At 32.1% G+C, this 72,089-nt stretch overlaps 3 protein-coding genes and 1 non-coding gene across 13 annotated transcripts; 2 read left to right on the top strand and 2 right to left on the bottom strand.

Moving 5' to 3' along the window:
* The first annotated feature begins 31,056 nt into the window (after nucleotides 1-31,056).
* LOC145047568 (T-complex protein 11) lies at nucleotides 31,057-36,400 on the top strand. The gene is made up of 9 exons (XM_078995862.1): nucleotides 31,057-31,517; nucleotides 32,204-32,325; nucleotides 32,567-33,011; nucleotides 33,099-33,980; nucleotides 34,071-34,646; nucleotides 34,743-34,967; nucleotides 35,053-35,389; nucleotides 35,467-35,650; nucleotides 35,737-36,400. Exons 1-9 carry the CDS (start codon nucleotides 31,323-31,325, stop codon nucleotides 36,212-36,214), a joined length of 3,444 nt encoding a protein of 1,147 aa, XP_078851988.1. The 5' UTR covers nucleotides 31,057-31,322; the 3' UTR covers nucleotides 36,215-36,400.
* A 2,631-nt stretch (nucleotides 36,401-39,031) lies between these two features.
* On the bottom strand, nucleotides 39,032-46,399 carry RECQ4A (DNA helicase (RECQl4A)). Of its 10 annotated transcripts, none has more exons than XM_078995866.1 (27): nucleotides 45,925-46,399; nucleotides 45,712-45,780; nucleotides 45,487-45,544; nucleotides 45,222-45,389; nucleotides 44,824-44,881; nucleotides 44,130-44,543; nucleotides 43,776-43,946; nucleotides 43,541-43,671; nucleotides 43,096-43,453; nucleotides 42,864-42,995; nucleotides 42,627-42,713; nucleotides 42,405-42,532; nucleotides 42,204-42,324; nucleotides 41,969-42,120; nucleotides 41,770-41,905; nucleotides 41,550-41,673; nucleotides 41,394-41,464; nucleotides 41,194-41,262; nucleotides 40,967-41,086; nucleotides 40,688-40,846; nucleotides 40,526-40,606; nucleotides 40,284-40,445; nucleotides 40,140-40,195; nucleotides 39,940-40,066; nucleotides 39,740-39,834; nucleotides 39,550-39,627; nucleotides 39,032-39,404 (listed from the first exon to the last, which is right to left on the bottom strand). In XM_078995866.1, the coding sequence occupies exons 3-27, from the start codon at nucleotides 45,489-45,491 to the stop codon at nucleotides 39,149-39,151; spliced, it is 3,459 nt and encodes a 1,152-aa protein (XP_078851992.1). In that variant the 5' UTR covers nucleotides 45,492-45,544; nucleotides 45,712-45,780; nucleotides 45,925-46,399; the 3' UTR covers nucleotides 39,032-39,148. The 10 variants fall into 10 exon arrangements, with proteins under 10 accessions (XP_078851992.1, XP_078851990.1, XP_078851999.1 ...); XM_078995864.1 differs by having other exon boundaries at nucleotides 45,691-45,780; XM_078995873.1 differs by lacking the exon at nucleotides 45,712-45,780 and having other exon boundaries at nucleotides 45,222-45,386.
* A 15,694-nt stretch (nucleotides 46,400-62,093) lies between these two features.
* LOC145047572 (serine/threonine-protein kinase SAPK7-like) lies at nucleotides 62,094-64,659 on the bottom strand. Its single transcript, XM_078995874.1, has 9 exons — nucleotides 64,020-64,659; nucleotides 63,809-63,883; nucleotides 63,609-63,710; nucleotides 63,478-63,531; nucleotides 63,311-63,403; nucleotides 63,147-63,239; nucleotides 62,920-63,024; nucleotides 62,729-62,827; nucleotides 62,094-62,639 (listed from the first exon to the last, which is right to left on the bottom strand). Exons 1-9 carry the CDS (start codon nucleotides 64,137-64,139, stop codon nucleotides 62,316-62,318), a joined length of 1,065 nt encoding a protein of 354 aa, XP_078852000.1. The 5' UTR covers nucleotides 64,140-64,659; the 3' UTR covers nucleotides 62,094-62,315.
* A 5,807-nt stretch (nucleotides 64,660-70,466) lies between these two features.
* On the top strand, nucleotides 70,467-70,573 carry LOC144999189 (small nucleolar RNA R71). The gene has a single exon (XR_013660709.1). It is a non-coding gene; the product is annotated as a small nucleolar RNA R71 (small nucleolar RNA).
* Nucleotides 70,574-72,089: the final 1,516 nt, after the last annotated feature.

Consider the following 72,089-nt stretch of genomic DNA (forward strand, 5'->3'; position numbering starts at 1 on the left):
GCAATGATTCCAGCTACGATATGGTTATTTCAATCCATAAATGGATTTCTCAAGCTTAGACATTGTATTAGGATACTTTGCATCTACTTAACCCTCTAGCTGACTCATGTAAACATCTTTAGCCCACTTCTCATTAAGAAAGTAGTTTTGACATCCATCTGCCATATTTCATAATCATGAGAGGCCGTTATGGCGAGCATTATCCTGATAGACTTTATCTTAGCTACTGGTGAAAAGATCTCATCATACTCAATCCTTGGGGTTTGATTAAATCCCTTTGCAACCAGTCGATCCTTGCAAGTGTTTACATTTCCATCCATGTCGGTCTTCTTCTTGAAGAACCATTTGCACCCAACTATCTTTTGACCATGTTCTTGATCAACGCAATTCCAAACTTGGTTGTGATACATGGAATTAATCTCGTTGTCATTGCCTCTTTCCATTTGGTAGCTTCAGGGGCTGCCATTGCTTACTTGTAGTTAGCTAGCCTATCCAAATTTACTTGCATTTGATCATTGATAAATGTATCACCATATGACATTATAAATAAACCATAGAACATTGGTGGCATGCTAACTCTACTAGAACATCGAAGAGGTAACAAATCATCAATGAGTTCAACAGGAGTCTCATCCTTTGGTTGAGCGCTAGTATCTTTTAAGGTTCCTTCATCGGTTGACTCTTGAATCTCTTCAAGATCAATGGTACTGTAACTGTCCTCTTTTCATATGAGCTCTCTCTCTCTCTCTCTCTCTCTCTCTCTTGACACTTCTTCATTCTACAAAGACCGCGTTCTCACCAGGTCTGTGGAACAAATATACAAAATAATTTTATGGGTAACCAACAAAAATACATCTCTCACTTCTAACTTCTAGCTTGTCATGAGTCTCTCGTCTAACGAAAGCTTCACAACCCCAAACCTTAATATGTGCTAAAGAGGGAACTTTCCTCGTCCACATCTTTTTAGGTGTTTTGGCAACCTTCTTGGTAGGGACAAGATTGAGGATATGTGTAACACCCGTAGATCCGGGCTAGTCAATTTAGAGACGATAGGCATCAAAAATGAATTTTTGATGAAAGATTATTTAGAATGAATAATCTTAACGAAGTTATACTATATGTTACAAGGTTTCCGTGCATACAAAGAACGCCAAAATCCGAGTTATAACGAAGAAGTTATGACCTGTCGCAGTTTCGCGGCAGAACCGACACGATGCTGAATGACGTAAAAAGTGAATTTATGTTAGAGTGATATTTAGCCTTAGCAATCTAAAAAAAAGTCGTACAGTTCGTTAAGCCATGAGCGTGCATAAAAAGAACGTCCAAATCTGACTTCGTATAAGGAAGTTATGATTTTTCTAAGTTTCGACTTAGCGGTATGCAGCCCGAATACTCGATTTGAGATCGAGCGGTTTTTAACCAAAACAATCTAAACGAGAATCGAAGATCTTGTTAATTGTAGTGAAACGATGAAAAGATAGGCGAAAACGGACGTTGGATAAAGAAGTTATGATTTTATAACGGAGTTTTCCTGTCCCGACCTGCTAAAAATAAATAATAATAAATAAATTCAAAATTAACCGACGAAGTCTAAACGAAAGTTGTAGAGTGTAGTCTCACCTACGTGGGGATATAAAGAACGTCGAAAATGGAGTTCGTATGAGGAAGATATGAATTTTGAAGTTTATTAAATATTTTCGATATTTAATTTAATTATAAATTAACCGATATTATCCATGGGGGGAGTCAGGGATCTGATCCACATTACGCCCAGCGTAGTGTAAAGTTACGCCCAGCGTAAATGGGTTTCCAGCCCCCTATAAAAGGGTGTCGAGGGAAACCGACTTCTTTGCTCATTTCTTCCCTTTTTCTCGCGTTTTTGCATCATTTTTCGTGCAAAAATTATCCCGAAGCCCTGATATCATTCCCGAGCCCCGAAGCAAGTCCCGAGGCCCCGAAGATCCCGAGAAGTGCAATTCCCGAGCCGAAACTCTGCCCGCGAGGAGCCCGGTTTTTTTGAAGATCTTCCAGATCTACCGGATAATACTACTTCTACAAGCCGTAGTGCTGTCCGATCATCTTCTAATCACGTGAGTGTGTGGTCACTTTCTTCTAACACATAAATATTAAGTATTTGCTATGAAATATGTGCTATGTGTATAATATATTGTTGTTTATTTGAGATGATTGTGGAATTGGACGAATTATATAAGTTTTAATGAGTTAAACTATATATGTATTTTGTATCTAAAAATATGTTGGGTAGAACATGAGTTGATGAGGTTGTTGGTAGGTGATAAAAGGTGGGTTGGACCATGAGATAAAAGGATAAAGAGATAAACTTGTTTTAGATCCAAGAGTATGGATCAGAGCAGGAGGTTAGATTTAGATCCAAGGGTATGGATCAGATCAAGAGGTTAGTTTTAGATCCGAGAATATGGATTAGGTAATGAGGCAAATTTAAGATCCGGGAGTACGGATTATGTATTTTAGAACTGCGTGTTCATCCGATAAGGTATCATGTGTATAGTCCCTTTTAGGAACATGATTTTAATACGAGTATTGATTATAATATGTATGTGAATTATTTGTCATTGTCCGAAATACGTGTTAGATATATTTGATAATATACAAAGTGCGAATCTGATATGGTTCAATATGTGTTAAGATGTGTATATATGATACTATTACTTAAAAACTTGTGTTAACTATACACTAGTTAGCATTTCCTAAATGGAGATTGTATTAGAAAAATTGATTATAAACATTGTAGGTTTGCCTAGTGATGGGTTAAGACTTAAATGGGATGTTTAGTTCAATTAAGATTGGAATTTAGGTAGTCTCTTATTAAGAGTACGTGTGGGGTGAGATTGATGATCGTTGGAGTACGTCCTACGTACAGAAGTACATTTTATGTACAAAAAATATTTTTCAAAGCTCTGTGTCTTGGGTGCTACTTGTTCCAGGGTACTATTATGTTCCCGGGTACGATTCTTTCGCATACCAAAGTACTATAATGTGCTAGATGTACTATCATGTACAAAGTCTTTTTGCAATTTTGTGTGTCGGTTACGGGAGCGTACGGGAGTACTCTAGTAGTATTTCCCCATACTTTTATTTTGAGAGAGCTTTGGATTCAGTGTTTCTTTTATGAGGTGATCGACCGAGCTTCATATGTCAGCGTTTTCTTTCACGAAGTAATTAAGGGAACTTCATAAACTGCCTAGTAAAGTGTGTCGGTAATAGACCACTGCTAGGTATGTTTGGTGTTATATTGCTGGATAGGGTGCGTCTGGGGGTTAAATACCTCATGTATTCAGGCCACTGCTAGGCAAAGTTCGATGTTGGGATAGGTAGAGTTTGGGGGTATCATACCTCATGATAGTCGGACCACACCTAGGCATTGTTATCTAGATAACTACCCCTGACTTAATTGTCTTGTGGTTCTTTCTTTTACGAACGAAGGTTCGTGGTGAAACTTATTCCATTCCCCTCATTTGATGTCTTTATTATCCTCGTTTGATGCCAGGGAATTTTTGAAGCAGCTTTGTTTGTTTGTGGTTCATATCGATTCCTTAGGCTAGATCTCGTAAGATCATTGTATAGGGTCAGTATGTGGGGGTCGACGGGATGGGATATATTGTTTTAGAAATATAATTTATATGTGTTTATAACATTAGTGGTTTTACAGGATCAAGATATACTTTATTATCACGTTGTTTAAACTAAGAGCTTTCATTCTCTGTGTTCCTTAGGTGATTAGGTTCACCAGAGATATTCGAACTAAGTGTTCATTAGATATTTGAACTTAGTGTTCATTGGGTAATATTGGAACTAAGTGTTCATTAGGTGTTCTTGAACTAGGTGTTCATTAATTATTATGAATTACGTGTTCACCAGAGGTAATCTAAGAACCTTGGTAGCACTAGACTTTGTGTCAGTTCCTTAGGGCAATCCTTAGGAATGAATGGGAGAAGGGTAATTGGTTCTTAGGATAAATCTTTAAGAAATAAATGGAGATAATGGGGGTGGGTATTTGAATTGATTGTTTGATAATTAAATATAATAATTATATTATTGTGGGTTGAAAACCCTATATGCTCACCAGGCTCCCAAGCCTGACCCACTCAGTTTTCTTTGCATTACAGGTAATTGCACAAGAGTATAAGTTGGTGGACTTGACGAAAGATTTTGGATTATAGGCCAATAGTTATGAATAACTGTTGTAAGGTCTATTTTGTTCTGTTTATGCTCTTGGTTTGTATTGAACATGACATCCCGAGATTTTGTTATATAATGAAAATACATTTCTTTAAAGAAATGCTTTGATAATTTTTATCATATTTTGTTTTGGGAACAAATTCCGCAATTTTTTTCTTTAAAAGATTACTCTGATTTTATAAAAACAAGGCATAAACAAATCGGTCTTTTCTGGCCGAGAAATTGGGGATGTCACAATATGGGTGATTGTCTTTAAGGCATGCCCCCATAAAGAAATGGGAAAACAAGCTCGACTCATCATGGAACGAACCATGTTTAACAAGGTATGATTGCACCTCTCAGCCACACCATTAAGTTATGGTGTACTAGGAGGAGTAAATTGTGAAACAATTCCACATTCCTTGTGATAGTCATGGAAATCAATACTAAGATACTCTCCACCTCTGTCAGATCGGAGCATATTTATTTTCCTGTCTAATTGATTCTAGACTTCATGTTTAAACTCTTTGAACTTTTTAAAGGTTTCTCATTTATTCTTGATTAAGTAGATATAACCGTACCTGTTATAATCATCGATAAATGTCACATAAAATCGATTAGCATCTCTTATGGTGGATATGAAGGGTTCACACACATCTGTATGTATGATATCCAACAAACCTTCACCTCTTTCGCAAAATCCGGTGAAACGTGATTTTGTCATCTTCCCTAAATGACAAGATTCACATTCATCGTCTGGACTTAAGTCAAATGACTCCAACACTCCATCCTTTTGGATTTGGTCAATGTGTTTCTTATTAATGTGCCCAAGACAATAATTCCACAAGCATGCTTTGTCTATACCATTAGATCAATACGAAATACACTATTACCTAAGATATCAACACAAATCATAGTTTCATACACACCATTACAAGGTAAAGCTTTAAACATAAATATATCATTCTTATAAACCAAAATCGATCCATTCATGCCATTAAATGAATATCAAAAACCTTGTCTAAATAGTTCATGAAAAAAAATAATGTTTTGGCATCATTTGTGATGGATAGCAACAATTAACCAGGTCTAATTTAATATCACTACTAAGCATAAGATTATAAGTTCCAATCTTGGTAACAGGAGAAGATTTCCTATTGCCCATGATCAGATTCATCCTTCCATGCTCCACTTCTTCACTTTCTCTTAGTCCCTGCAAATCAAAACAAATGTGAAAACCACATCCTGTACCAAGGACCCAAGAACAAGTAGGTTGGGATTTATTGGTTAGAATAGTGTATATACCTGTTAACAATGGCTTCACTTTTCCATCCTTGATGTCCTACAAGTACTTGGGACAGCTTCCTTTCTAATGGCCCTTAACATTACAATACAATCAATTGGCCTTTTTGGGATAACTCACATGAGGGATATCAAAATTGAGCTTCGATTTTGGGCCATTACTAAATGATCCAATATAGTCCTTGCCCTTCCAGTTTTGCTTAGAAGCATCTTTCTTTTTCTTCCCTTTATTCTTCCCAATGGCTAGTATAGCAGTACCAGTAGCAGTAGGGGTATAACTCTTTTTCATCCCTGACTCTGATGTTTGCAATAGGTTGTGGATTTAGGCCAATTTGGTTTCATTGTTGTTCAAATGATAAGTCAATATCAAGTGATCATAACAAGGTGGCAAGGAGTTGAGGACCATGTCAATGGCCATCTCCTCATCAAAATTCACATTGACCTTTTCAAGGCGCTCCATTTATATTTGCATTCTTTGTACATGGTTGCAGACTGACTCTCCATCCTTCAACTTACATGCCATGATAGCTTTGATGACTTCATACTTTTCTTATGAGCTCTCTTGTGATACTTTTCAACAAGATCTAAGTTCAGCTCATATGGTTAGTAGTCCTGTAGAACCTTTGAAACTCAAGAATCATGGTAGCGACCATGATACAAGAAAACTTAGTCGCGTTGTCATAGTGTTTCTTGTAGGAAGTTATTTCTTCAGGAGTGGCATTAGCTTCACCGATATTGATAAGTTGTTTCTCAAGGACATACTCTTTGCCCTTGTATCGAAGAGACATCCTGATATTACACATCTAATCATTGTAGTTGTGCCATCCAATGTCACCTTAGACATAATCGAGAGAATGGAGAAGTTATGGGTAGTGTTTTGAGAAGCAGAAGTATCACCAGAAGTAGACATCTATAGAGAAAAATAAGTTTTAGTTAGATGACAATAATCCTTAATATTTTAACCCACAATTAATATTTAAGGCTAGGATCCAGTATAACATTTCACAACTAATAAGAGGATGTTGTAATCTTATCGCGAATTTATAAAGGTAGGTAAAAACAATTCACTAATTTCGAACTATGAAATTCTTAGATCTTTTGAGATTCATTGAATCTATTAATAACATGTTTGATCTTAGATTATGATCTTCTATTTGTGACTGAGATACCGGGGATGACAAACAAGACGTGAATAACCATACAAATATGATTGGAACTCTCGATGTCATTTATCATCTCTCATTGATGTGCTGGTTAACCACACACACTCTATTAACAATGATAATTTTTGAGATGCCCATTATTATTCTTTATAGTCACTATTAGTGTGTTGGTTAACCATATGCGCTCCACTAACTACATATAAACTATAATGTGCAATTTTATGGATTAACATACTTTTCACATTTTACTAAAGTAACTAAGAGTGGGATTTTATAAAACATTTTAGTTACTTCATATCATTATACTTATTAATGAGATTATGTCATATCAAATCCGTTCGGCTAACGACCTTCACCACGCAGGTGAGCCGTGGGTGAGAGTAGATACTCATTCACCAGCCATTTTTTAGGCCGCTTCTTTATACACTATTTACAATACGGTTTCGTGAATAAGGCGTACTAGCGATTTGACTGACTTGTCTTATACATATATTATATTGATCTTTTTATTATATACAGTATAAGGTGTATTTTAAAACTTTTCTAAAATACTAGGTTAAGTTTTTTTGTGAAATCAATATAAAACTAATTTAATTTAAAATAAACCAATATTGATTTAATCTTTATCTTTTAATTAAACAATTAATTAATTTAATTAAATCAATATGGATCAAATAATTATTTACAATTAAACAATTAGTAAAATAATTCAATTTAATCTTCATCCTTAGCCTTCTAGTTTTTGAAAATAGGATAGAGCTTACTATGTTTTAATTGTTCAAATTTTAAGGCTCTTAAAATAACAAATAAGGAAACAAGGCAAACCCTAGAAGGGATCCTTAAATTTTCAAAAAATTAGGCAAGGGGGATAGGGTTTCTAAAACCATTGTAGATTTAAAAAATATAGGGTGGATGTTATGATTTCAAGAACCCTATGGCATTTTCGAATATACCTCCTTTGGGTTTAGTTTCTACAAACACTAATTTTGATCTATTCAACTTTGTGCAAGATTAATGATAACAATGGATCTGATACCACTAATGGATTTTATATGTTACAAAAAACTATTTTTGTTGGAAAACATAAACCCTAAGTTCACATGCACCCTAAAGAATCTATGTTCTCACTATGATTTGCAAACGACTATTGAATATCAAGAACCATACAAGTATATTGTCATTTTCAAAAATACTAAAGAGTTATTATAAAATACATACCTTAGTTTATTATTGCAAATAAATTAGTAATCCTTCCTTTGTTGGTCTTCAGAGAGCAAGCATCATAAGTCTCGTGCCTCTAATGGCTCACACCCAAACCCTAGCAAGTTGGTGGATAAAGAGGAGAGAAGATGGGGAAGGAGATTTTTGGTAATATCTCTTGGAAAAAGGGTGGGTGGAAATCATAACCCCAAGAGGGTTTATATATGTGACTAAGGAATGCTAGGATAAGGCAGTTTCCTTGGATAAGCCTTATCCATTTTGCTTTCTCCCTATGGCATCCAAGTTTCCTTATAGCCCAAGAAAATCTCTAGAAACCATCTAGAACTTATATAGAACTATAACCCCTATGAGAGGTTCTAGAATTTACCAATGCTCACCTTTTAAGCATTGTCACCTTTAGTCCTTCCACTTTTAACTAATCCAATTAATCCCAAAATTAATTCTAATTAATTTTTAATTAAACAATATTATTTCTAATTATTATATCATTCTCATAATATATTAATAAATTATTTATTTTGATTTCTAATTAATTTATAACCATATAATAAATTAATAAATCATTTTCGCTCTGAAAAAAATTTCAGTAAATTACTAGGTTTGAGAGCAACCCAAAAGGACTTTGCTAATAATTCAAGATTATACTAATTTAGTTATTTTCTTAAACACCTAATCCAACACTTGTAAATCGAATGACCTAGTTTTGATTAGTTTAACCTTGAGTTGGTAATCTTAGGTTAAAATTTTAACTTGGCATTCTTAATTGTTATGCATTTGGCTTAGGAGGTTAATCTAAGATAATGTTGAAATCAATCTTTTATTTAAAACTAATTGGGTTTGTAATTATGGTATCAATTGGAAGTCACGACCAACATGTCAAAATAGGATTACCGAGGATGTTACTCGGGAGCAGGAAATACCAACTTCGTTGGAAGAGATTTGTCTCGTGGCGGAGGAGCGATGAAACAATAAGAAGAGAGACATTATCAAATACTTGGGACCACTTTAGGCCTTGATGATACAATACATGGAAAATTCAAGAAGATGATTGGAAGGAAACTTGGACATCTTTCAAAGGAATAATAGTTATGGAACTCAGTTTATGAATCGGGAAACCAGATGGTGAATTCAAGACTTGGTGTGTATGGTATGTATGTGATGTTATGGTGCACATAACATTTGTAATGCACTGTACTCATTCTGAAATGATGGGAGACATCTAGCTTTCTGTGTATCAAGCCTGGGAAAAATAATCTTAAGGGATGGATGACCACCCATGGGATCAGGGAACTTCAAAGAATTGAAGTTATATTCAATGAAGTAATTAGAAGTGCTTTAAAAGATATGAGATTTCGAAAAAGATCATTCTTTGCGATTAGATTAGGAACAGACCATCATGAACCAATTTCCTTACCCAGGATTGATGATCTCTTGGTAGAAAGTTTGAGAAAATCCTAAAGGGAAAGTTCAGGTAAAGAGTAGGAAACTGCATCGAGCTGTGAGTTGGAGAGTTAACACTACACCGGTGGATATGCACGTAATATACACACAAAATTTGATTAAGATGATCATGAGCCGAAGTTTTGATACTTCATATTAGAAGAATGTAGTGTTCGGCTTCATTTCTGATTCCAATGACAAAATCTTTTTAAGCGTGGATAATTATAACATCTTGTTTTCGGAGTTAGAAGTTTCATGCTTTTAGTAAAACCAAAATATTTCTTAAATTAAAGTAAAATAAATTAAAGTGAAATAAATAAATAAATAAATTAAAATTTTAATCAAATTATTTATTATAATATTAATATATCGTGTTCTAGTGGACAATTAAAATATTATTTTAGTGTGGAACGAATGATGTTTTGTTTAGAATGGTCATTTGTGTCATATTAGTGAAAGTGGCATTTGACTAGGTAATTGACTAATAAAGCGTATAGGATTATTTATGTCAAGATTTATGTGGGGAATGATCATATGTGAATAGATATTAAGTTTAAGTTAGTTGGGGAGCTTTATTAAAAGAATTCTAGAAAATGATGGACCATAGTTGCATAAATAACCAAAGTTATGTTATTTGAAGCCATCTTCTTCCCCTTTCCTCTCACTCACATAATCAACCATTATAGCTCCTTTGGTGGAGATTTCTCCTCTCTTTCATGTTGGTTTGATGATTCCTAGTCCAATTTATGAAGCCTTAGTCAAATCCTCTCAGGTTCAAGCATCTAGAGGTAGTTTTCTTTCCTTTTCTCCTCTAAATTCGTTCTAGGGCAAGCTTATGAAAATACAGATTTCTATTATAATTATAGAGTTCAAATGATTTTTTTGTGTTATGACTTCATTTCTAGAACCATGTTATATCTTCAACTAGAAAATAGTTGGTAGATTTGGGAATTGGTGTTATTTAAATGGGTTTACAAACACTTGATCTTTCAAATCCAAATATAGGTTTCATTTGTGATGTTTTATGTTGTAACTTCATTCCTAAAACCATCTTTAAGCTCCAAATAGCTAATAATTGAGAGATTTGGAAGTTTAGGTGTAATTTGGTGGACTATCTTAACCATCAATGGTGGAATCCAAAAATTTTCATCTAATCGGAGGATTCTTCGTGTTTCATGTTAATCTAATGTTTTTAGAACATTATCCATCGTTATAATTTCAATTCATACTCTCATTTGGATTTAATTGATTTTTTTGTCATAATTTAGGATTTTCTAACCCAAGGAGTTCTAGACCTTAAATCCATTGATTATGATGAGTTATAAAGTTGTTTTTATGTTCTCATAAAGTTCAATCATCATCCTTAAGGTCTTGATGGAATTTCATGCTTGGTTTGGTGTTTAATGAGTTTTTGAAGAAGATAATCTTCTTTGGAGTTCATGAGAAGCTTGGAGCTCAATGTTCATCATATATTAAGTTTTAACCTTCTATGAATCCATGAATTTCTGATGTTTTGAGTTTTATATTTGTATTAAACCAAATTCATCTTCACATACAGTAATTTAGTAAAAATTTGAGTTCCTTAACCTTATTAAGCTTCTAGGTGAAATTTGTGAGATATGTTGGTGTGTGATTTCTATTCCAAGGATAGACACCCAATATGGATCCTTTCTTATGTCAATTAAAGTGTTTTAACATGTATTTGAAGCTCCTTGAGTCATTTGGGTGAGTTATAGGGTGTTTGGATGCATAGGGACCAAAGTAAGATGTCTAAAACGAAATGGTGGTCATTTTTGACATGTTGGGTTTGACTCGGGTCGTGTCCAATGTTCCGATTTCATGCCACCAATGGAAAAACATCTTTTTCTCGTAACCTTTTCATCCAAACTCAAAATCGCACGTGGTTTTCGCCTATGTTTTTTTAACATGAGGAACGTTTTGAAACCATAAAAATTAAGTTTTAGAATGAAGAACTTAATAAGTGACTTAATAGACCATTTTGGGGTGTTTTGAACTTAGAATGTTAAGTTGACCCATAGAAGGGTATGATAGTCTTTTGACACCTTGTAATGATATAAATTGAAGTAAGTGGCATAGCTCATGATTATAAGATCTTTGATGTTGCAAGCTTAGGACTTAAGGTAAGTCCAGTTACCTTGGAACATTGTTCCCACTATATGATTATGTTATATGTGTTTACCATTATTTGAAGTAAAAGTATATATATAAATATGATTTCGACAATATGTATCCCTTATGTGTTCTCCTATATTTAATCTTATACTTTATAATTCGGGGACGCCCTAATTAAATAAAGGGCATGTTTTGGAAATGTTTTGCATTTATTCTTTGTTAGTAAGAATTCACATATTCTTGACATTTTCTGTTTTAGAACCTCCGGGAATGCCCATTATTATTGGTTTTGTGTCTTGAAACTATTTAACATATACTTGATTGTTAGTTGCCTGTATGGGGATTATTTGTGCATTTATGAAATTATATATTTCAGAAATGCTTTTGGTTATTATAAAGCTAAAAAGTTTTATTGTTAGAAAATATATGTTCACTTCCAACTTTTTACATACATGTATATCATGCTAGGATGCGTATGACTTTATGATCCCGGGTACCCAAATGGACAGTTGTTGTTGTTTATTATTTGTTTGAAAATAGATTTCTAGATAATCCTCACACGTACAAGTAGAGGCTCGCTACCCCTCTTGTAGCTTAGGTTGGATGGCCCTAGTGCCTTGTGATGGGTTTATTAGGTTACAAAAAAATGCTCAATGTGGAAAATCATTTAACAACTAAGAAGAGGGCACATGCAACCTAAAAAGATCTACGTCTTTTACTTTGAAGGCAACACACTTTGAATAACAAAACTAACACGAACCCTAGCAACTCCGAAATCAAGAAATCACTTTTAAGGGTTTACAAACGTTTGATTTGTTGTAGCAAACAAATCACTTCAATCCTTCCTTAAAGAGCTTAGAAAGCTAGCACCAAAAGGATAATGTCTCTAATTGCTCACACCCAAACCCTAGAACTAGAAGAAAATTAAGAAAAGTGGTATAATTTTCGTTCATTACCTTTAAGGGAAGTGTATGTATGAATTTAAGGACCTAAGGGGTCATATTTGTAGTTAGGGATCACAAGATAAAGCCTTATTTGAATATTAAGTATCAGATTTAATATATTCAAGGTAGTTATCCTTATCAGCTTCATGAGGCTTCCAGAAACCCTAACCCCCCCCCCCCCCCACATACACACACAAAAGAAAAAAAAACGTTCACCCAATATAACTCTCTAGAATTATCTTTCCTTGCTCAAATATGAACAATTATAGTTCACTCCTTGCACCTTTAATTAATTATAATTAATTCCAAATTTATTATGATTAATATTTTATCAATTCTCGTTGATGTCATGTTAATTTATTAATCATGTAAATTAACAAATCAATTATTTAACAACTGATCTCATATTAATTTTTTTAATCACATAATAAATTAACAAACCAATTATCTATTTCCAATTAATATATTAATCATATAATATATTAACAAATAATGTCATCGTAATTTCCAATTACTTTATTAACCATATAATAATCTAATAAATGATCATCTCATTAAAATTGACATTCTAATCAACTTCTAGTTATGAGGGCAACCTAAAAAGGACTTTGCTTCCAATTACAAGAATATATCAATTTAGTTATGATCTTAGGCATCTTAATCTAACACCTTGTTTACGGGTGTTAGGACGACTCTTCAATTTCCTCTGTCATGTGTTCTTCACACCTAACCATCATTATTTTGTTGTCAGATATGAGTACAAAAGTTGGTTGTCTGTCATGAGTTCTTCGTATCCGATATTTGTTGTGAGTCGGACTTTGAGATCGACAAGGGGTTGGGAGTAGTTGCATGCATCGCATCTTACTTATTGTCATTGATCTTGTTTTACCCCTTTATATAATGTGGAGATTATTTGTCTCTTTTGGAAACTTAAATGTTTTAAGGAAACCTATTGGGCATGTAAGACCTTTATATCATATTTGGAAAATAAATCCAATTTCTCATGTTGATTTTGGATGCATTGGAACATTGAATTTGGAATATGAATTTTTATCCTATATTTTGCTCGCTTGAGAATTTATCTGTTTAACTATAGTATTTGGGTTTTGATTATTAAGAGGTTCTACTCAAGGTACATCCACTTAGTGTTGTTTATTTGATAGTGACGTTTATATCGACATTGTCAATAATGACAATGTACTTTGATAAAGGCTATATTTTTCCCCAATAATATTGTTGATTTTATGGTTTTGAGAAGGTATGAGTTTGTACATTAGTGTAGGAACCAAAGTGTTCATGCATGCACCGTTCATAATGTCTAACTCTAGGATCATATCTACTAGGCTCCCGATAGCCTAACCCACTTGTTGATAATTTTTGTAGGATAGTAGATATTGTTAGAAGCTTATGAGACTTATAAGTTGTGGATTTTTAGAAGACTTTTGGCTTGTAATGTTTTCTTAACTTTTGTTTTGATATCTTTTGTAGCACTCTCGCATGAAATGTTGTATCAACCCACTAAATGTAACGTCTGGTTCTTGGTATGTATTTAATTTTATAATTATTCACTTTTATATAGAAACTTGACAAGTTGGAGGCCCCAAACTCGTCGAGTAGAGATGAATTGGACGGCGGGTTTGGAAACCTACTCAGCGAGTTGGGAGGCCTTAACTCGACGAGTAGGTTGGCAGAAATGAAGCCCTAATTCAGGGTTTTGCACCCTATTTAAAGACCTTAACCCAAAGGTGTTGGCCTCAACTCCAACCTCCACTGTCCAAAACCCTAGTCTTGAAACCCTAATCCATTTTTGGTGATTGTGAGCTATTCTTGTGCATTCTTGGTGAGTTTGAAGAAGGAAAAGCTTGAAGGAGGAGCAAGAACGTGTGGGAGGAGAGTAGATCCAGAAGTTGGGCTTCATTTCTGGTTAATCTGAGGTATAAAGCTTCAACCTTGTATATGGAATGCTTAGATCTAGTTTTAGGATGTTTTGCTTCATGATTTGGTCCAAATATATTGATGGTTGGGATTTGGACGTGCCGCTTGGGAAACCCCTTCAGATCTAGGGTCATGAGGAGACTTCATGGAATAAAGGTCCCAACTTTATGGCCATGGGAGTCCCATGCAACTTCTAGACCATTTTTTTGGTCTTTTAAGCCCTAGTAGGTCATACATGCGAGTAATGATGGGAGCTTTACGTTACCAAATTGTCCCTAGAGTCCAGATCTATGACCTCATGGTCTATCTTGAAGTTTTGATGGCTTTTGGCATTGGATCTAAGCCCTTTTGGGTTAGGGTTTGAGTTTTATGTGTTGGGGAGAGGTCCTTAATGGGTAAAGTTGGAAACTTTACCCTTCTAGATGTATTTCCAACTTAGATCCATAATATATGGCCTTGATTTTTATAATAACGACTTAATGCATTAAGAAGGTTGACAGACTGAAGAACTCGATGAGTTCATAACAGAACTCGAAGAGTTGATTGGAAGTCTCCCGATTGTTTTTATAAAGGAAAAACTCGGTGAGTTAGGGGAAAACTCGGTGAGTTAACCCGATATATAGCGATGTTGTGAGCTAAAGAGGAACTCAGCGAGTTGGAGGAAAACTCGACAAGTTGGATCGAGATTTCATGATTTTATGATTCTTGAGAACTCGGCAAGTTGAAGGGAAAAATCGACGAGTTGAATCAACTCAGAGCGTTGACTTTGACTTTGACTTGGACCAAAGTTGACCCTTAAGGGGTTATGAAAGGGTAATTAAGCAAAATCTTTTATGTTTAGGAGCTTGAGTTGTGTTGATATTCGGAGCCAATGATTTTCAGCTACTTCCGGTATTCGAGGTGGATTACCTTCCCGGTATAAGTGGGTCGAAGGCACCAATGCTATCCCACTAGTAATTGTTGACAGTAGAGATGATTGTCTTTGTGATAATTATATGGTATGTTACTATCTGTTGAGATTTATGTGCTTGTATTCTAGGTTATTATGTGGTAGTGGTAGGGTGAAATAGTCATCGTAACCAGTTGAAAGATACTGTATGGTTAGGCCAGCACCTAGATATGCTAGGCAATATGTGATTTATGCGATTATATAATAGGATATTATGTGGTAGTGGTAGGGGTGAAATAGTCCCCGTAACCGGATGAAAGAGACCAAAGGGGTAGGCAAGCACCCAAATATACTAGGCGGTTACCGATTGAAAGACACCAAATTGGTAGGCCAGCACCCATATATGTTAGGTAGTTACTGGTTGAAAGAGCCCGAAGGGGTATGCCAACATCTTGATATGCTAGGCGGTTACCTGTTAAAAGAGACCGAAGAGATAGGCCAGCACTTGGATATGCTAGGCAGTATGTTTATTGTATGATATGTCATAGGATGGGGGGAAACGCTAAGTTCCGTGCTTACGGTTTTCAGTTTTGGTTTCAGGTACTTCTTTTTCGAAAGGAAAGGAGTTGGCATGATTGCAGCGCATCACACTATGATTTCAGCACATGGGATCTTTGGGAGTTATACTCTGATGTTATTTTATTATGACATGTTTTGATTATTGACATATTGGTTTTGATATGGGATGACCCTATGGATGTTTTTACACTATTGGTTTTATAACTATTTAATTAAAAATGAAATTTTTGATTTTGAATTTTGGGATGTTACACGAAATAATTTGGAGACATTTTAATTGACACCATTAACCGCGTTTGAACTCTGTAAAATATTTGAGTTAAACTCTGGGATCGTTTTTCTGCAAATTAAAACTTTGAAATTGTTTTGAAAGATTTATTAAAGGCTATCTAAAATAGACTCATGTGGGGGTGTTACAAGGCACCAAATATAAGCTTCAATAATAATAATAATAATAATAATAATAATAATAATAATAATAATAACTCTTAACCATGTGTCAACCAAAAATAAGGAGAATTATCATTACCTACTTTTACGAAGGTATATGTATTTTATGTCAATATTTTTGGATTTAAGTTGTTTAAAAGAACCAAGTTTTTTCTCCATACTCAATGACATTTCATTATACGAGAACTTGTATCTTCTATACTATCAATTGTTCATGATATATATATATATATATATATATATATATATATATATATATATATATATATATATATATATATATATATATATATATATATATATATATATATATATATATATATATATATATATATATATATATATATATAGAGAGAGAGAGAGAGAGAGAGAGGGTTAGGTTCATGTGAGACGGCCTAATTTTGTGAGACCGTGAGACGCATTTTTTTATTTATTTTTTAAAATTTTTTTTAGTTAATTCAAGTTCCGAACATAATATTTAATTTTTTTTTTTGGTTTTTTCCATTTATTTTGCATGTTAAATTTTTTTTTTTAGAATATGTCAGTGTAATATTCTATTAGAATATTTCACGTATTTTTCAAAAAAAAAAAGGAATTTATTTTTATTTTTTTAGTTAATTCAAGTTCCGAAAATAATATTTAAAAAAAGAATTTTTAGATTTTTCCATTTATTCTGCATTTTAAAATTATTTTTTAGAATATGTCAGTGTAATATTCCAATTAGAATATTTCACTTATTTAAAAATAAAAAAAAAAAAAAAAAAAAAACGGATTTTTTTATGTTTTTTTAGTTAATTCAAATTCCGAAAATAATATTTAAAAAAAGAATTTTTGGATTTTTCCATTTATTTTGCATTTTAAAATTATTTTTAGATTTGGTATCACGGTCTCACAAAATTAGAATAGTCTCAAATGAACCTGAACATATATATATATATATATATATATATATATTATATATATATATATATATATATATATATATATATATACATACTAGTTTATAACCCGTGGAAACCACGGTTAGAATTAATTAAACATTTATAGTAAAACATCAAAATTATTAATCAATTATTTTAGATAAATATTAATTAAAAGATATTTTTATTAGTTATGTGAAATTATAATCTTTGATTCAAAGAAATATGTAAAATTAGTTTTTAATATATATTAGATATTTTTTATTTGTGATTTAATGAAAACAATAATATAAAATTTAAATTTAAATTTAAAATTTAAATTTAAAATAGATAATATATATATATTAACAAATAGCATCACATTAATGAGGGTAATGAGGATGTTTAAAAAATTTAAAATGGAATAACTAATAGATTAACAAGTAGCACCACATTAATTAAAATGTCTAATATGGTGACACATGGCAAAAGAACTACTCAAATATTAGTTATATATATATATATATATATATATATATATATATATATATATATATATATATATATATATATATATATATACATATATATACTAGTTTATAACCCGTAAAAACCACGGTTAGAATTAATTAAACATTTATAGTAAAACATCAAAATTATTAATCAATTATTTTAGATAAATATTAATTAAAAGATATTTTTATTAGTTATGTGAAATTATAATCTTTGATTCTAAGAAATATGTAAAATTAATTTTTAATATATATTAGATATTTTTTATTTGTGATTTAATGAAAACAATAATATAGAATTTAAATTTAAATTTAAAATTTAAATTTAAAATAGATAATATATATATTAACAAATAGCATCACATTAATGAGGGTAATGAGGATGTTTAAAAAATTTAAAATGGAATAACTAATAGATTAACAAGTGGCACCACATTAATTAAAATGTCTAATATGGTGACACATGATAAAAGAACTACTCATTTATTAGTATATATATATATATATATATATATATATATATATATATATATATATATATATATATATATATATATATATATATATATATATATATATATATGCCATGGTTTCCATTCATGATCGTTAAAATAATTATTACCACTCATTAAATCGGGATAAAAGCAATTAAAATTTTATATAAATGGTCATTTTCTGTTTGAGGACATCATTCCGGATTCAACACCACAAATATTTTGCATCAATGATGGCATAATTAAACAGAATAAAAAATCAATTAGTGAAAATAACGTGTTATAAATTTTCTGCCACTTGGGCGATTATATATTGAGGCTATTTTATTGGCTCAAATTCACAACATTGGACATGGATAAGGGCTTTTTGGATTATATATATATATATATATATATATATATATATATATATATATATATATATATATATATATATATATATATATATATATATATATATATATATATATATATAGAGAGAGAGAGAGAGAGAGAGAGAGGTTCAGGTCTTTAAAGTAATTATTGTATTATTGTATGCATAATTATGAACCAATCAAAATTTAATAGATAAAACAATAATTAAATAAATCAATAAGGGTAACTAGGTAATTTGAGAAATAACTTCCGCAAATACTCCCTATAATTTTGCTAGTTACGTTTGATTTTAACCTAATCCCCCTTTTATATACGACTGATCTGATCAATCGTTGTAGGATCAATTTTAACCTAATCCTTCTTTATGTCATCTGCTTCCATCGTTTCAAACGATTGCAATTGGTCATCATCTTCCCGGAGGTTCAAGGATTGTTGCTGACGCCAAGCCTGCTGTTGCAGTGGTGGTTTCTGTAATGATTTTCAAAAATCCACTGACGGGGATGGGATTTCCGGTTTCGGGGTGACGATAATGAGAGTAGTTCTTTACAGCGAGGCAAGGTTGAAGAACGAAGGGGGAAGCATCGAGGCTTCGGTGGTGGTTTTTCTACGGTTGATAGGAGGTGAGTGAATCAGACGGTGGTTCGGTGATGGAGAACACTACAGACGGTGGTAATGGTAGCAGATTGTTGCTCCGATCGCTAACATGTAAGTGCTCCTCTATCTAAAATGTAGATGGTTGCTCTGTCGGCCGACAATAGCACCTCCATCTCTTCAATTCGACATCAACCCAACTTCGCCCTCATTCTTCTTCACCGCCAACCACTTCTGCCTCCTTCCTATCACCATAGTTTGGGTTTTCTCTGGTGATTTTGGATTGTTTAGAGTTGCTAGGAATCTGGAAACTGATTTCCTTTATTGAATATTTGTCGTTTTTGGGTTTTAGTTGACTGAAGATTGGGGGAAGGTCAGTTCTTTGCACAGAATCTCGATGTGTTTAAAATTAGTTTTCTTTTTCTTTGAGTTTATTAATTGTCATGTGATCTCATGTTCTACTTTTGATGATTGTCATATGATCTCATCATATAACATAGCAACTTTTAAACAAGCAAGTTTTAAGCCGTTTGGTGGTTTGGTGATCAAAGGAGCTTATTAGAGTGCTTTGTGTTGTTTTCTATTAAAGACAGGTAGTGGCCACTTTTCGCCTGTTGGTGGTTATCATGCTGGAAGAGACATGGCATTTGTGTTTAGATGTTTCTCGCTTTAAGTATCCTCCTCATTGGGTCCCACTTAAAACACATTCTGTTCAAGTGTTGTGTTTGTGCTGAAGCCCGATGGTCTTGAAGAAGATGATGGTTGGGTGATCTCGTTTATACATGATGAACATTTGAATATATCTCGGGTAAGTTTATATCAATCTCTTATTACATGTATAGATATTATTGTGAAGCAAATTGGACTAATGTTTCTTGAATATCAATAGGATACAAATTGGCTTAATTTCACAGGTTATCCTACTAGATGCACAGAAGTTTAGCAGTGAGCCAGTTGCAGTTAGTACCTTGCCATATTAAGTGCCTTATGGTTTTCATGGAGCTTTCATGCAGATAATCGCCTAAATATAGCCCATCCATTCTATTGGAATGGAATCACGAATTCCAATTCTGTTGGAATGGAATCACGAATTCCAATTCTGTTGGAATGGAATCACGAATTCCAATTCTGTTGGAATCACAAAAGTTGATGCTTGAAGAACGGACCACAAAATTGAAACGGACCACATTATTCTTTTAGAATGTATTAGTCATTGTTAGATTTTGATGTTTTCTTTCCCGTTTTGAAAGTTTTTTTAGTTTTATTATTTAACAATAAATGTAATTATTAACAATTGTTACCCGTATTCTATAAGAAATAATATATTTTTTGTTTTTATTCTTCAGTTGATTGTTCAATAATTTGTTATTCTACAAGAAGGTTTTAAAGTCATGATCAAGAAATAGGTTCAAGAATATTTTTATTATTTATGGTTCAAGAATTTTTTTTAATATACCCATAAACATATTATGTCAGAATGTCCGAATTAAAAGAATTATAATTCATAAAATCAGATTTTTAAAATTAATAGAATATATGATCCCTTAAAAAATGTAATTTTCCTTTATTAAATCTATATTAATCGACTAAAATACCATTGTAATTAATTAAGGTGATATATTTCAATTATATTTAATTCAATAATATATATATATATATATATATATATATATATATATATATATATATATATATATATATATATTAATCACTTTCTTAAAATAAGTAAATTTGATCGGCTCACATTTATGCATACACTAACACAATAATTACTTTGAATAGAATAACCTACGCATATATATATATATATATATATATATATATATATATATATATATATATATATATATATATATATAGTTTTGTATACACACACACGAGAGAAATTTAAAAGAACATGAGAAAAATTATGGGCCATACATTTCATAAATATAGTTTTGTATTTGAATTAAGCTGTAACATATTAAAACTAAATCATAATTTCATAAAATTTAATAATAACTAGTGAAGAATCCCCGTTTTGCGGGGTTAGAATAGTAGGATGTCATATTTGTCCAAAAAGTTGTGGAACTATGATGCTATTGGCCTCTGAATTTATATATATAATTATTGGGTTTACTTGAACTGCAGTAAGAAAAAAAATTTGGTAGCCTTTTAGGCATTTTTCTTACCATATTCCTTGGTTACATTTATTGCAAAAACATTTGCCTCACCATTACTCTTTGCATTTGTATTTTGATAAGAAATCTGGTAATTACCCTTGGACTTGCACCATCTGTTATGAAATACAGGAAAAACTTCATAAGCTTTAATTCCAACAACATCGATGTTGTTAAAATTTACCATTTATGTGCATAAATCAAGCTAACCGACTGCGACCATATGTATGAATTTACCAAATTCAAGTTGTAACGCCCCGATTCTCAGGTATTGATTTATGTATGAATCCTTCTTGGTCTTTGGGTTTAATCGATGAGTTGGTCGCCCTACTCGTCGAGTAGTAGCGGGATGGTCTACGCGTTTTAGTGACCTACTCGCCGAGTCCAAGAAGGGACTCGACGAGTAGGAGATGGCAGATGAAAGCCTAAATTCCGGGACATCTCAACATGTCTTCCAAGTAGTCAGGCAGCTCACCCATATAGATCAATGAACTTTCACTGATCAAGGTGCATGACCTTTATGCATTCAAATGAGAACTCTTAGGACTCACATGCATAGTCAACTCTACTGGAATGGCACAGAAACACGAATATGTGAACACAATTGGTTACAAACCTCAATTCGTGTGCTAGTGATAAACAATAGGTTTACTCTTGATTTTTTTTTTGAAACTTTTCACGATCATTTAGACTCACACTGACTTCTTGACATATAAGATTCTATTGTCAAAAAACATTCCTTGACAAACAAATATTCAATAGTTATTACGGGTTCTTATCAAGACAAACACTTCACACAATTGGTCTTAGTTGGTTTTTGTCTTATCCAATACATCACAACTTACCAATTTCAAATGTACAAAAGTAAGAACCTTTTCTACTCCACATTTGATGAGTGTTATAAACCTTCTTAAGATTATGTCACTCAAATCACAATCTTAGAGTACGACTCTAAGACTTGATTTCGGAACGAAGTATGATTCACCTTTAGATTTAACCATTCAACACTTTCTGATTCCTCTTCTTAGCCATACTAGTGTACTAAGGTGTTCATAGAGGATCAACTGTGACACGGTTTCATAGTCATAAGTTAATCATAAAACACGATACTTAAGTACTCTCCCTTCTTTTCGGATTGGAGAAATTTTTATCTTTCTACCTAATTGATTCTTCTTGTTCCTTCTACTATACATTGAAACCTTTTCAACGATTCAGAATTACACTTAATCTTATAAGCATAATCATATTTACTAAAATTTTTAGTAAATCATGACGAAAAGTCTTATCGTTCTTTATGATGGACTTGACAAGTGCACAACAATGTGTACTAGATCCCCTAGTCCTTCACTTGACTCACATCCATATGTGAACAAGAAATTAGTCTCAGATTCCCAAAGATGAAGGTTCTCATTCATCATACAATGTAAGTCGCATGCTTCCAAGTTTCTATCCAATTGAAAATTGGATGATGAGAATCTTTCCTTATTTGGAAAATTTCTGACACTACTACAAATATCATAATTAAGAATGTAACACCCGTAGATCAGGGATAGTCAGTTTAGAGACATTGAGCATCAAAAATGACTTTTTGATAGAAGATTATTTTGAGTGGATAATATTAACGAAGTTGTAGTGGTCGTGACAAGGATTCCGGATATTTAAAGAATACCGAAATCCGAGTTATAACGAAGAAGTTATGACCTGTCAAAGTTTCGCAACAAAACCGGCACGACACAGCGCGATGTAAATAGTGAATTTACGATAGACCGATATTTGGCCTTAGTGGTCTAAACTAAAGTCGTAGAATATGTTAAACCGAGAGAGTGCATAAAAAGAACGTCCAACTCTGACTTCACATGTGGAAGTTATGATTTTTCTAAGTTTCAGCTTAGCGGTATGCAGCCCGAAGTTCAAATATGAGATCGAGTGGTTTCTGGTCGAAACAATCTAAATGAGAATCAAAGATCTCGTTAATAGTAGTTTAATGGTAAAAATACAGCCGAAAACGGACGTCGGATGAAGAAGTTATAATTTAGTAACGGACTTTTAATGTCCCGACCTACTAAAAATAATATAATAAAAATAAAATCAAAATTAGCCAACGGAGTCTAAACGGGAGTTGTAGAGCATAATCTCACCTACGCGTAGATATAAAGAATGTCGAAAATGGAGCTCGTATGCGAAAGATATGAATTTCTGAAGTTCGAGGCATGAACCCTAACCCTGTGCCAGGGTTCACGACGTGAACAGTGGGTTCATGACGTGAACTCAGTGATGTGACCCTTCTGAGCCTGGCAGACCAAAGTTGTGACTACGTACCTGATGGCGTCCAAGGTCACGACGTAAAATGATGGTTCACGATGTGAAAACTGAATTTTAAGCCCTATAAATAGAAACCCAAGGCAGTCGGTATTGGTTGCTAATTTCTCAACCTCTCTCCTACCCTACTCATTTTTAAGCCTTCTTTTAACCCTCGAAGCTCCGATACCATCCCCGATACCCGAAGGGAGTCCCGACGCTCCGAAGATTCCGAGAAACAGAGTTGTCGAGCCGAAGCTCTGCCCGCGAGAAGCCCGATGTGTGAAGATATCACGGTTTCACCGGAGAATTACTACTCGAAGAGCCGTAGTGCTGTCTGAGCATCGTGTAATCAAGTGAGTGTGTAGTTACTTTCTTCTAACACATAAATATGAAGTATTTGTTATGAAATACATGCTATGTGTTTATATATTGTTGTTTATTTGAGATAAGTATGGAATTGAGGTTTTATATAGTTTTTAAATGAGTTAAATTGTATATGTATTTTATATCAACAAATATGTTGGGTAGAACATGGGTAGATGTTATCGATAAACGATGGAAAAACTTTGGTAGCTATGGATTAAGGCATAGTTAATTGTTTAATTGTCCCTAGTCTGGGAGTATGGATTGGGCATAGTTTTAGATTTGTGAGTAGGGATCAGGTAAAGAGGAAAATTTTAGATACGAGAGTTTAGATCGCGTCGTTGTGAAGATCTACGGGGTGGGATAAGGGTTGTTCTTATATGGTGAAATTGTAAAAGTAATGATGATAAGTCTCGATGTTTAAGATGATCTAGTCATCTGAGACAACGACCACATGTTATACTAAATAGTCCATTGGAACGTTAATAAGCTCTTAGCTTGTAGGTGTTTTTGTACTATGTTTTCATTAGGTGATGGGTTCACCAGGTGTTTTTGTACCCTGTGCTCATTAGGTGATTGGGTTCACCAGGTGTTTTTGTACCCTGTGCTCATTAGGTGATTGAAGTGTATATATTCATATATGTATACTTCATCCATAAATGATACCCCTTAGGCTTTCAAAATTTTATTGCACAAGGTTACTTGTAAATTCATTTGTACATGGTTACAATCTAGACTTTACTCGGCGCTAAATATACTAGTTGTCACATATTTAATCTATGAAACTTCTTAATATATGTTTAATCATAAATGAATAGAGAAAAAAGTAAAGTAAAAAATAAATAAATAGAGTTGTATTCATAAGTGAATAGATAATGGTTGTAATAATATAACAAATCTAATATAGTTGAAATCATAAATTAATAAACAATAGATGTAATTTTATATTAAAAATCAAATAAGTTCTAATCTTAAACGAGTGAGTTCTAATCTAGTGTTTCTTTTCTGACTTTAATGATTCTAATTGTTGCTCATATGTTTAAAAACTATGTGAACTCTCATAAGGCCTAGCAAAATCATAAAAAATATCATAGAGCAAAACTAATGTTGTTTTAAAAGTTACATTCATAATCTATACTTGGAATTCACTTAGAAATCCAATGTCATTTTAAAATATTACAAAGTATGCCTCATGAAAAAATAATGTCCTTTTAAAAATATTATTATAATCATTTATGATTATACCCATATTCACATAATATTTTTTAGAAAACATTATTGGACATTATTTACAAAGATTAAAATTCACTTCTTAGGTTAAGCTCGCAAATAATCTAGGCATGAAGTCAACATAAAAACGAAGTGGTTTTATTGGAATCATTTAAAAGAATTCTCTTTTTCCTATAAAACACATTTTGCCTACTCTTTTTCCATCGATGAGACAGTTGCCATCTTCTCCAACTCTCTCATGAATGGGTGATGACCTCCTTTACATGTTTAAGAGAGAAGGAAAACAATATCCCACAGGGCTTCCCTCTACTCTCATTCTCTCATCTCTTGTTTCTTTGTCTTACAAATTTTTTCGTCTCTCTAACATCTTGTGAAGAACAATGATAAAAAGCAAAATCATGAAGCATCATTGAATGTTGGCTTTACATATCTCACATTCTTCTTTCTGGATCTACACATGCATCAAAAGAACACATAAAAGTAATGATAATGAGAAATAGTTGTTAACAAATTTTTTGATATTTTGATGTCTCAGACTGGAATGATTTTTTTTTTCTCATGTGGTACTTATGGATCTCAATCTAAAGACCAATTTATCTTGCTCATTCCCATTCTTTCCAATTTTAAAAACTTATATGTAAATCGGACTTAACCTATTAATGTAATTTTTGGACTTATATTGTCAAAGATATTAACTTTTAGGTTTAAGTTGGAAGTTAAATATGATAGTGTAAAAAATATTAGATAAATTGACTACTTCTGCTAATGTATGAAAGATTATAATTTAAGCACCCCTCTCCTAGGTAATTCCATGCTCTTTACTTCATTTAAATGACTAGAGCTTGAGAGTAATGAGGGAAAAACAATTTTGAAAAGCTAAAATGATGAAACTGGATGCTAAATTAAAGATCTAGTGAAATATCGAATTCACCTAAGAGAAACACTAAAGGTAACATTCTTCTCCATTGTTATCTTTTAGGTTCATGAATACTCCACATTAATTAACTTGATGATAAAATTTGTGATTTTAAGTTGTCAAAACAATAAATTCTAAGTATATAAGAGTGTCTCCAATGGTTAAGTTTACAGTGACTTATTCTTATTATCAAATCATCTTTTCATTAATTTTTATAAAAGCTAATGGTTAAGCATTTCAAACGCTTTTTTCTACGATTAACTAATTTACCCTTTATCTATCTAATTTACCCTTTAACTAATTTCAAAAGCATTTCAAAAAAAACATTAAATTATATATTTATTAAACTGTGAATAATTAGTTCATATAGTTTTCTATAGGACCCTCCTCGTATTCATATAAATGGTAAGAAGTATATTAAAATAATACGGTTGCTTTTTATATCCTTGGTTTGATTTAAAGACAAATCCCTTTTAATTTGATTTAAATAAACTCATTTTTTTTTCTTTTGTTTTCTGTTATTTTTTCTTTTATTATTATTATTATTATTATTATTATTATTATTATTATTATTATTATTATTATTATTGTTGTTGTTGTTTTAATTAATTATGTCAATTTTTTTATTTGTGTTTTAGAAGAATAATTTTTTTTATATATATAGTTTTATTTTTCGTCCAGACTATCTATATGTTATTTTTTCATTCAGACTATTCACATGTTTTTTTCATCCAGATTATCTGTGTTTTTTTCGGTAAGCTTATCCTTATATTATTTATTTGTTCAAGCTATCTGTACGTTATTTTTTTGCTTAATGACTACGAAAATCACAGCAAAATAATATGTTTATGTGTGAGTTTTATTTAACGGCTATGAAAATCACAACAAAATAATAACACTGAATAGTTCAAAGTAAAAAATAAAATAATGATACACCAAACGAAAAAATAACATACGGATAGTCGAAATAAAAAATACAGAGATAGTCAGAGCTAAAAAATAACACAAGAATTTTATTAAATATGATACATGTTAACATTTGATATTAATAGAAAAATAAATAAAAAAATATAAAAAAAATATTAATTTCTCATTAAAAAAATTTCTTTAAACATATTTCATCGATTAAAAAAAAAATTAAAGGTATTAAATGTTTTTAGTAATACGTTTTCTTAAATTTATTTAGTATATTTAAAAGGGATTAAATGTTTTAAATAAGAGTCAATGGCTTGATCGAGAATTAATGTGAACTTCAAGTCTTTTTTTCCTTGAAGAAGAAAAAGTGTTAAAAAGAGAACCGTTGGGGGCGTAGGCAATGACGTGTCCGAACTTTAAACATTCCTCCGCACGCTTCTCAATATTGCTTTTATGTTCTAACCCCCTTAATATTCAACATATTGCAAGAATAGCTTCATCGACCAAATTACTTTTTAAGTCCCTTGTTTATATTTTTATTATAAGGTATTACCCCTGACCTAATTTTTGTAACATTAGCTTTCTGGATGATGGACATTTTGATAAGAGAGAGCATTAATTTAAATCCTAAAGTTCTCCGATCTCCATTTAGTTTTAATCAAATTATCCGACATAAGTAATATTTAATAAAGTAGATGATTTAAACAATCAGACTCTTAACAAAAATGAAATGTATTTTAATGAGATAAAAAAATTTCATCTAGTGGTTGAAGCCTACAATTTAATTATTTCATTTTTGGAATAATCTGGTACCTATTAAAATCATTTTTTTTTTCATTGGCGAGCTATATTGAATAGGTTATCTGCGAAAACTGAGTTAATAAAAAGTGCAGTTGTTTTAAGCTCCGGTACATGCGATCTATGTGGTGCAGGTGATGAATCTGTTATACATTTTCTATGAGAATGTTGTTGGATTCGAGATGTCTGGAGTATGTTTCAAGACTGGTGCGAGCTTGATCTCTCTGATATTAATTCTGTTGAGCATCTCCTCTCTATCTCCCACTCCTTTGCCAAATCGTCTTCTCAACTAAAGATAACTCACACGATCATTCTTTCAACTCTTTGGTCTTGTGGAAAGCCAGAAACGACTGTTCCTTTAACAATATTGCTCCATTTCAGACCCGTATCTTTGATGATATCAATGCGAACTCTTTCATGTGGATAAAAAAGAGGAGAGGGGGTACCTTCTTAAATTGGTCTTCTTGGTGCATTTTTCCTTTGATGTAATTCTTGTACTTTTATTTTTTCTACTATTCTACTTTGTCCCTAACTACTTGCTAGTAGTTTAATAAAAATTTCGCAGTTCAAAAAACAAATTATTTCAAGGTAATTGATCAGTTAGTTTTCCTATACTAATTTTAATGGCAAAAAGCTTATTAAGTTATAAAACGTGTCTAACATTTTTTAAAAATCAATACTCATAACAAAGAAAAGTTCATTATTAAAGTTACAAGAAAACAAATTAGAGATGTACAAACATATAGAAAAAGATCATAGTCACGTAGGGTCGTAGGCATTGAAGAAAATAAGGATTTGAAAAATGTAGTTTTTATTTTTGTGATTAATTTTTTTTTTTTTTTTGGCTTTTAAATAATGATTCCAATTTTATTTCATTCAATAGCGTCCACAATATATGCTTTTTCAGTAGAAGTTATTAGATAAGTAAGCTATTGAAAGTCAAAAAAAGCTATTTCGATAACTTTTTAATTCAAAAACTTTTTCACATTGTTTTTAAGTTTAAAAGCTAATGAATAGAGATGTTTCGTATTTTAAATATTATTTATTTCATTTGCTTTATATTTTGATATTAATAGACTTCTTAATAAGTTTTATGAAAAGAAATTCTATATTGCGGACGTTTGTTAAACCTTTTTATATTTGTTGATACGATAGTAAAAAGTTTATTGATAAAACTTATATTTTGGGTGAGTGTTAGGTAAAATTGACTTATTAACGGTTTCATACAACTATAAACTAAAAAAATGTTTGGACAAAAATAGTTTATAACGGTAAGAAACCTCTAATAATTTTGTTTCATAAGTTACTTAAACTTATTAGCTTATAAATTAAATAAATTAATAAACTAATAAACAATAAACTTTTTTTACGAAACACCCCCTTAAAATGACGAAGTGAGAGTGAAAAACAAGATGACCTCTAAGCTTACGACTCTAGTCATTAAGAGGGTTTAGAATGGTGGTAAAGAGTGGCTTCATTGACTTGCTCCGCTTTTTCTTTCTCAACTTGTATATTTGGTTTCAATACTTGTACATTAACGAGTGAGTTTGGAGGGTTCAAAAAGATGAATTTTTTAGGCTAAAGTAAGGATGAGTTTTTTAACCGAAAAAAAAATGGACTGAAATCGGAACCGATTAGAACCGATTAATGATGTTTAGTCCAGTTCCCCCATTCATCATTTTGGTTTTCGGTTTCAGTATGGTTCCAATGTCAAACAACTTCTGAAATAACGCACTTCCTAGTAAGACCGAACCAGAACTGGTTGGAATTGATTAGTCGTATTTGATCCGGTTCTCAATTCCTATTCACTCCTTAATTGGTTTTCAGTTCTTTCAGACTCTTCCGGATCCGTTTACATCCCTAAATTAAAAGATATGATATCATCATTACCTACCAAAATTTGATGCCACATAGTCACACATAAGCATTTGTCATTCTTATCAATTTTAGTAGGATATGGTATCATTCTTACTTACTATTTTTTTTTTTTTTTCAAATTAAAAAAATACTAACATTTAATAAAAACCATTAATATTGATTTAAATAAAACTTAAAGGACATTAATCATAAGATTACATTAGAAATTTATATAAATAAAAACTTTCAAAATACATAAGTTTATGGTTATCCTTTTCTTAATATATTATATTTATTTTGCTTATTAAATAGCAGTTGAAACAAAAATATAAACCATTTAAATTTCTTACTACAAACTTAACGAGAAAAAAGAATATAAAATGTTTAAACAAAAAATCAACATAACACAACAATCAAAAAAATAACATTGCAAACATTTCTTTATCTTCCAATTGAACGACACATACAACCATAAAAAAGTATCATCGACAACAAAATCGGTTACAGGATAGGCAAAACATCACAGATCAAATGCCAACAGCAAAAGAACTCTGCAGTTAAGCGTGTACTTGATCCCACATCGGCTTGAAATGAGAACTAAGCATTTCCTTATAAGGGGTGTTGATACTTTTTCTATCACAACGTGTTTTAAAGTCGTGAGGGCAGTAGATCCCATAAGATCTCTGCAGTTAAGGAGTATGGATACCTTCTTTGTCACAACGGGAGCCCAAAACGGACAATATTGTGATACGTGCAAGAGAGAGATGTTAACAATTAATTGAGGGATGTTAACAATTAATTGATATTCAATTAACCAAAATACTTAAAAGTAATGCAAAATTAAGAAGTAATGATGTATTAGCTCACAGTTTTTTTATGTACCTTAGTATTAACGACAAATTAATGATCGTATGAGTGGTAGTATATTTTTTGATTATTTTGGTAATAATTATCAACTTATTGTAATATTAATGACTATCTATAAAAATAAAAAAATAATAATAAAAAAAAAATGGTGGCTCACTCTTATGTGCACATAACTTTCAAAAATCAAAATCAATGAGTATATTGATGCTAATTAAATACAAATGATTTTTATTATGACTTTATTGGAAAATCATATTGCATGTAATGTGAGTAATATAAGATAATTAAAATGCTAACATCATAAACAGAATAGATTTTTTTTTTAAATGAAGATGAAGTATGTTTTGTTGGAGGGAGAGGAATTATATAGAAGAAAAAGGAAGAACCAATAATGTACAAAAAGTTACTAAGGGACTATAACTGATAAAAAATGTACTAAAAGGAAGAAAATGTAAGTTCTATCACATTTCTGAATTTAATCTCTCTTCACCCCCTCACACCACCCCTCCGTTTCCAGAATCGTCATCTCCTTTTCTCATCTCTCTCTCTCTCTCTCTCTCTCTCTCTCTCTCTCTCTCTACATATATCCATGTCCTGAATTTATATAATTATATTATATATACGGCTCCATAGACAACGCGTGTGCAATTCGAGAGAATATTTATATCCGTCCACATACAATTCCTAAATCATTTTGAACTTTGTTCTTAAAGCAGTAAAGTGTGATTGATCGGTTGTGAAGGGTTTATATCCAATTTTATTTGTAATAATTGTTGATCAGAGTCATCGATGGAGGTTGGAGTGGATAATTCACCGGAGATCGTCGGAGTTGCGATGGAGTTTCCGGTCGTAGACGGTGCAGGGTTATCATCGCCTCCAACTTTACCGCCTAGGCTTCGCCGAAGACTAACCGAAACAAAGGCGTCTCCTTCTAGTGTTGAAGAAATCGAAGCTAAGCTTCGGGATGCAGATCTTCGTAGACAGGTTAGGTCTCTTGCTTTTTGCAGTTTCATAAATACGTGATCAATTCATCAAATGATCATGGCTTCTTCTTGTTTGCTTTTTTGTTTTCTGAGAAAAGTTCACGGAAATTTTAAGGTATCATCACGTAGTTGTAAACAAGAGCCTCAATATCTGCGAGTTTTCTAATTCTTTTCGTCCTTTTTTTTTGTACTATTTATTACAGAAAAAGACCCAACTTTGGAGTATGTTTTTGAGAACTACGCCGACTAAACATATGCTTAAGTTCACTAATTACTGATTAGGAGCCAGTAAATCCTAAATTATTATCTTTATGACAAGTTTATGATGAAGTAAAATCCAGTCTATCTTATTACGTGAGCATCTTTTTTCCATACTGTATGTCTTTTGTTTTGTAAGCTTCTCTTTGTTGTTGTAGGTTGTCCTCGAGTTAGGTAAAGTGGTTGCTTCAGAATCTTTTCTAATGGTGAATCAAACGATTCTAGGTTCTGTAGTTTGACCCTTTAAGCAATTGAAAACCAAGATTCTTGTATTTTAACTAATTAACCGGTCAAAAATTTTATTATTTCTTGTTTTTAGTCTTATCTGTTCTTGAGATTATATATTTTAGGTAAGATGATTGCTTAGACTTTGAGGTTCTTTCTGGTTCTTTCGGTTGTTCTTAAATTTCTCTTTTTGATCATCTGCAGAAATTTTATGAGCATTTATCAAGCAAAGCAAGGCCAAAGCCCAGGAGTCCTCCACAATCTGCATATGAGGAAAATCTTGGTCAACGTCTTCAGGCGAAGCTCCTAGCTGCTGAACAGAAGAGGTAATTTTTATTAAAATATTTCATCTTTTTTCTTTATTACACCAAACCAGCCAACACATACTTCCAAAAAATTTCTAAGGTGACCTCCGATTGCGACATGTCTCTTTTGTTTATTAACAGAAGTGCTATACCATACAACGTTGTTCCATGTGAACTTTAGTTCTTATCTAATTATATACCTACTATTTGGCATCTTTTGTAATCATCATTAATTGATTTCTTTATTGTTCAAAATTATCAGGTCTAGCATCTTGGCAAAAGCCCAGTTGCGTCTAGCAAAGCTTGATCAGTTAAGGCAAGCAGCAAGAACTGGAGTAAAAGTGCGTGTGAAGAAAGAATGTCAAGAACTTGGTACAAAAGTGGAGTTAAGAGTAAGGCAAGCAGAAACAAACAGAATGAGAATCTTGAAAGCATACAGACAAAGAAGGGCCACATTAAGGGAAAGGACATCAGAATCTCTTATAAGAAGGATTGCAAGAGAGAGTAAGTATAAAGAGCGTGTTTGTGCTGCTATTTGTCAAAAAAGGGCAGCTGCTGAACAGAAAAGATTGGGATTACTTGAAGCTGACATGGAAAAAGCACATGCTAGGCTTTTACAAGTAAGAAAGGTAGCCAAGTTGGTCTCTCAGCAGCGAGAGTTTGAGAGGAGGAGATTGAGGGAAACTTTGGAAGATAAACTACAAAGGGTATGCTCGTCTTTTTTACTTTTACTTTTCCTTGATACCCTTTTTCTACATCTCAAATATGAACTTATTTCCTGCTGTATATTACAGGCAAAGAGACAGAGAGCAGAATACCTAATGCAAAGAGCCAGGCTACACAATACTATAGGTGCAAATTGGTCCAAGAAAATGCAGAATCAAGCTGATAATCTTTCTAGAAAATTAGCAAGGTGCTGGAGGAAATTTCTTAAAAAAGGAACCACCTTTGACTTGGTCAAAAGTTACTCTGTTTTAAACATCAATGAGGATCATGTAAAGTCAATGCCATTTGAGCAGTTTGCACTTCTTATTGAAACTCCCTCCACACTCCAGACTACAAAATCTTTACTTGAAAGGCTGGAGATTCGTTACAAAGCTATGAAAGGCACTTCATCTAGCATCAACTCCCATGGTCAGGATGACATTGATCACCTTCTTAAACGGGTAGCTTCACCTAGCAGGAGAAACACCACCCCCAGAAGTGCTGCTGCTGCCCGGAGTAGACACGCAAAGAAACCAGTGGCTGCCCGAGCTGCCCCAAAGTCACCCGTGAAGTTATCAAGGTACCAAGTCAGAATAGTCCTATGTGCATACATGATTCTTGGTCATCCTGATGCGGTTTTTAGTGGGCAAGGGGAGCGTGAGACTGCTTTAGCCAATTCTGCAAAGAAATTTATCCAAGAATTCGAGTTGTTGATTAATATAATATTAGATAGACATCAAGAATCAAACACTAGAAGCACATTCAGATCACAGCTTGAAGCTTTTGATTCTGCATGGTGTGCGTATCTGAATAGCTTTGTGGTGTGGAAGGTGAAGGATGCTGAATCTTTAGAGGAGGATTTGGTGAGGGCTGCATGTCAGATGGAAATTTCCATGATGCAAAAATGCAAACTTACACCTGAAGGAGATAATGCTGATCTTACACATGATATGAAAGCTATTCAGAAACAGGTTCTACTACTTTCCTGAATCCTTGTAAAGAAGTTGAGTTCTATAATGCTGTAATAGAAATGAATGAAAGTATGTTGCTATTTGTTGCAGGTTACAGAAGATCAACAACTATTGAGGGAAAGGGTAATGCACCTGAGTGGAGATGCAGGAATAGAACGCATGAGGAATGCTCTTTCTGATACACGAACAAAATACTTTGAAGCAAAGGAGAATGGTAGCCCTGTTGGTTCACCAGTGCCACATATACACCCATACAATGCTGACTCAGACAAAAGGAACAGAAGTGATGAAGAGCCTAGCCGTGTAGTCCGTTCCCTATTCCAAGATGAGGCTTCCAAACCACTACAAAAAGATGTGGGCCCCTCTGGTGCTAATAATCATTCTGTGAGCATGGAGAATGAGTTGATTGTGAATGAATTTGTTCATGGGCAACACTATTCATCTGCCAACAGTTTGAATGCTAGTGATGAGGACCAGACAATGATAAAGGTACGACAAACAATGGAAAAGGCTTTCTGGGATGGAATCGCAGATTCCATTCATCAGGACAATTACGATCGCGTGGTGGAATTGATGAAGGAAGTGAGGGATGAACTTTGTGAGATGGCTCCTCAGAGTTGGAAACAAGAAATCATTGAAACAATTGATGTTGTTATTCTTTCACAGGTAGACTTGTTCTTTGAGTTTCTTTCTTTACTTTTTTTAGTTTGTTTTCTTTATCTTTTAGAAATCTCATTGATTTTTTTATCCCCATCTTTACAGTTGTTGAATTCTGGAAGTTTAGACATGGAGTATCTAGGGAAAATTATGGAGTTTGCTTTAGTCAGCCTACAGAAACTTTCAGCTCCAGCAAATGAAAACAATCTTAAAGAATCCCACCAAAAAGTTTTACAAGAACTAGCCGATATATGCCAAAAAGACAATTCTAACCATTCACATGCCATAGCACTGGTTAAAGGCTTACGCTTTGTCCTCGAGCAAATACAGGTATCTTTTCTACCTCAATACAAAAAAAAATAGCAATCTACTTTCCATAAAAAAAAAAATTAAATATTTAATTTCTGTTTTTTAGGTGCTGAAGCAAGAAATTAGCAGTGCCCGTATAAAGATAATGGAACCATTACTAAAAGGGCCCGCTGGTTTGGAGTATTTAGGAAAAGCATTTGCAAAGCGATTTGGTCAACCATCGGATGCGTTGACTTGCCTTCCATTGACTTTCAGATGGCTTTCTTCATTAGGGTCAACCTATAATCAGGAATGGAGTGACCACAAACAGACCCTTGAAGCTTTACCTTCACAGAAGGAGGTGGTTGTTCCTTCTACTGCTCTTAGAACTGGTGGAAGCTTCTCTAATGGATTGCAAACTTCATCCTCTGTTTCTAATTCTATAACAGATGCTGATGCTGCAGGTAATGTATTTTGATTTATAAGGCTTCATTTCAATTTATAGATCTACTTTTTTTTTCTAATTTATTTTATTACTCAGATAATCAATACTCAGAGTGCAAGGGAGAAAAGCGTGATTTGTTAGTGAGACTCGGTTTGCTGAAGCTGGTGAATGATGTTTATGGTGTGACTCAAGAGGAGTTGCCCGAAACATTGAAGCTCAACTTTCTCAGGCTGAGGGTTGTTCAGGCCCAACTTCAGAAGATCATTGTCACTGCTACCAGGTAAATGACCATTCTACCCTCCTGAACGTGTTTTGTACTTTTGACCCAATATTTTTTACTCTAATCCTTTGGGTTCATTCTTACAGCATACTAGTTCTTCGACAAACACTTGTAATGGAGCAAATGATATCAACACCCGAAGAGATGGAAGCCACAATACAAAAATGTTCAACAGAGCTTTTACAGATCCTAGACACCATGGAAAACGCGGGGCTTGAAGAAATTGTTCAAGTTCTAAACAAAACCGCAGACAAATTCGATAAGTCCAATGATGTAACAAAAGCCGAATCAAGAAGACTTGTGATGGCTAGAATGTTGAGAAAAAGTGTACAGGCTGATGACTCTGTGTTTGTGAAGGTGTCTAGGGCGGTGTATTTGGCCACCAGAGGGGTGTTGCTTGGCGGCAACCATGGGAGGAGATTGGCGGAGATGGCACTCCGGCAGGTGGCGGCGGTGGTTCTTACTGATAGAGTGGTGGAGGTTGGGAAGGTGTTGGGGGTGATGGCGAGTGTGAGTGGGAGTGTTCATGGAGCGTGGTATGATAAGTTGGTTGAGAATGTGTGACTGTGAGTAGTTGTGTTGTTTGGTTTGTGATTTGTACATATATAAACATGGTCAGTGGTGTGGGATTTTTAAGTACATGATTTGTGTAGAAAATGTGGTAGTAAATAGTGTAAGGGAGGAGGTATGTGTAAATTTGCTACTAAATCCGTGTATGTAAAGGGCATGAATAAAAAAGATGTTTAGTGATGATGCTTTTTTTATATCGGTTATTTTGGTATTATCTAGGAAGCTACCTCTCAGAAAATGGTATTTCACTTCAGAGTTCGTGTGCATCTAAGTCCTCAACAAAATGGGATTGCCGAGAGTAAAAACGGGCATCTTTTTGAGGTGTCACGTTCAATCATGTTCTCTAGTCATATAACACAATCTTTTTGGGGAGAATCAAATCCTAACTGCTTCCTATCTTATAAATCGACTTCCCTCAAAACCTTTAGAATTACATACATTAATCAATGTTCTTCAAAAAGCCTTTCCTAATTCTAGAGTAATTAATTATCTTCCTCCAAAAGTTTTTGGTTCAGCATTTGTTCACAATATTAGTCCTACCACTTGATCCAAAATCAACAACATGTGTATGTGTAGGTTACTTGTATACCCAAAAAGGGTACATATGTTTCAACCCCTTTACAAAAAGGTTATGTACATCTTATGATGTCACATTTCTAGAAAATCAGCCATTTTACTCCTATGATTCTCTTCAGGAGGAGAATTTGAATGAAGAAAATCATTGGGATCTATCTATTTCTCTTCTAGTGTTGCCCATCTCTGAGTCGATATCACCATCTGTATCTCTGGTGGCAGAAAATATCATCCCTAAACAAATGCCAGAATCCCTTCAAAACCAACCATCAGAACCAACTTCAGATCCTTCACAAGAATTGCAACAAGAAAAATCCAAAGGGGATGATCTTGATGCTCCTATTGCAATCCGAATGGGGGTAAGATCTTGTACTCAACATCCTATTTCAAAACACTTGTCCTGTGATTGGTTATCTAACAATCATAGGGCCTTTGTATCTCAACAGCTCAACTTGATGATACCACCATTCTTTTAAACATTAATGAGGCTTTAAACGACCCAAAGTGGAAAGAAGCGGTCTTTGAAGAACTAAAAGCATTAAATGAAAACAAGACGTGGGAAGTTGTTGATATGCCTACAAGAAAGAAACTAGTAGGCTGTAAATGGATCTTTACAGTGAAAGTCGGCAAGAATGGGATTATTGAAAGATACATAACCCGTCTGGTTGCTCGAGTATACACTACAAGAATGGAATTATTGAAAGATACAAATCCCGTTTGGTTGCTTGAGGATATACTCAAATATATGAAATTGATTATGAAGAGGCATTCGCCCCTATCGCAAAGCTAAATTCTATAAGAGTATTATTATCCATTACAACCAATCTTCATTAGGAGATTACATCAAATAGATGTATCAAATGTTTTCTAAAACAGTATACTATAAGAGAAGGTCTACATGAAGCTACCCATGGGTTCAAGCACAAAGAAAAAATAGGATCAGTTTGCAAACTAAAAAAGGCTTTATACAGGTTAAAGCAATCTCCCGAGGTTTACTCATTTCAGCACGGTTATTGTGAATTTTGGATATCGCTAAGGACAAGTAGATCACACTCTGTTTGTCAAAGAATCAAAGAACAAAAAAACGATGTATCTTGATTGTATATGCCGATAATCACCGGAGATGATATCGACGAGATCAACAACCTAAAACAACTATTGTAATTAGAATTCAAAGTCAAGGATTTAGGAAAATTACAATATTTTCTTGGAATGAATATTGCTAGAAGCAAAGATGGCATGTTCATTTCACAAAGAAAATGTATCCTAAGACCTCCTACAAGAGACAGGTAAGCTTGGTTGTCGACCAGCAACTACTCCAATGGAAAAGAATCGGACGCAAAAGTTGATCGAAGAAGACCCTCCAACAAACAGAGAAAGATACCAATGAGTAGTGTGAAAACTGATCTATCTATCACTAGCTAGGCCAAACATTGTTAGCCAAGTAAGTTGATTCATGCATGCTCCAACTATTCGCCATCACAATGCAGTTGATCAAATTCTTAGATATCTGAAGGGAACACCTGAAAAGGGAATGCTCTATAAAAAAAAGCGGGAAACTAAAGATTAAGGGATTTGTTAATGCAAATTGGTCGGATAGCAAATCAACAAGGTATTGTACAAAGTTTTGGGGAAACGTGGTCACTTGAAGAAGCAAAAAGCAATCAGTGACGTCAAAAAGTAATGTTGAAGCAAAGTATCGAACTATTGCACAAGGACTTTGTGAGTTAATATGGTTAGACATATTACTAATGGAATTGAAAGTTGAGGCTAATGGTCAATTACACCTGTACAGTGATAGCCAACAAGTGATTGCAAATGTCCATAATCCTATAAAGCATCATCATATGAAACATGTTCGTATTGATAGGAATTTCATCAAGTCGGAGATTGAAACTGGAAAGATAAAACTCTCATATGTTCCTTCAACCAATCAAGAAGCTGAGATTCTTACAAAACCATTACGGAGAATAAGTTTTGATTCAAATGTATCCAAGTTGGGAATGATTGATATACATTCACCAAAATTATCTTTGTGATTGTCATTATTTTAGATGTATTTTTAGCTCTTAATTATGTAATTAGAGTAGATTATCTCTTTCCTTGTTTAGGCTATTTATTCCCTGTATGTGAACTGTTGTGATGTATATAAGAAAAACACAACTGAAAAACGTTTTCACCCTTTTTTTCACAGAATATTAAAAGTAATCTTTACCTTGAATAACCAAACACCTAAAGTTCTAGCAAAAAGAGTAAAGAAATAATTAAACATCAGGTCAAGAAAAAGTGTAGATAATTTATAAAACAACCGAAGAAGAAAAAGTAAATACACCATAATAGAGCAACACGAATTGCTCAAAGCCTCCATGTAGATTCATCATCATCAGGATAATCAACAATCTCAAGACCATTTGTGGAATCTGGTTCCTTATAAACGAAGTCATCATCATGGCCTGAACAACTCTTTATTGCATCTATTCTCTTTGGAGAATTGATGCTATCACTTTCACCATTGATGCTGATGTGTTGGTTTATATTGGAATTATAGTACTCATTGAGGGTAATCTCAATGGTCACCAGTACTCTATCCCCATACTTGCTTACTTTTGCCCTGTGTTAGGTTACCATTGTTATTATCCACCAAAAATGTTAGTTTCTTTTTGACATAATGAACTAAATAGAAAAAGTCAAGGACTCCATTAAGTTATTACTTTTCTTTTCTACAATAATTGTAGAAAAGACAGAGCACTACTTACTTGCCAATGCCATTAATCTCAAGAAGCTCTTCTTTAGTTCTAGGGACCCTTCTGCTGATACTTTGCAACGTAGCATTCCTAGACCATGAAGAAAAAAAAAAAACCTTATCATCAAAAAAAAAAAGATATTTCAAAATTGGATATTGATTTCAATAAAATAAATTTTGGATACAAATCCATAGCAACTCACCCAAAAATATGATATGCCATCACCCCTTCCCCTGCCTCCTTAACAAGAAGAGTTCGAAGCTCTCGCAAAGCACCATACAATTTAGTTGAAAGATTCTACAACAAAAGGGAAATATAATTGTTAAGTTTTGCTTTAATTAAACATCATGTTACACAACACAAAAGCTGCATTATCTATAAACCCTAAAATTAAGAGTATACCGAGTCTACTTCTGGTTGAGATTGAACAGGAGTATCTAATCTTGATGGAGTTTGTTTTGATGATGTTAAGAAGCCCTTTGCTGGAGTAGTAGTCGTAGACTTGGATACTTTAACAACGGATGGAAACCTACAAGTAGCATAATATCCTGAAAGTAAACCAATCCCAAAAACAAAAAATAAAAAATAGAAAATGTATTTACCTTAACATTATGGTCTCCCGACCTTCAAGTAAATTGCACGCTTTCTTTTCATTTACCTAAACACAATTAAAATCAAAAAACTTACATACTATCCAATTATCGATAAATTTGAAAAACAGAGTAATGAAAAATGAAAAACCATACTTTTAAAATTGATGAAACAGATCCATAGAGATCGCTTTTCTTAATATCCTCTAAAAGGATCTCCTCGATAACAAGATGACGTAGCACACGTGATGCTTCTCCTTTTGCTACATTTTTTCCAGCTCCATGTAACCTTAAGGTATCGTGTTGATTCTTCTTGACCTAAATTTTGATATTTGTCAAAGTGACAATGTTGCAGATTATAAAACGAATAAATTATGAAAACAGAAAGAATGAATTACAATTTGGTTCATGGAACCCTTGTAGACTTCCAAGATATAAGTTCCTGAGAACTCTTGTCGGACTGATTTCACTAATTCAACCTGCAAATTAACAAAGTAATTTCAGCAAATAGTCATACAACGAACGCCATGTTAGAAAAATAGATTTTATAAAATCATAACCAGATGTTTTGCTATTTGCGTAACATCTTTGTCTACGAGAGTATGCGTCTTCGAACAGTTATCACATGTTTTCTTGCAGCTTAAAGGATCGAATTTTTCTCCAAAATGAACAAGTTGTAGAAAACGTCGACAATCAACTTCGTTCTCACAGTAACTGACCTGAGTAAAATAACAAGTGGTTTTATTCTATAGATTTCGATACTCTTTGTTTGTATGAATTATGATGATATGATCATATCAATTATCAAAGTCGATAAAAGAAATATCAGAATTAATTACCATGCGCAAAAGGTTCTCTGTATTTGTTTCCAGTACTCTTCCAGAATTTAAAGTACTTGAACGAGATGCAAAAGAACTCTGTTCTATGGATCCATGACTAAGCATATGTTTGACCCGAATCTTCACAACAGTTTAAAAGATATTTGAGAAAATGAAAATGAGGGAAAGTTTATTCTTTCTTTATGCATTAAGTATAAAAAAGAAACAACAAATTGATAATGACTTACATAATCACTATAACTATAATACAGTATGCAAGAAGAATGTTGTCCATCTCTACCTGCACGCCCACATTCCTACAACAAAGTGTTCCATGAGAAGCAAGAAATAGCAATTGAATTGTACTTTGAAAAGTCTACAAGTTATAAAAAAAATATCATCTAAAATACATAGATTTTTTAAAGTAGAATGTGATCACAAAAGGTACCTGATGGTAGCCTTCAATGGATTTAGGAAGAGAATGATGAATGACAAATCGAACATCCGGTTTATTTATACCTGAAATAATCATGTTGTATAAAACTATAACATTATTTTTAATTACTTTTAAAGCAAAGACTAGATCACATTTCATAAATCATACCCATTCCAAATGCCACAGTTGCACATATTATATTAACCTCATCTTTACTCCACATCTTTTGAATAGATGCACGTTCATCTGGATCCATACTAGCATGGTAAAATGCAGCTTTGTGCCCAAATTCCTGAAAGAAAAGCAACACCATAAACCCTAAAAATCACAAGTGGCTTACTTCATCAATAAACAATAAAGAAAGACAACAGAACAAAAAAGAAGAAACCTGCAACTTTTTAGCAACTTTCTCACAGTCCATCCTTGAAAGACAATAAATGATTCCACATTCATCAAAATGATTCTCCTTAATGAACTTGTCAATATCCTCCATACATTTTTTCGTTTTTGGTATAACTGAAAACCTGAAATATTGACATGTTTCCATTTTAAGTGAAAATCCCATTATAATTATATTCAAATAATACCTTAAATTTGGGCGGTTGAAACTTTGTCTGAAAATAATACAGTCAACAAGACCAAGAGCCTGCACGACATCTTCTTTGACACTGGCTGTGGCAGTAGCAGTTAATGCCAACAGGGGTATATTCGGAAACTTCTGTTTCAAAATACCTAGACTCTGTACATAGTACATAGAAACATTGTTACATAAGAACCTAGAAAAACCACAAAGTTTTGAACCAATTTGTAACATATAAAAACCTGGTAATCTGGTCTGAAATCATGTCCCCATTGGCTTACACAATGTGCTTCATCAATCACGATTCTATCTAGCAATTCTCGTGCATATAAATTCTCTAATTGTCTCAATAAAGCATCACTTCTGCACTCACATATCAAGTCACTAAAAAAGTTAGCAACATAATAAAAGAAATAGCTAAAAGAATAAAAATAAGCACTCACTTTGCTACTTTTTCTGGAGTGACATATAACAGTTTGTAACTACAATGCCCTGAGCAAAGATCTCTGAGAATGTCTTGTTGTTTGGTCCACTCCATATTTGAACTTAAATAAGCAGCAGGTATATTTGCCTTTTATTGTATCCAAACACAAGATTCGATGTTCACTATATAATAGATAAATATGAAAATGTTCATAGGTTAAGAAATACCAACATTTACATACCTGCAATAAATGCATTATTTGATCTTGGATTAGAGAAACAAGAGGTGAGATCACCAATGTGACACCTGGACATATAAGAGCAGGTAGCTGCAACAAAAGGGTGCAAGACACATTTAAACTCAACACAAAGGACATAAAAAAAAACACTTCTTTAAACCAGGCTCTTAACATTTGTGGGAAATTAATTAAATAAAGCTATAAGCATCCAAAATCATTAAAAAAAATGGCATGTAGTACCTGATATGTGAGACTTTTTCCACCTCCAGTTGGCATTAAGACAAAAACATCATTTCCACTCATTGTTGCATTAATCACTTCTCTTTGGTTGGGACGAAATGAATGATTCCCAAACACTTTCTTGTTATTAGCCTGAGAGCATAATCAGCAATGATCAAACCATTAATTATCACCATTAAATTCAAAAACATGCAAAAGTGAAAAATAAATACTAAATGACAATGCCACAAACCTCCAGCTTTTTGGTCCATGAAAAATCTTTCTTGCTCCATTTCTTGTCATCTGAACCATCAATATAATTAACTTTGACATTCTTTCGAACATACAGTTCCCTCTCCACAGGAGTTGAAAAATTGCCAAAATTACCCACTGAGGAACATGATATTGATGGTGGGTCCCATTTATTATGCATGTAAAACTGATCATCAAGTCTAACAGGATCAACCCTTGAGGTAAATGCTAATGGTGTTTGATACTTCAAATCTCTAACACTTGAATATGCAGAAAATTTTGATTTGCATCCTTCATCATCCATCAAAATAGAAGAACAATATTGTTTGAGCTGTTGGATTTGCTTTTTTAGTTGCAGCCTATAATTACATCATTCAAACATATATCAGACACCCAAAAGTACAATTTCATTATTCTTTTTTTTTTAAACAAAAATGGGGGATTACCTATCTTGACGAAGAGTCTCTAATTGATCAGAGTTCAATTCATTATCATTGTCAATGAGATCATTTGATATGGAAATAAGCATATCCTTCATATCTTGCAAATGGGTTGCAGCTTCTGGGCAAGTTCCTAGCTGAAACAATTTTGGAAGTTGCATGCCTTAAAACCATGAGTAAACAATGAGACATTTCATATAATAATGTCATATTTGTTCATATAATGTTTGAAATTACATGCCTTAAAACCATGACCACAGTCTATATCCAGTTCTGGAGGTAAACTTATGTCCTCACATGCTACAATACTATTACTTGCAGCTGGGGTGAAGGGTGGAGAATTTGAGATTGATTTCTGAATTCTGCAGGATGATTGGAAGTGTTCAGTAAGTGTTTGATCCACATCCAAATTCTGCAATTTGAAATTGATTGATGATGAGAGCAATATAATATTATTACACATATAACATGTAAATATAAACTCAACGTTTATTTTTCTTAGCATCTTTACAACATTACTCTACTAAAAGGTTATCTTATAACAATTATAAGGAATTCAGCATTTGGTTAGAATCTTGTTGATACCACAAATTACCTGAAAAGTATCCTCATCATCAATCTCCTGAAGCCCATGTATATGGCTCCAATTTTTTGCATGATTCCTGTTTATGCCACTTATATCATTTCCACAAGCACTTGTGGAATATGACTCATAACCCCCATTCTGCAATGTTTCAGCCCTTTTAGTTTCAGTGACAGAAGTGGTAACTGTTGCAGAAGGATTGAGTGTTTGATCAGGATTGCTATGTTCAACATGATTTTCATTAGAATTTTGGTCTTCCCATGTAGGTGCTGTAAATTTGTTTTTCCCATCAGAGGAACATTGTTGAGAAGCTTTTTTATCATCTTGAAAAGAAACTGAATAACCATCTTTTGCCACTTGCAGGCTTTTACCAGGTTTTATATAACTTCTAGAAGACAACTTGAGGTTGGAAAGAGCTTGCCAAGCCTGTCAGAAGTTCATATAATAAAAAAGATCCATTTTATCAGTAAATACTTAAAAAATGGAATAACTGCTGTTTTTGAAACAGTCCAAGATCATATAATGCAAGTAAAGAGAAGCTTTAACTTTACACGATGCAAGAAGGATAAAAGAACAATGAAGTAGGAAATTAAAGAAACACTAAATGCTTCCCATATTAAAAACAGGGAACTATAAATCACCATATAGTTACTCTAAGTATAGAAAAGAAATACACATGATAATACAGCATTAAAATATGTCTTACCTTTTCGACTTGTGGATTGTGTGCCTTTGTAACATTCTGAACTTTACAAGAGAATGATCTGGAACAAAGAAAAAAAAACGGTGGGATCTCAAACTTGATATGACCTTATAAGAATATTAGAGAGTACAAACAATCTTCTTAAAAAAAAAAAAAAAAAAAAACAGAGTGATTAAGGGCTTTAAAAGGAATACACTCTGTCCATAATAAATAATTCACAAAGATGAAGGATTAAAATAACCAAATTTTTAAGTTTTTATAAGCCACTTTGACAGCATGGTTTAGAGAGTTGGCATCTACTATAATTAAAAGAATACTAGATAAAAAGAGAGAGAGAGAGAGAGAGTACATAAGTAGGTAGTCAAGAAAGTAAACAACATAGCCATGGCTGAAAAACACACCTTGCAATTGCAGCCTTTGCTTCTTCAACAGAAAGTTTTTGTGTTGACAATGAGATGAGGAAGTTGGATTTCAAAATCTTATCTTGGCTCAAGTATTTAGCATGTTGAGACCAATTATGTCTCATTGCCTTGTCAAAACCTATAGAATCTCCACCACCGTTTCTGCTACTGAATATCAACCACAAAGAGTAAACAAACAAACAAAAAAAGTTAATCTTAAAGCAAAAAACAAAAGGGGAGAAAGAACTAGGGTTACTTTTCTTACTTCATGTTGTTATCCTAGGTCACTTATTGGCAAGTTCATCAATCAATGAGTAACTCCCCTGCTTGTAAATCACATCCAAAAGCAAAATTAGATAAAAATTTATGCCAATTTGGAACATCAACTGACAGCATGGACAGTAAGAACGATAAATGTATCTTAAAAATTCATATTATAAATGCAAAAACATGGATAGTGTCAACTGACAACTAGAAAAGAATTCTTCACCAGAGTCGAAAAGCCACAGATGATAAAGCTTCAAATCGTTGCCCATTTCACGTAATCCCAAAAGAGAAACTGGCTTATTAGATATCAATCCATTTGACAGTAATAGACAGGAAACGGCAACATCAGCAGATAACTTACACAATACCTTGTCTTAAATACAACCGAAGATGGATTTTATACACAATCAAAACGAAAATGGAAGTAAGAAGCTACCATTCGACATACAGAACTGATCGATGAATAGAATCTGGGGATGAACAACAGAATGGTGGCTGTGGCTGTGGCGGTGGCTGGCGGCGGCGGTTATGACGAAAGAGCGCTGTTTGAACCAGGCCCTGATTTCCCGCTTTCTTTTGTTTTCAAATTTTGATGAAAGTGAGGACCGAACACCATGGAAAGATTGAGCTACTCATTTGTTCAAAATTCAAATTTGTTTAAAAATCATTTAAAAATAACAATTTTAGATGAAAAATGCTTCACATAGCCTAAGCCCTAAAGTGTTTTATTATAAAAACTATTTCAAATATAACAAAATATATTAGACCGATCGGAGTGGGAGTGGGAGAAACCGCACATGAAGCCGGATGAAATGTTACAATGATAGTACGATGAACACAATCGTGTGCGGTAAAACCACTACACAACAGAAGTGTGTTGCACGGTTTTCTTTTTGGTTTGTGGATGTTATTAAGCTTACATTTATATTCTTTATATTTACGATTCAAAAATATCTACATCGTCACCCACTTCGCCGGACACTTTGGTGTTGAGGGAATCGACATTTAGCAGGGATGTTATGCAAACATCGTTGCTTTATCTACAAGAAAATGAAATCGAAAGCTCACGTTCAAAAATTAGAAATCCTTATTTACGGAAAAAAAAAAACCATGACCTCGGGCACAACCAACTTATGAATTACTACTTTAACATGATGAAGTTTAATCCAACAAATTCATATGTCGGTTCCGAATGAGGAAATAATTATTTCTACACATTGTTGATGACATGAAAAATCGATTTCCATATTTTTAGTAAAGGTTTGATGCAAAGGCCAGAAAGATTTATCTAAAATTCAAAAAATATATATATATATATATAGTTGTAATTCGTCCACTAGCATTTTAAATGGGACGAGACTCGTGTGATTAATATTTGAGGATGTCGGAGTAAACGACACGAGAATGTTTATACAAGTTTGCTAAATTTGTGATTATTTACTATTGTGGTCGTTATTTACTCAAACCTACAATTAGTGACATCAACAAACTGTATACGACACATGAAAACAAACATGGGTTCCCTACAGTTAAGGATGATCAAAGGTGGGTACTCGTCTAATTTTACAACCGGATTTGGCAATTCCTGTAATTTTGGAATTGGTTGCATCGGTTCCTAAAGATTCGGAACCGCCGGAATCGGTTCCGATTCCGAGTACCTAACGTTTTATTTTTAAGAAATAAAAAATTACATTATGAAAAAAATATAACTTCATGGCTTACCTTTTAAATTATAAATATTATAAAATGATGTTTAAAATCAAAAAATATATACATATCTGCGTTCTATATATCCTAAGTTACAGTTGGTTTTTAGTTTATAAGTCTATAACTATTATCATTCAATTCAATGTCATGTACATAAACAACATAAATGAAGTCCAGAAAAAATCGTCTAATTTTACAACCGGATCTGGCGAATCCTGTAATTTTGGAATTGGTTGCATCAGTTCCTAAGTATTTGGAACCGCCGAAACCGGTTCTGATTCCGAGTACCTGACGTCTTATTTTTAAGAAATAAAAAATTACATTATGAAAAAATTATAACTTCATGGCTTACCTTTTAAATTATAAATATCATAAAATGATGTTTAAAATCAAAAAATATATACATATCTGCGTTGTATATATCCTAAGTTACGGTTGGTTTTTAGTTTATAAGTCTATAACTATTATCATTCTATTCAATGTCATGTACATAAACTACATAAATGAAGTCCAAAAAAAATCGTTAACTGTGAACAAAACATAGTCGTGTAGAATATTACAAGTTATTTACTATGTTTTTAATTTTATATATTAAAATTTTAAAAATTACTTTTCTAGTGTCTTACTGTAATGTATAATGAGTATTAGTAATCAGCATCAAAGGTAGAACATAACATACAATACTATATATATATATATATATATATATATATATATATATATATATATATATATATATATATATATATATATATATATATATATATAAAACAGGTTCTGGCGGGTACCCAGCGGGTAGCGGTTCCAAAAAAATAAGAACCGGAACCGAAACCGCATAAGACGGTTCCAGTTTCGGAACCGGCAGTTTCGAGGCGGTTTCGGTTCCGAAAACAGGTACCCGATTATAATGCTCACCCCTACCTGGTGTAACATCTGAATTTCCAGGTATCATAATTTAAGTATTTACTTTTGAGTTAAGAAGGGGGACTCGATGAGTTGACGCCTAAACTCGTTGAGTAGGATCGCGACTGATGACTCAGATTAATGAATGGACTCGATAAGTCGACTCGACGAGTCCGCGTTGTTGACAGAAACCCTAAATCTTTGGGCCTGATCCCTATTTAAAGGCACTTATGGCCTTCATTTGCGGCTACCTTCCCATAAGAGAGAACCCTGGCGAGTTTGAGTGTGTAGAGTAAGAGAAAGAGCCATCTTGAGCTTTTTGGTGTGATTTTGCAAGAGAGGAGAAGAGCTACAGCAAGAAGGACAAGAGGAGGTTGTGGTTATAAGTTATTGAAGCAAAGAGCTTCATTCTGAGGTACCAAATTGAACCCTTGTCTTCCTTATTGTGTAGATTCCATTATTGGGGTTAGGGCTTGAATCATTTCATTTTTGGGGTTTTGGATGCCTTAAACCCCTCTTGCAAGTTTGTGTTATAAATTTGGACCCTTTTAGGTCCAGAGAGTCCAAATCATCCAACTTTATGTAGTCCCATTGGAGTTTTGAATCTAGGTTGTCATTTTAAGAGTTATTTCATCAAATGGGGCTTGATGTGTGGTGCATGGACATAAAGATTAAACCTTTACATGACTTTTGGGTGTTAGAAGGTCAGATCTATAGGTTAGAGAATCAGATATGACCTCAGAAAGTCAAATTAGTGTTGCCATGGAGGAAACTCGTCGAGTCCATAAGAGGACTCGATGAGTCGGATCGGGTTGCCCCGCGATTCGTGATCAATGGTAACCCGTCGAGTGAAAGGTTAACTCGACAAATCAAGTAAGGCCATAGGAGAATTCAGAGGACACGCATGGACTCGCCGAGTCACTCAAGTGCACTCAACAAGTCTGGTCAAAGTTGGACCATTGATTAAGTTGACTTCAGTTGACCTTAGGGTTGGTCAAATTGATTTAAAAATAGGTCAGGGAGGGGTAGAATAGTCTTCTACCCATTCTTAGAGAGGAGTATGTTAGGAGTGTATTGATTAGAGATGTTATCATTTTGATAGGCGGAGGCTAGATCGGGGATTCGAGCACGAGAGTTTTCTAGACATCTTACGAGGTGAGTCTTCTCACTATACATTACCTAAAGCGGTATCTATGTGTAGACCGTAAGGCCTTACGTGTTATGTGCTTACTTGAGATTATGTGTTTTGTGATTTATGTATGCTATGTGATATTAGACCGGACCGGAGGTTCCAACGAATTACGAGGCCAAAGGGTCCTCATATAGACCAGACCGGAGGGTCTAACGATTTAGACCGGACCAGAGGGTCCAACGAGCTACAGGACTGGAGGGTCCCACTGAGACACATTGACCGAAGGGTCTTATAGCCTCGAGAGGCTTATGTGTTGTATGTGGTATTTTGGGGAACTCACTAAGCATTTATGCTTACCGTGTTATGTGATATGTGTTTCAGGTACCAGCGAGGATCGCGGGAAGGCACCTACATGATTTGCACACATTGATAGAGTAATATGTGTTATGTATTTGAGATTTTGGGATATGTTTCATTGGGATAATATTTGATACACTTGAGTTTGTGGTCAGTTTATGGAATATGTTATGTTATAAAAATGAAAATTTGTTTTGAAAATTTACGTTGTTACACATGGAATGCTTGGTAGTATTGATTTGTATGCATTGGGGGTGTGCATAGTGTGGTCGATTTATGTGAGGTGATAAAAGCAATGGCATCGTATGATTCTTGGATATGACATGCATTTTTGGTTCATCGGGTGTCAACAACGACATCAATGTTCTAGACCAATTATCCATATTCAATGATATTTACATTGGAAAATCGTATGATGTATTGCTTCAAACAAATGGAACATCATATGAGTGTGGATATTACCTCATGGATGTGATATATCTCGACTTAACTACATTTGTGAAATCATTCTCATGTTCAAACGACGAAAAGAAATTCAAGTTTAAGTCTCCCAAGAATCAGTTAAAAAGCATATCGAGCGAACCTTTTGTGTTCTAAAATACATTGGCAGATACTCTCAATATTGCACGATCATTCGAGCAAAGAAAAATAAATAGCACGACGTATACATGCATCATATTGCATAATATGATTATAGAAAATGAAGGAAAAGCGATTTGACATTACAATGAAAATGTAAATTTAACAACATTCGAAGGGGTGGGTATTGGTACACTTGAATACACGGAGAATATAGGGGAAGTGTACGACCGAGTTGGACACCACAACCTTTGTGCTAATTTGGTGGGATATGTCATGTCGTCGATGATTTGTTCGACGATACATATGACGAATTGGACATGTTTGTAGATGATTCAGTTGAGGATTATGATGATGTTTGACGAATATTAGGTGTGACGTACTATAATGTCGTGCTTCAATTATGTTTTTTATGTCTTTTTTAGTATGTATTTTTTTAATTAATGAAATATTTCCTTTTAGTATTTTTATATAATTGCATTTTATTAAATCATATTTTGTTTAATTAAAAAAAAGTATGGTGAGGTTTGGTACCATTTCCTATCAGTTTTGAAGGGTGAAGGGGTGGAGGAAATGATGTAGTGCTAACGTGACAAACCAAAAGTGTATTAAAATGTTGCACCACACCCACCGATCTTAAACATAATAATACATTGCAAATATACTAATGTTATTAGTTATTAGTAAGATAATTAAAGAGAAAATATAACAAATTTATTAAACTTTTAAAATTATTATTAGTCACTTGATTTAAAAATAAACATAGAGTAGAGGGGAAAATGATTTAAAAGGGTAAGATACTTACCTGTACATATTAGTTACCTGTTATCGTAGGTTTAGCTGGGTTCCATTGTATTTGGTAGATCTACAAGACTTTGGTCATTTTCTTTGGTGGGTCTCCAATAATGGATCTAATTTTCATCTTTAGAACCATGAAGCCACACTGCATAATGGATCTAATTTTCATCTTTAGAACCATGAAGCCACACTGCATCAATGGATTCAACACTTCCATTCAACCCTATCATCAACAAAATCACTAACAATCTTTACTTTCCCACTTGGCTGCACATGGTAGTCACCAAATAAGCATGCATAACAAAAACTTGCTCAAATCACCACCCAAAATTCGTTTTAGCAGTTTAAAGAAAATTAGTGTTTTACTTGTTTGTTTTCTTATAATTGTCGTATCTTTTGCATACAAACTCCGTTTTGGACGTTCTTTATATTTTTGGAAACAATGGAACATTTACTATTAGGTAAAAATGTTTGCTTTGCTCATAACTGCTTAATACGAAATTTCAATTTTTTCAGGCGCATTAACTAGGGTTTCAGTTTGAGCTATTTAATTCTTTTGTCAGTTTACACATTTGGAAATAAGATATCATCTGGTAGCTTTAATAGTTGAATTGAACTCATTTATTTTACAAAATATGCACTAAAACTCAACGAATCAAATTACAAAAAGATTTACTGTGAATCAATCATCCACAGTCTTTGACCTAAAATTTGGATGTCACACACATGTTATATGCAAATACATATGTGTATGTATATACAGTTTAGAACGTGTATACATTAATATGCACATATGAACCTGCTTATACTTATTTATATGCATATACATATATTTATGAGTAGGAGTGTGTATAGGCGGTTTGCTTCGGTTATTGAACAAAACGAATCATAACCAATACTATTGGTTAATGTGTTTTGGTATCCAGTGGTTATGGTTAATGGTTTTGATTAATGGTTAATATTGGTTAACCATAACGTTCAAAAATGATACAAAATAAAAGTATATTGCTATAATAAATGAAAAAAGAATACAAAAAAATATTGGACCAATAATTTTTGTAAGCTTTTGAAATCTTCAAATAATAAACTAAAACATATAACTTTTGTATTTGAATGTGACCTCCAATCAACTCTGCTAAAAATTTACAAATTGTAGAATTAAGAATTACCAAATTAATCAATTTTCTTAGCACAATGTGTGATTGCTAATTGCCTGTGTCTGTGTGTGTGCAACCATAGATGGTTTAGTTCCTTAATCATGTCTACTAATAAGTTTGCATTAATGATTATTTAAAAAAAATTACACTTGAATAAGTTGAACTATATTATTTTATATATAATGTATATTATATATATATATATATATATATATATATATATATATATATATATATATATATATATATATAAGTTTATTGGTTCAGTTAATTTATAAAACCATAACCAAACCGAACCATCGGTTTTAAAAATGGTTTGGTCAATATGGTTGGGTTTTATCGGTTAATTTGGTTTTGGTTCAGTTTTTTCGGTTATTATGCTCACCCCTACTTATGAATATGAATATACTTATAAACATGCATATGAATATACTTATAAATATGCGTATGTCATATATTTATTCTTACGCATATGCATATACATATATACTTATTTTTATGCATATTCATATGAATATCTATATACTTATAAATATGCGTATGTCGTATACTTATTCTTATATATATATATATATATATATATATATATATATATATATATATATATATATATATATTTATGTATATTCATATCCATATGCATATAGTTATTTATATGCATATGCATATGTTATATACTTATTCTTATGCATATGCATATACATAAGCATATTGTATGTATTTAATTGTCTTATGCATATACTTATTCTTATACATATGTATGTACTTATTTATATATATATATATATATATATATATATATATATATATATATATATACACTTATGAATATGCATTTACATATGCATATACTTATTGTTATACATATGCACATACTTTTTTATATGCATATAACCAAGTAGCAACAATTCGTTAATAATTGGGGGTAAAATGGTCCAATGCCATCATAAATCTCCAACAAGAACTCTTCATATATATATATATATATATATATATATATATATATATATATATATATATATATATATATATATATATATATATATATACATCCAAAAAAGTCCCGATATTTTGGGTAAATTTTTAATAAAGTCATAAATTTTATTTTTTGAATAAAAAATACTGACTTTTCCGCATTTTGAATAGAAAAGCCCAAGAAACCGACTAATTTATTCACTTTAGTCCTTTTTGACTTCTTCAGCAAGTAATGAGACCAAATTATTAATTTTTCGAAAATAAAATGATTTTTTTGTAGATTTCGTCAAAAATTTTATATAATGTATAAATATATTTTTTACATATCTATATCTATTTTTACGTATTTTTGTATTTTTTTTATATTTTTATAAGTATATATTTACGTATTTTTATGTATTTTAAATGTATAAACGTATTCTTTACTTATTTATATGTATTTTTAACCATTTTACATATTTTTTTATGTATTTTTATGTGTTATGTTTTATATATTATGTATTTATATGTATTTCTATATATTTTTACGTATTTATGTATTTTTTAAAGCTTTTTATATAGATGTTTATGTATTTTAAGTGTATAAACGTATTTTTTTATGTATTTATATCTATTTTAAGTATTTTACATATCTTTTATGTATTATGTATTTATATATTTTTTTAAAGTTTTTTATATAGATGTTTTTATATATTTATGTATTTTAAATGTATAAACATATTGTTTTACGTATTTATATGTATGTTTTAAGTACTTTACATATATTTTTTTTGTTTATATGTGTTTTTTTATATATTATGTATTTATATATATTTTATATATTATGTATTTATATATATTTTGGCGTATTTATGTATTTTTTTAGTTTTCTTATATAGATGTTTATGTATTTTTATGTACATTAAATGTTAAAGTGTATTATTTTTACGGAAAAAATATATAAACATGTAAAAATAATACAATTAAACATTTAATATACATAAAAATACATCAACATCTATATAAGAAAACTAAAAGAATACATAAATACACAAAAATACATATAAATACATAATACATAAAAAAACACAAAAAATATGTAAAATAGTTAAAAAAAAATACATATAAATACGTAAAACAATACGTCTATACATTTAAAATACATAAATATACAAAAACATCTATATAAAACACTTAAAAGAATACATAAATACGTAATACATAAAAAATATATAAAATACTTAAAAATAGATGTAAATACGTAAAAAATATGTTTATACATTTAAAATACATAAACATCTATATAAAAAGCTTAAAAATACATAAATACGTAAAAATACATAATACATAAAAAATTACACATAAAAATACATAAAAAAATATGTAAAATGGTTTAAAATACATATAAATAAGTAAAAAAATACGTCTTTACATTTAAAATACATAAAAACACATAAATATATACATATAAAAACATAAAAAATACACAAATACGTAAAAATTGATATAGATATGTAAAAAAATATGTTTATACATTATATAAAAATTTTGACAAAATCTGCAAAAAAATCCTGTTATTTTCAAAAAATTATCAATTTGATCCCATGACCTGCTAAACAGGTCAAAAAGGGCTAAAGTTAATAAATTAGCCGGTTTCTTGGGCATTTCAATTCAAAAGGTGAAAAAATCCGGACTTTTTTATTCAAAAAATAAAATTTAGGATTTTATTAAAAATTTACCCAAAATATCGGGACTTTTCTGGATATATAATTTAGGATTTTATTAGAATAGTTTATTGTTTTTTTATAGGGAAATCTCCAGAAAAGTCCTAAAATTTTAGTCCAATTTATGAAAAAGTCATAAAGTAATTTTTGTTTACAGAAAAGCACAGAATACCGGCTAAAACTTCGAAAAAAACCCTTTTTGGCCGGTTTCGTAGATTTAGCCGGTATTCTGTCCTTTTTCGTTAGTTTGCTCAAAATATTAGGATTTTTCTGAAAATTACCCGATAACCAAAAATATTGGGACTTTTTTGAAAATTACTATGGAATTAATGGATATTATTATTAACAAATCATTTATAAACATAAAAAATATTTTTTTATTATAAACAAAGGAAATACATTTGTTGTTAATTTCTAGAAATAGAATGGTCAATTATGTACTTTTCAATTGTTTGTTGACCACTTCAAAGTATCTATGTTCTTCATATGTATCGTTGTGGGTGTCATAGTGAGAAGTACTCTATTAGGCGTGACCAATACAAGAGTTGATAATATTTATTAATACACAATCAATAAGTGTCTACTTGCTATTAAGCATGATGCTATATAATCATGTGTTATTAGAAAATATCATTACATGAACATATAAATCTTTCATTATGTTCTTTAAGCTAACTACCACCTAACCTCCAAACATTATCCGGTAACAAACATAAAATTACACACATTTATCGAGAGTGAAAAGTAAACTTTGAATGACAATTTAAATAAATAATCACCCTTCACTTGTTTCCATATAAATTATCATTCAGGGTTCACTTTTCATATTTTATAGACGTGTGTTAGCCGATGATTGTTAACATGTAAGGTATGAATGTTGGTTGGTAGTTAGGTTAAACAACATAAGAAGAACACCAACATTAGAGGAATGCTAACTAACTTCATCTCACCATCATACCCACAATAATGCATAGGAAGAACGTAGAGAGTTTGAGTGGTCAGGAAACAATAGAGGAGTACTTAGGCCACCAATATTTTGGTTATTATGTAATTTATAAAAGATTTGTTAATAATAATATCCATTAATTTCATGGTAATTTTCAAAAAAGTCCCAATATTTTGGTTATTATGTAATTTTTGGAAAAGTCCCAAAATTTTGAGCAAACTAACGAAAAATGACAGAATACCGGCAAAATCTGCGAAACCGGCCGAAAAGGGTTTTTTCGAAGTTTTAAACGGTATTCTATGTTTTTCTGTAAATAAAATTTATTTTGGGACTTTTTCATAAATTGGATTAAAATTTTGGGACTTTTCTGGAGATTTCTCATATATATATATATATATATATATATATATATATATATATATATATATATATATATATATATATATATATATATATATATATATATAAAACAAGAAGAAATAGTCCATAATAATGTTCATCAATCTACAACCAACATCATAAAGGACACGAATTTATGATTATTATTGACTAAATCATTAGCAATGGTAAAATCGTCCATACTACATCTACACCTCCATTTGAACCTATATTTGTATGATTCCGTCATATAACAATCTCTAGCAGTAATCAGTTCCCAATAATCAACATCACAAGTACTCCGAAAATAATATTTAAAAAAAGAATTTTTAGATTTTTCCATTTATTCTGCATTTTAAAATTATTTTTTAGAATATGCCAGTGTAATATTCTATTAGAATATTTCACTTATTTTTCAAAAAAAAAAAACGGAACTTTTTTTTATTTTTTTTAGTTAATTCAAGTTCCGAAAATAATATTTAAAAAAAGAATTTTTGGATTTTTCCATTTATTTTGCATTTTAAAATTATTTTTAGATTTGGTATCACGGTCTCATAAAATTAGAATGATCTCAAATGAACCTGAATATATATATATATATATATATATATATATATATATATATATATATATATATATATATATATATATATATATATATATTTCGGGTCGTTGACTCGTTGTACAAGATGAGAAATCGGGTCAAGAAAACCCATGTGTTTCTTTAGTTCAAGCAAAGCGAGTTGTAGTCCAGAAATTTATCAACCTTTACACTTTTTACACCTTCACATCTGAATCTATCATTTGCACATCTTTAATGCAACACATACAAGTCTTCAAGCACCACTTTATCTCAATTGTTACTCCAACCCTTGTCCGTACAGACTATACCCCAATGTTAATCTTGAAGAAACATTCATTTCAACAGGTTTCACAACAAAATAAATAAATTGAGACATTCTTTAAAATCGTCCATTCTATTATGTTTTGAATGCTTTAATATACGTTTAGTCAAAAATATTATAATAGATGACATTAAAGTAAATAGTTATATAAAAATGATAAAATTAACAATGTTTCTATGTTTTATGTCCCTCATAAATCATTGAGAGTGTCCATAGTGAGTTTATATGTGATTATAAGACTTGGATTGATGAAAATAAGAAGAAAAAAAACTCATGCTCGCTTGTATATGTATAGCTACATGACCATTGATATGAGTGTATGAGAGGTTGTATAGTCCTACATTTTCCATAGCAGGCTAGGGTTTTGAAACGAGGTGGGATGCAAAGTTTCAAAGAAGTTTTACAGAAATACACATCTACAATATGGCAACTAGTGTACGAGAACACGACATATAGATATCTTATGTATCCTACGTTATCAATAGAGCGCTATAGCAGCGTTATAGCGTTTTGCGATGTTATTGAACTGCTATTTTGAAATAGCATTTACGAATAACAGTTGCGCTATTAGCGGCACTATTGACCGCTATTTACCACGAATCTCATATGCGCTATAGCAAAGTTGCACCTGTTTTTACAATTTCATACACATTGGACTACTTTTACAAAGAAAAAACCAATTGTGGGTTATTTCAATATTAAATCTATATTTTTTTAATTTGTTCACTATACTTTTGTTTTAATAAATCCAAATAATAAATCTAATTAATTACAGACTACAAAGCAACAAATAACAACTTATATTTGTCGTCTCTTTATGTACTTAAAAACCACGAATAACTTAGTTGCAATGACGCATTGATACTTTTTAGTTTCCATATTACTATATTTGAATATTATATATATATATATATATATATATATATATATATATATATATATATATATATATATATATGTTTTTTTGTGATGTTTTGTATATGATATAATAAGAACTCTATATAGTATTAATACCATAATATATATAAACTCTATATAATTATATAATATAAATTACACATAATATTAAAAAACCGCTATACTACCGTGAATCTGTGATAACCGTTATTTCAAATAACGTATGTGACTGCTATTGATATTTCGATCGCGAAAACTTATTAATATGTATCCTGAAGTTTAACATCTTTATTTATCAATGAACTTCATTGTATTATATAACATGAAAAACTAAAACTATGATATAGTATTAAAAAATAAGAATATAATAATACAACATATAAATAAAGTAAAAAATATATAAAACATCTTTGTTTAATTTGTATGTCGACGGCGCCGATGGTTATTCAAGTATAGAAAGCACAGCGGACTGAAGATGACGTCACGATGTCACATACGACCAAATCATCTCATGTAGCCATGCTGGTAGTTGACTGGATCAAAACAATACTTACTGGATAAATGTAACATCTCATATTGTAATGTATCAATTATCAAATATCTAAATACCTCTTTGGTTCTTTGTAAAGGATGTTTCAAGAAAACCTACACCCACAATCATATATATAATTATTTTGTAATAAACAGTACTATGTGAAAATTGAAATTGTGAATAGATATATTAGCAAAGAAATGTCGATAAGAAGGAACCTTCGCTTTCATTGAACAAAACAGAAAATATTGTTTTTTTTAAGAGCAAGATGTGCTCTTTTTTATCATATACTTGCCTATAAAATATGTAATATTTAATTTATTTTGGAAGTTATCGTGATTCAAAATAATTTATTTGTAAAAGAATCATGTTAACATTGTATATCATACATAATAATTTTTTTTTTTTGAACCTCATATATTTGAAACCCTCATTCTTTTTTCCTTTCATCATATTCATTTGAAACTTCCATGACTTTTCAATTTATTTATAATAATAATTATAATTTGGTAATTAGATTAAATAAATATCAAATCAAAGTGTATTCATATATAAATTAAATTTCAATATTAAAATAATATCTTTAATTCTACTTATAATTTTTTAACTTTTAACATATTATACTTAATTTATTAGTTTTAATATATTGTTGGATGTAAACCGTTATCATTTTAAAGGTATAATTTTTGAACAATTTTTATAAAATACTTACATTATTAATTAAAATATAACATTATAGGCTCAACTTAAATATAAATTTTATTTAACTTAAACAACCTAAAGATTATTTTATAAATAGTTAAAAATGATAAATTGTAGTGTCTTTCTAATAATGATTGTAAGTTGGTTAATAAGGTTAAATAAATATCAAACCTAAAGTGTAATCATAAATAGACTAAATTTCAATTTTAAAATAATATCTTTACTTATATTTATAAAGTTATGGCTTTAAATTTTAACATTTATACTTAATTTATTATATTTAAAATGTTGCTGCATGTAAACCATTATCAATTTAAAGCTACAATTTTTGAACAGTTTGGATAAAATACTTAAATTGTTAATTTAAATATAACATTACAGTGTCAACTTAAATATAAATTTCAGTTCCACTAAAAAAACCAAATAATATATTGTAAATAGTTAAAAGTGATAAATGCAAAAAACTAAATTGTAATATCAGTTTAACTAAAATATTTCCTAAATATATTTATATAATCGTTAAAAAATTTCAAATAAGTAGGTTAAAATAACTTATAATAACAATAGTTAAAAATAACTCTATATAAATATTATATTGTTACCTTTAAAATCAAAAAATAATGTTTGGTGTTTTAAATAATTATAATGATAGAAATTAAAACATTAAGCAAATATATTTTAAAAAATTAGTTAAAAATAACAACTATAAATAATATTAAACCATATATAATATTTAATTTTATTGATGTGTAACTCGCGCGTAAATGTCATTCAAACGATTGAGATTATGACGTTATAATAGATTTATATATTATCATATAATTCAAAATAGACAATATATTATATCAAATTAATATATGAATTATTATATCAAATTTAACAACAACGTTAATGTTATATTTTAAAATATATATATTTGTAAAGGTTTCAACTATATAGATGTTTCTGCGTATTACAATGTCAACTCAAATATAAATTTCAGTTCCATTTAAAAAAACTAAAGAATATTTTGTAAATAGTTAAAAGTGATAAATTGTAGTGATAAAAACAAAAACTAAATTGTAATTTCAATTTAGCTAAAATACTTCTTAAATATATTTTTATAATCGTTAAAAGTTTCCAAATAAGTAGCTTAAAATAACTTACAATAACAATAGTTAAAAATAACTCTATATAAATGATTATATTGTTAGCTTTAAAATAAAAAAACAATGTTTGATGTTTTAAATAATTATAATGATAGAAATTAAACCATTAAGAAAATAAATTTTAAAAAATTAATTAACAATAAAAACAACTATAAATAACATTAAATCATATATTATATTTAATTTTATTCATGTATAACTTGCGGGTAGAAGTCATTCAAACGATTGAGACTTTAAAGTTATAATAAATGTATATATTATCATATAATTCAAAATAATCAATATATTATATAAATTTAGTATATATAAATTATTATATCAAATTTAACAACAACATTATTGTTATATTCAAAAAATCATATATTTGTAAAAACTTCAACTATATAGGCGTTTCTGCGCAACGCGCGGACATTCGCCTAGTTTATTTATATGCCTATGTCTATCGTTATGGCTATCAAAGTATCAATAGAATAAAGTTACCAAAAATTATATAACTTCATTTGCAAATAATTTCCAAACCATCCAATGAAAGTTAACAAAAATAAATGGAATCTTTTTGCCTCAAGGACATTCATATCATGAACAAAAATAAACCGGTTCCAAAAAAAATCAGTTTAGAAACAAAATTACAAGTTTTCATAAATACTTGCCAAAAAAATAATTTTACGTTTATTAACATCGTATATTCATATGCCTATGTCTCTTGCTATGGCTATTAAAGTATCAATAGAATAAAGTTACCAAAAATGATATAACTTTATTTGCAAATAAATTCCAAACCATCCGATGAAAGTTAACAAAATAAATGGAATCTTTCTGCCTCAAGGATATTCATATCTTGAACAAAAATAAATGTCATCAGTTTAGAAACAAAATTACATGTTTTCATAAACACTCGCCAAAAAAATAAATTTACGTTTATTGAGAACAAAAAAAATGTACAATATTGTTTCTTTTTTATTTTCTCTTATTCACTAAGAGTTTGCTTGGTAGAAAGTGAATAATTTATTATTGAACCATTAAGATGTCTTGAATATTTTAATATTTGTTTGGTAAAATTGTTGAAAATATATGTTGAATGAAAAAAAAAAAAAAAAAAAAAAAAAAAAAAAAACATTTTAACCTAATAAGAACAAAAATATAGAAGCCAACAATGAAGAAGTCACATGTAAGGTGTAACCAAATTGAAAAATTGCTTGTGCATTAATGTGGACCCAAATCAAATGTGAATAATGACAAAAAGATTAATAGAAAACAATGAAGATAAACCAATCGACGATAATAAACTATTTCTTTTTCACAACCTATGATTACAGATCAAGTCCATAACAATTCACGAAGCTTTAATCACAAATAATTATGACAAGTGTGAAAAAAGCAAATCTTTATTAAATTAAATCCTTTGCAAAACCATATATATATAGACATGAAGGGATTGAAGCCAATTCACATAATGCAAAAAATAAAAGCTAATCGCCAGAAATAAAGGAACAAATTCACAAAATCCAACAAATCTAACCAAAACTGAAGATGAATAAACTAGTAATACAAGGAAATAATTACAAAAGAAAAGATGAATCAACCAATATTGAAAATGAATCATATTAAGTCAAAAATAAACAAATAGCCCCTAAGTCGCATCATTAACTATCAAACAAAACCTAAATAGATAAATAAAACTATATATAGTTGTCTAGATTAGATGATTGAGAACTTATTAAGTCAAAAATAAACAAACAGCTTGGTTTTTCCACACAACTACATGTAATTTACAAAAACATAACCATTAAACTAAACATCAAACATGTAGAATATAATAATAAATCTTTACCAAAAAGAAGTCAATAAGTCAATCCCTGAAACTTGAAACCAAACCATACTCACATGTCCTCTCACACACCAACTATTTGACATAAATAATAATAATACCACACAAATTTACAGACTTACTTCCATTATTTAACCTCCATTTTTACACAAATCCTCTCTCTCTCTTTAAAGATGAATTTCAAATGGGACCAATTTCTCCACTTTCATGAGCTTCTTTGACTCTCTTATCATACTCATCTTCCCCTTCATCTTCTGCTTCTCCTCCCTCTTCTTTATCATCATCATCTTCATCATCATCCCCCCATCCATACCCTCCAAGTGATCGGGAAACTGGTGGAGGTGATCTTGCTTCCTCCACAATCTTCATGATTTCTTCTACACTTTGTGGAGAAAATGTCGGGTTTTCCTTTCGATAATATGCAGTTTGTGCTGCTTCTGTTAGTTCCCGAGGCAAATTCTTGACAAACCATGGATGGCTTTTGATTTCTTTTAGGGTAATTCTCTGCAACAAAACCAATACATATGTCACTGTTTCTTGCATTTAAGCCTTTTTTCTTATGTTGAGAAACTCAAAGTATACAAATTACATACCCTTGATGCATTGGCAACAAATATCCGAGAAAGAAGATGTCTACAATCTTGAGATATATGAACATAGTCTGGGATTTTGTATTGAACAGCCATAATTCGCTGAATAAAAAAAGGAAAGTCAAAGGTCAAAGTCTGTTAGGACTCAAGAAGAAAGAAACCTTATGCTAAAGAAAGTAAAATAAAAAACTAACTTGAATTGTCTTTCTGAAATTTTTAGGATCTTCTTGATCTTCAAAAGGGTATGCTCCCACCAGCATCACGTAAAGTGTCACTCCACAAGACCAAACATCTGCTGTCTAAACACCACAAAACAAAAGTTTGCAAACCCCAAAAACATTGTATTTTCAAGTCTAATTGTAAAACTTTGAAAAAAATATGTAAATCATCAACAATTATACACAGATGTCAGATGCTTTACCTTTCCATCATATTCTCTACGAGAAAGAACCTCAGGAGCAATGTATGCAGGGGTGCCCACTGTGGATTTGGGTCTGGAGTGCAGGAGTGATGACTGCATAAACAACAACTGAAACCATTAGCATCTGGTTAAGCCTAACCATGGTTACATGATGAATTGAATACCTTTGAGTAGCCAAAATCACAAATTTTCAAGCGTGGAGCAGGGCTTCCATCTAAAAGAGTGTTTTCAAGCTTCAAATCTCTATGGCAGATTTGCTGCACAATATTTGATGCACAACTTGATAAAACTGAACTCATATGGAAAAGTAAAACTGCAAATATAATTTTACCATGAAATGGCAGTAGTGAACTCCTGATATAAGCTGTTGGAAGAAGTATCTAGCCTGAAATATTGATGGATAATATCAATGAAGTGAGGAAGGTAAAAGAAATTTGTTTTCACTTGTTATATTTTTATGACCTCGTCTTCACTGAATCTTCCAGCATTGCAAATCCTCTCAAAAAGCTCCCCGCCTGCAGCATACTCCATCACAATAGCAAGGTGGGTGGGGGTGAGTACTACCTATTATGTACCACAGATATCACGTAAAATACAATCCATGGTGTGATGAAAAGGATACCATCTTTATGAGTAGAAAAAACACAATAGGATAAGATTACCTCTCTAAATCGAATTATGTTTGGATGTCGGAGGGATCTATGATTGATGATTTCTCTAGCGACATTCTCATCAATCTACAATTAAAACGGAACAAAAATTCTTGCAATTAGCGAATAGTAGTTTGCAGGTAAGAAAACAAGCATCTTGGAATAAGATGACAGTCAAATTGAGTAAAATTAAGACTATAGATATGGGGAAAATCGTATATACCTTGTGTCCTCTTTCTATATATTTCATAGCAACAAGCTCTTTGGTAACTTTGTTCCTCATCAACCTCGCAACTCCGAAGTTCCCAGATCCTATATCCTTTACAAGCTCGTACTTCTCCATTGTTTTCTACTAATCTAAAGAAACAAAGCAAGAGAGATAGTAGAGGAAAGAAGAACAGTGGTGCTTTCCTTCAATTCTAAACCTCCATAAGCCCTAATTACGCCTAACAAAATTCAAACCCTAAGAGAGAGAAAGACGGAACTATGCTGCAACTTTCGACTAAATTAGGAATCTAAGGTTTTGCGATCGGGATACTTAGAGAGTTTGAGCAAGAGATAAAAACAACTGTGCTTGAATCCGATTCCTTTCTTCTATAGCAAAAGCGAAAACCCTGGTCTTGTAGCTGGCAATTAGGGTGAATTAACAGTGAGGAAGATGACGGAGGGTGTTATTAATATGGGTTTTGCTGTAAAGAGAGGAATTTGGTGAAAAAGACGTGAGATTGCGGAGGATTTAAGGAAAGTATGGAGAGAGAAAGAAAGAACATGCAACCCAGCAGCGAAAAAGGAATGTGTTTCTGTGTGTGTGAGAGAGACGATCAAAATCAAGATTTTATTTGGGACAGAGAAACAGAAAATCATAAGGTATATGCCAGATGTAAGACTATTTAAAATAAATAAATTAAAGTTACATACAATTACATGATTGATCCATAAATTATACCATATTTAACAATTAACACTCGGAAGACAATGATGATAAACTTCTAAAAAAGATCATTATGACTTCGTATTGACGCGTCATTACTTCAAAGTTTGTACATACCGTTAAGTTTTACCAAAACATCGTTTTAACTCATATATATGTATAAAAATGAATAATAATTGAAAATACATATAAAAATATTTATTATATACAAAATTGTGGTCTTATGTCACGTCTTACAAACCACGTAGTTCGCCAATACTCAGAAAAACTTGATGTTTGATATTGACGCCAAGTCACGCCTAACATTATTTAGAACATTGATAAACATTATATGTTTGGCTCTATGGTTTCAAAAATTTATGTGTATGGTCATTTTTTTATGTGTTATTTGAGACGTTAACTGAGCCCATAAAAATAGACCTGCCATCTCATCTTGTCTCATCATCATATCATATTAATGAAGCCTTTGTCCTCGTCTTTTTACTACACATCCTCTAAAAAACCATTCGTCTTATTCAATGTAAACATTCAACAAGACAAAGGGTTTTCTTACAAGCTTTAATCATTAATCAAGTGATATGAATCCCAATTAGAGAAATGGTAATGTTCATCCAATGAATGTAACGAAAAATGTGAGAAAAGTGTATGTTAAATCCATTGCTAAAACCAGTGCCGTAAAACTCGACCTATCCAGCCAAGTACTCTAAATCGAGTATATGCTAAAGCGATTTTCTGAAAATTGGTTAAAAAAGCATAATCGGTCCTAACTTTGTCAAACTCAGACCAAGGCGGTCAAACTCACTCAACTCGGCCAAACTCGTGAATTTTGATTTTCTTAATGAGATAATTAATTATTTATATTCATCTATTTTGTTGTAAATTTTAATAAAAGTATGATTTACACAATATGAGTATTCCTCACATAAACCGGGTACTCGCTACTCACTAGTCGAGTTCGGACCCCAAACTCGTCGAGTAGAGACGGTGCCTGAGTAAAAATCGCGAAATTTTGAAAGGACTCGTTGAGTCTATAAAAGAACTCGGCGAGTTTTAGGCTCTGATTGAAAATTTTTTGGATTTTCTCACAAAAATTTCATCACACCCCACACTCAAACTTTGCTTGTCCTCAAGCAATATTTTAAGCAAATTAGAAGACTTAAAGCAAAAATCCTAACAAAATACTCAAAAATAAAGGAAATAAAAGACTAAAAATAAAAGAAAAGAAAAGGTAAAAGAAAGCAAACTCAAACAACGGGTTGTCTCCTGTAAGCACTTCTTTTTGAAGAGTCTTGAGCTGGACTCCTTCCAGCTCTACGTTGTAGCAGCTCCCTCTGATGGAACTTCCTCCTTCACCTTTTTCACTTTCCAACTTATTTTATAAGATAACACTTTCCTTGTGTATGCCTTTTTCAAGTTCTCATTTTTCTTTTGAGTGGCATTTTCTTCATGCTTACGCTTTTTTCCCTTACCTATTATTACAAACTTTGTCTTCTCTTCTTCTTTTTGTTATCCCACCAGTTCCATTTCCATCTCGTCTATTTCAACATCCTTTTCACTCATACCCTCATCATCACTTGAAATCATAGTTTCTGACTCACTTTCTTCATAAACTTGGGGATCGGGTGGTTGAAAGGTAAAAGTGTAACACCCAGTTCCTGATACGTATTTAAATTCAAGTAATTTTGTAATTTACTCTGGGACTCAGCGAGTTGGATGCCCAACTCTTCGAGTAGACTTGACTTTTGATCGGGGCGTTAAGTGACCTACTCGACGAGTCGGGAGACCGGCTCGGCGAGTAGGACTGTCTGGATGAAACCTTGATATATGGGTTTGCACCCTATTTAAACACCTTATAACACCCTAACCCAGCCCCCATCGTCCCTCCCAACCCAGAGAAAACCCTAACTAGAAACTCTAGTCGTTTATTAGAGTTCTTGAGCTTTGTGGTGCCATTTTTGTGTGGTTTAAGTTTAAGGAAGAGAAGGAAGCTTGTGAGATCAAGATGAAGCAAGAAGATCCAGAGTTTTGGGCAAATTTCCAGCTTATTTGAGGTATAAAGCTAAAACCTTGGCTATTCATTGCTTAGATCTTGATTTAGGGCTATTGTCTACATTTTTCTAAGCCTTAGTGAAGTAATATTCAAGATTGGGTGTATAAGTGGGTTTGTGCTTCAAATGTGGAACTCTTCAGGGTTCCCATGGCATAAAGGTGCCAACTTTATGGCCATGGGAGACCCATGCATCTTGTAGACCTCTTTTTATGGACTTTTGAGCCAAAGGCCCCATGTAGGGACATCAAGTTTGTAGCTTTACGTTTAAAATGGACACTATGAGGCCAGATCTATGGTTTTGATGCGTTAAGATCCATTATAATCGACAATATAGTTTTTGACAAATAGGGACTCGATGAGTCGTTCATGGGACTCGGTGAGTCGGTGCGTATTTTCCAACAAATTCTTTCTGTTGATGGACCAGATGCTAAGATTGAAGGTACATCAGTTGTTTAGGCTCGCTAGGGACCTGGAAATCATAGAACTCGATGAGTGGATGAACAGACTCGACAAGTTCAAGGCAATGTCCCAACCACATGAAGACGGACTCGGCGAGTTCAAGGGGAACTCGGTGAGTCATAGACTGAACACCTTCTTATATATGAATATGAATTCGACGAGTTCAAGGACGAACTCGGTGAGTCGGTTGAAGATGGTCTGATGTGTTGTTGAAGGCGAACTCGTCGAGCTCATGCTAGACTCGACGAGTAGGGACGCGATTATGGCATTTTATGGATATGGGTACTCGACGAGTTGGGGGACCAACTCGGCGAGTCGAGTCAACCAAATGTTGACTTTGACCATATGATTGACCATTGGGCAAGGTGTTGATCTTGACTTTGGCTTAGACTTGAGTTGACCCTTGTAAGGGTTACGAGTACGAATTGATATGTTAGAAAAGTTGTTGTGTATGGATTGAGGATTCGAGGAGAGTTGGTTTTCATACCGAGATCAGTGCAAACACTACACGACTTTGAGGTGAGTTTTCTCCTAGTAGGAGTGGGTCTACGGCCACAATGTCGGCCCACAAGTAAAAGTATTGGATAGATGATTGTTTTTGTGATAATTATCTAGTGTTGATATAATATATGATTATTGTGCCCGATATGATTATTATGCTTGATATGTTTACTGTGTTTGATATGTATTAGCGGTGAAATAGTCACCAGTTACCAGTTGTAAGATATTGAATGAGAGGGTAGCTCCTAATTACTGGTTGAAAGATACCGAACGGGAGGTTATTTCCCGGTTACCGGTTGAAAGATATTAAGGAGGGGTCCAGCTTCTGGCTGTGCCCGATAGTTACCAGTTGAAAGATACCGAATAATATGCATTATTTGGTATAAGTATGATGGGGGAACTCACTAAGCTTTGTGCTTACAATTTTTAGTTTTGGTTTCAGGTACCTCTTCACCTAAGGGGAATGAGCCAGCGGGGTAGCGTTGCATCACACATTCACACATGATATTCTGCATTTGAGAAACCTAGGATTGTACTCTGATATTATACTATTTACTAATATGGTTTTGAGACTTGTGATTGTGACTTTATGTTTGAAAGGATTTTAAATGTTGTTTTCCGTTAACTATTTTACAAGTAATATACTTTAAAACAAAAAATTTTGGGTCTCGATTTTGGGATGTTACAAAAAGACTTCAAAAGTAGTAGATACTAAGGCTCGAGGTTTGGTTTGTTTTTTTTTTTTGGTGTTGGCTTAAATTCTTCCATTTTTTCTGATTGCAAGCCAATGGGAGAGTTATTCTTTTTGTCATTCCAAGCCTTGGTAATCTCTTGTTTCTCCAAACTCTCCTTATTGTTATCTTATTTGTCTTCACCATATTGCGAATATTTGTCGAAACATGCCGAGTTTGTGTCTTCAAATTGATTACATCTTCATCACCTTCACTTTCCTCAATTAGTTTCTCCAATTCTTGTAGGTCTCTTTTAGCACCAATGTCCTCCTCTACATAGAATGTGAATTCATCTGAATTGTTTTCTTGCCAAAGCGTTATTTCCTTTTCTAAAAATCTGTCAATTGTATCCACCAAGGAGATCGCACCATCACTGGATTATGAATGTTTTCCTACTTGATCGACTCCAAAAGTGACCGACTCATCTCCCACCCGGAGAGTAATTTTGGACTCTCGTACATCCACTATAGCACAATCGGTGTTTAGAAACGTTCTTACAAGAATAATTGGAACCTTATGGTCCTCTTCCAAATCCAATAGTATAAAGTCAACTGGAAATACCAATTATCAACCTTAACTAGAAGATCCTTGCAAATTCCCCCTGGATATGATATTGTTTTGTTAGCTAGATGGACTGCCATATGGATGGGCTTTGGTTCTGGAAGGTTCAACTTCTTGAAGAAGGAATATGGCATTAGGTTTACACTAGCCCCCGAATCAGCCAATGCTTAAGTAGTAGTTGAATTTCCAAATTGGCATGGCAACGTTATACTTCCCGGATCGCCCATCTTTTCTGGTAGTTCATTCATCATAGCGGTTGAACAAATTTCATTTAAAACTATCTTTTAGACATCCTCCATCTTCCTTCTATTTGTGATGAGTTCTTTGAGGAATCTTGCTTATTTGGGAATTTGTCTTATTGCTTCAAGGAATGGGATGTTAACTTGGATGGCCTAGTGATCTAAAGACTTTTTGTATTCTTTCATTTTGTTATCTTGTATGGCTCGACTTGGGATTGGCAAAGGAGGCTAGTACAGTTTAAAAGGAGGATTATTTTTTTCATCAGGTGCACAAAGCGTCGAGTTATGTTTCTAAACTCGTCGAGTTATTCCTTTGTTTGCGATTTTTGAGTATCTTCTCTGTATTTCTGGAACACACTTGGATCTTCATTATGGATTGGAGCCATAGGATTGAAAATTTTCTCATTTGCTGTTATTGCATTAATATGAGTTGTTCTCGGATTCTTCTCGATGTTGCTAGGAAGTCCGTCCGATGTTCTTTCGTTGCATTGTTTCGCTAGCTGTGCGAGTTGCTTCTATATGTTAAGGATTGAGGCCTGCTGATTTCGAAGTAGAGCTTGTTGATCCTTCATCATAATTTGGTGCTTTTTCATCATGCTTTGTTGCTCCCTTATAGCAGCATCAACTTCATCATGTCTTTTCTTGGATACACTCGCAAAACGTGAAAGCATGGCTTTAAAATCAATCTTCTCTTGCACCGAATCTTCCTTTTCATAGAACCCTCTCATATTTTTCCTATACTTTTCCTCCTTTTCTTTCTTATACTCATCATATGGTAGACATTCCTTTTTTCGGTTTCCTCCAATCATCATCAAACCTATCGACACTCGAATAAAAAACTTGTGCTTTCTGGTTCCCATTCTCGTTAAGGTCATAATCTTTAGCAAGGTGGGGCCCGCTACAATTATCATATCTCATTCAGATGGTGTGGATGGATTGGGCCATCTTTGTCGTCCTACGATTTATGCTCTCCAATTTAGTCATCATTACCGCCATGTTATAAGAAACTGAGTTCACCGCCCCTCGAGTTGAGTCATTCCTTGGGTTATGATATTCTCTACAATGCTTAGAGGATTCTTAAATCAATTCTTTAATAACTGCGGGTGCCTTCTTCGTGAGTGGTCCTTGTGACTCAAGGAGCTGTCTGGTTGTCACATTCACTCCATCATAGAATATAGAGACTTATTGTTGAATGTTTAGGTCATTATGAGGGCATTTCCTCAAAAAACCTTCATATCTTTCCCACGCCTCATAGAGTGACTCGCCTCCTTGTTGTTCGAAGTTTGCAATGGCTTTCTTAAACTTTGTTATTTTTTATGGTGGGCAAAACTGATCAATGAATTATTCGCACATCTTTTTCCATGTTGTGATAGATCCTGGAGGGAGTTGTGACAACTCGCAAACTTAGAGACAAACCAAGTCAAAAAAATGTACCATGTATAAGTGAAAACCACAATGTAAACTAGTTACGTGAAATCACCATTAGCCATGAGGGCATGTTTATATATATATATATATATATATATATATATATATATATAATCATGCTCACATAATTTATATATGTTAATATAAATGGGAAAACCATGTGGAAATAAGCTAATACAAGTTAACAAGACATTAGGAGTAAAAAGGGCCAACAAAAATCAAATAACACACATTGTTTGAATATTTTCAATTTTGGGTCCACTATCTTTGAGTTTTCGGCCATATAGGACCGAAATCACCTCATGAAAACACTCTAGGACCGAAAACAAAAGTCTAAAGCCCATTAAGGCCGAAAACTCCACCGTATGGAACCGAAATCTCATGCTACAGGTCCATTAGGACCGAAATCATCTTCTTGTGGGTATATATGAAGGATTTCAGTCATGATAGACCAAAAACTCTCCCACTAAGGCCGAAATATTCATTAATAATTAGATATTTTAGTGCCACTTGATCTATAGATTGTTTGTCCAAGAAGATTAATTACATTTACCAATATAAACTTACCATCACCTTATCCTTTCCATATATATATATATATATATATATATATATATATATATATATATATATATATATATGTAAGAATTTGGAATCCACTCTCAAACACTTCACAGTTAGTACCATTCATAATTCTCTCAAAAGCAAACCACCATTTTCTTTCTAAAGTCCTTCATCAAACAAATTTCAGGAAGACTTCGAATCATCAATTGTTCCTTAAGATTAAAGTATCTTCAATTAATCTAGTGATTTTATACCACACTTTATTTGATATTTCAATTAATTTATACACAATATTGTGATACGACTAGCTTCCCGTGTTCTAGCTCGAAGTCACCGTTTTTATCTCGTTATCTAACCGCGAGTGCATATAAGGTGAGTTCATACCCTTACATTTTCAAAACTTTTTCTATGTTTTAGGGAGGGGGGATACAAGTAACACGCAATGATATTTTCGTTCTAACACAAACATTTTAAATATGTTACTTTACTATTTTTTACGAAAAGTGTTAAATACGTGAAACGGTTTTGCTACCAATCTATATATTTTTATATACAACGTGTTGGATAAAAACATAAAGATATGAAAAACGATTACAAATTTACTTTTCATTATTCTTATGAATATATATATATTACAGAACGTACATTATTAACACGTTATAGACAAAGTTCACAAAACTTTACCCATTTGTACCCTGTGATCAAAGGGCAAAATTATATAAAGTATATATATAATTGTTTCATGGCATTTTCAATATTATCCTGGAAAGTAGGGATAATTTTGTTAGATTAGTGTCTAAGTCCATAACTATTTTGGTATGTACTTGAC

This window comes from Lactuca saligna, chromosome 5 (assembly GCF_052625555.1).
Source record: "Lactuca saligna cultivar CGN05327 chromosome 5, ASM5262555v1, whole genome shotgun sequence".
NCBI classification, from domain to species: domain Eukaryota; kingdom Viridiplantae; phylum Streptophyta; class Magnoliopsida; order Asterales; family Asteraceae; genus Lactuca; species Lactuca saligna.

Excerpts from the sequence above, each read along its gene's own strand:
- LOC145047568 (XM_078995862.1), top strand. The coding sequence starts at position 31,323 with ATGGAGGTTGGAGTGGATAATTCACCGGAGATCGTCGGAGTTGCGATG. Across the intron at positions 32,326-32,566 it reads CTAGCTGCTGAACAGAAGAG|GTCTAGCATCTTGGCAAAAG; the intron begins GTAATTTTTATT and ends CAAAATTATCAG. Across the intron at positions 35,651-35,736 it reads ATCATTGTCACTGCTACCAG|CATACTAGTTCTTCGACAAA; the intron begins GTAAATGACCAT and ends TCATTCTTACAG.
- RECQ4A (XM_078995867.1), bottom strand. Across the intron at positions 43,454-43,540 it reads GAGACTCTTCGTCAAGATAG|GCTGCAACTAAAAAAGCAAA; the intron begins GTAATCCCCCAT and ends ATGTAATTATAG. Across the intron at positions 41,906-41,968 it reads TTCAACCGCCCAAATTTAAG|GTTTTCAGTTATACCAAAAA; the intron begins GTATTATTTGAA and ends TCAATATTTCAG.
- LOC145047572 (XM_078995874.1), bottom strand. The coding sequence starts at position 64,139 with ATGGAGAAGTACGAGCTTGTAAAGGATATAGGATCTGGGAACTTCGGA. Across the intron at positions 63,404-63,477 it reads TTCACTACTGCCATTTCATG|CAAATCTGCCATAGAGATTT; the intron begins GTAAAATTATAT and ends AATATTGTGCAG. Across the intron at positions 63,025-63,146 it reads GTAGAGAATATGATGGAAAG|ACAGCAGATGTTTGGTCTTG; the intron begins GTAAAGCATCTG and ends TGTGGTGTTTAG.